Consider the following 72,089-nt stretch of genomic DNA (forward strand, 5'->3'; position numbering starts at 1 on the left):
AGTAAGGATGTGCGGAGAGCCATTGGCATAAGTCCAAGGTGGGTTAGAGTCCCAAACAACCTTGGCAGAGTGGTTCTCTGAGAAAGTCGATCTGTTCAGACTCGTGACTCCTAAATCGTACCAACGGTGACTTGTTTGTGACCCTGATGGGGGAAGCAAGGTTTGTGTTTAGGAATACCCCTCCAGCTAGATAGGAATTGATTCGAATCGCCGTCTCTCTCGGATAGTGAGAACTTGACTGAGCAGCGGCAACATAGATTCAATTAATTTAACGATATGGTTAAATGGAAGGCGATGATAAGGTTGCCACAATGAATACCTGATATGGTTATTAATGTTTGCAACAACAACAACAACAACAAAGCCTTTAAGTCCCAAACAAGTTGGGGTAGGCTAGAGTTGAAACCCAACAGAAGCAATCAAGGTTCAGGCACGTGAATAGCTGTCTTCCAAGCACTCCTATCTAAGGCTAAGTCTTTGGGTATATTCCATCCTTTCAAGTCTCCTTTTATTGCCTCTACCCAAGTCAACTTTGGTCTTCCTCTACCTCTCTTTACGTTACTATCCTGACTTAGGATTCCACTACGCACCAGTGCATCTAGAGGTCTCCGTTGCACATGTCCAAACCATCTCAACCAGTATTGGACAAGCTTTTCTTCAATTGGTGCTACCCCTAATCTCTCACGTATATCATCGTTCCGAACTCGATCCCTTCTTGTATGACTGCAAATCCAACACAACATACGCATTTCCACGACACTTAGCTGTTAAATATGTCATCTTTTCGTAGGCCAACATTCTGCACCATACAACATAGCAGGTCTAATCATTGTCCTATAAAACTTGCCTTTTAGCTTCTGTGGTACCCTTTTGTCACATAGGACACCAGACGCTTGCCGCCACTTCATCCACCCTGCTTTGATTCTATGGCTAACATCTTCATCAATATCCCCGTCCCTGTGTAGTATTGATCCTAAATATCGAAAGGTATCCTTCCTAGGCACTACTTGACCTTCTAAACTAACATCTTCCTCTTCCCGAGTAGTAGTGCCGAAGTCACATCTCATATACCTAGTTTTAGTTCTACTAAGTCTAAAACCTTTGGACTCCAAAGTCTCCTGCCATAACTCCAGTTTCTGATTCACTCCTGTCCAGCTTTCATCAACTAGCACTACATCATCCGCAAAAAGCATACACCAAGGGATGTCCCCTTGTATGTCCCTTGTGACCTCATCCATCACTAAAGCAAACAAATAAGGGCTCAAAGCTGACCCTTGATGTAGTCCTATCCTAATCGAGAAGTCATCCATGTCTCCATCGCTTGTTCAAACTCTAGTCACAACATTGATGTACATGTCCTTAATGAGCCCAACGTACTTCATTGGGACTTTATGTTTGTCCAAAGACCACCACATAACATTCCTTGGTATTTTATCATAAGCCTTCTCCAAGTCAATAAAAACCATATGTAGGTCCTTCTTCTTCTCCCTATACCGCTCCATAACTTGTCTTATTAAGAAAATGGCTTCCATGGTTGACCTTCCGGGCATGAAACCAAATTGGTTCATAGAGACCCGCGTTATTGCTCTTAAGCGATGCTCGATAACTCTCTCCCATAGCTTCATAGTATGGCTCATCAACTTAATTCCCCGATAATTTGTACAACTTTGAATATCCCCTTTATTCTTGTAGATCGGTACCAATATACTTCTCCTCCACTCATCAGGCATCTTGTTCGATCGAAAAATATGGTTGAACAGCTTGGTTAACCATACTACAGCTATGTCCCCGAGGCATCTCCACACCTCGATTGGGATACCATCCGGTCCCATCGCCTTACCTCCTTTCATCCTTTTCAACGCCTCTCTGACCTCAGATTCTTGGATTCTCCACACAAAGCGCCTATTGGTGTCATCAAAAGAGTCATCCAACTAAAAGGTTGTGTCCATATTCTCACCATTGAACAATTTGTCAAAATACTCTTGCCATCGATGTCGGATCTCATCCTCCTTTACCAAGAGATGCTCCCTTTCATCCTTAATGCACTTAACTTGGTTGAAGTCCCGTGTCTTTCTCTCATGAACCCTAGCCATCCTATAAATGTTCTTCTCTCCTTCCTTCGTACTCCAATGTTGGTAAAGATCCTCGTACGCTCTACCCTTTGCCACACTTACAGCTCGCTTTGCAGTCTTCTTTGTCACCTTGTACTTCTCTATGTTGTCCACACTCCTGTCATGGTACAAGCGTCTATAGCATTCTTTCTTCTCCTTAATAGCCCTTTGGACTTCCTCGTTCCACCACCAAGTATCTTTAGCCTCGTGTCCCCTTCCTTTGGTTACTCCACACACCTCTGAGGCTACCTTCCGAATGTTGGTTGCCATCTTGTCCCACATATTGTTTATGTCGTCTTCTTCCTTCCAAGAGCCCTCTTTGATAACTCTTTCCCTAAATACCTCTGACGTCTCCCCTTTCAGTTTCCACTACTTTATTCTTTCAATCTTAGCTTGTTTATCCCTACGGGCACGCACCTGAAAATGAAAATCTACCACCAAAAGCTTATGTTGAGAAACAACACACTCCCCTGGTATCACCTTGCAATCCAAGCATGCTCATTTGTCCTTTCTTCTTGCGAGGACAAAGTCAATCTGGCTATAGTGTTGTCCGCTACTGAAGGTCACTAGATAAGATTCTCTCTTTCTAAAGAAAGTGTTGGCTATCATCAGGTCAAAAGCTACCGCAAAGTCTAGAACTTCCTCCACCTCCTGATTCCTACTACCATACCCAAAACCTCCATGAACTGCCTCGAAATCTGCGCTTGTAGTACCTACATGCCCATTAAGATCTCCTCCTATAAAAAGCTTCTTACTACTAGGTATAGCTCTAACCAGACCATCTAAGTCTTCCTAGAACTGTCTCTTAGCACTCTCGTCGAGGCCTACTTGGGGGGCATACGCACTAATTACGTTCAAGACCATATCACCAACGACAAGCTTGACTAAGATAATCCTATCTCCTTGCCTTCTCACTCCCACCACACCATTCTTGAGGCTCTTATCAATCAAAACTCCTACTCCATTTCTATTCACAACTGTCCCTGTGTACCAAAGCTTGAAACATGTATTGTCCACCTCCTTCGCCTTCTGACCCTTCCATTTAGTCTCTTGAACGCATAATATATTTACACGCCTTCTAGTCATGGTATCAACTAATTCTCTTAACTTACCTATAAGTGACCCTACATTCCAACTACCTAAACAGATCCTAGTTGGTTCGAATAGCTTCCTTACCCTTCGCACCCGTCGACTCTGATGCAAAGACCCTTGCTCATTTTTCACTACACCCGGGCGCCGATGTAGCGCGCCACTAAGGAAGCAACGACCCGATCCTTGGTTACTTGACACCATGCCTAGATCATGACACAGCGCGTCATGGGGGTGACGACCCGGCCCTTGCCCATTTAACACCATACCCGGGTTCTGATATGGTGCGTCGCTAAGAGGGTTACGCCCCAATGATTTTCTTTCGGGTTTCATCTCCATTTAAGTGGCTAGGTTTTTACATTGGCTCGCCATGCCTAACACAACCCTCCTCCTTTACCAGGGCTTGGGACCTGCTATGCTAGGACACCAAAGGCGCCCCACCATAGGCGGAGTTTGGTTATTAATGTTTGCACCCTAATAAAATGATTGCTTAGTACAGGTGCTAATATAGTTAACAGGGTAATGGCTAAAAGTCACTGCTAGTTCAGGCTAAGAGTTGATCATTATTACTTATGCTTTTCTGCAAAAAGAAAGTGTCAGCCAGATCCACTACATTAAGCTATGCATAATCCTTGGTGTCATTTGTTTGGTTTTCAATGGGTAAGTCTAGCTGAGTACATTCTCATACTCAGGGTTTATTCCCTCTTGTTGCAGATGACCTTCTATATCAGGGATTCGGCAGGTGATGAAGACTAGATCATGGGCATGATCTCTGTTCTCTTATCTGAATGCTTTTGCGGGCTGTGATCAGCAAACCAGTATGTGTATTTGAACTCGGGTGTGTAAGTTAAACTATTTGCTTCCGCATGTTTTACAAGACTTGTTTTGTAATAACGATGACTCTGTGATGATGTAATTTATTTGTGAACGTCTATGAAATGTTGTAGTGTATGATATGTTATGTTGAATAACTGTGATCTTGGTTGTATACAAGTTGGTTTGAAATCCTTCGAGATTTCAGTTGACTACCGGGTTTATATGGGCTCAAGTTCAAGAATTTGATCATTTCGGCGATTGTTTTTGTACTTGTGCTCTTATAAATTGGTCAGTTCTGTGATAGGGACTACCGTTCTTCAAACTCCTTAAGGCCTCCGAGTGCTTTCTCTTGGTCAGAGGTGGCAGATACAGCTTTTGAGCAGCTTAAGTTATTTCTAACAAAGCCTATGATCATGACAGCGCCTCGACCAGACGAAACACTATTGATCTACATCGCCACCACTTCTCGCGTTGTTAGCACAGCTATCATCATCAAACACGAGGAGGCTGGGCACGCCTATAAGGTGCAATGTTTGGTCTACTTCATCAGCGAGATCCTTAATGAGCCCAAAACTCATTATCCTCAATTTCAGAAACTGCTATATGCTATTCTGAATCACATCATGAAAGCTCTGCCATTACTTTGAGTATTATAAGATAGCTGTGGTCACCGAGTTCCCTCTAGGGGACATCCTCCACAACAAAGAGGCCAACGGCCGCATCATCAAGTGGCTGTTGAGCTTGGCACTTACTCCATTGAATTCAGAAGCAGGCCTACCATCAAGTCACAGGTGCTTGCTAACTTCGTCAGCTGACTGGACCGAGATCCAAGAGCCCATCCCTGCTACTTGCCCCAAGCACTAGGTGATGTACTTCAATGGTGCCTTTAACACCTAACGATGCTAGTGCTGGCATTTTATTCATTACGTCGACCAAAGACAAGCTCTGATATGTTCTCCGAATACATTTTCCTAGCCACCAACAACGTCGCCGAATATGAAGCATGTCTCCACGGACTCCAGTATAGCTGTTGAGCTCAGCGTCAAACACCTCATGGTATACAAAGACTCAGCACTAGTCATCAACCAGCTCAACAAAGACTGGTCCTGCTCTAGTGAGAAGATGGACACATTGCACCAAAATCAGGAAACTCAAAGGGAAGTTCTATGGTATCGAGTACCACCACATGGTACGAGATCAAAATCAGCTCATCGACCACCTATCTAAAATAGGCTCTTCTCACGCTGTGATTCCATCGAGGGTCTTCGTTCAAGACCTCTTTATGTCATCTATTAAGGAAGAGAAGGAAGTTCAAGAAATTCCCCCCGCGCGAGCAGTTGGTACTTATAGTACCTTCGATGGCCAGCCGACTAGAGGGAGTAGTTCATCAAGTACCTCACCAGCACCGACGTACCCACCGACAAGACTAAAATTGAACGCCTAATCCATCAAAGCAAGCATTACATGCTAGTAGATGGGAACTTGGTGAGGAAAAGTGTCAAGGAAGTGATACTGCAGAAATGCGTCACCCAAGAAGAGGGAGCGAAACTACTTCTCAAAATTTACTCTGGTTCCTGTGGCGACCATTGCGGCCTTGAGAAACCTAGTTGGCAAAACCTTCTGAGCTAGTTTTTACTGTCCCACGACCATCACCGATGTAGAAGACCTTGTCTGACAGTTGTGAAGGATGCCAGTTTTTTGCCAAGTAGATACACATGCCAGCACAAGAACTGTAGACCATCCTAGCTTCCTAGCCTTTCAGCATGCTAGAGACTAGACATGATCGAGCCTTTTAAGCCAGCGCTAGGTGGTTTCCTGGTATGTGTACATTGCCATTAACAAGTTCTCCAAGTGGATCGAATACAAACCGCTTGTTTTGGCTACTACAAAGAAGGCAGTCGAGCTCTTCGAAGAAATCATCCATAGATTCGATCTCCCGAATAGCATTATCATCGACCTTGGAACTACATTCACTTGTCATCATTTTTGGGACTTCTATGAAGACCAATGCATCTCCGTCAAATACTGCCTCCATTGTCCATCCTAGAGCCAACAGTTAGGTTTAACGGGCAAACGACATGATCCTTGATGCCCTCAAAAAGAGGTTATATCAGAAAGAGGAAAAGCATCCAGGCAGATGGCTCAAAGAGCTACCAGCCGTGGTCTAGGGACTGTGCACTCAAGCTAGTCACAGCACCGGTGTGTCTCCATATTTCTTGGTCTATAGCTCATAAGCCATACTACCAGCGGACATTGCCTTCCTAGCACCTAGGGTGGAATATTATAATGAAGAGCAAGCCATAGCTGTTCGGACAGAGGATGTTGATAGGGCCAAAGAAGAACGCCTGATCACTTGCATCCACATAGCCAAATACCTAGAAGGCTTGCAGAGATACTACAATAGCAACATCAAAGGTCGTTCATTTGCTATCAGCGACCTCGTTCTCCATAGAAAACAAAAAACTAAAGGGATGCACAAACTCTCCTCCCCCTAGGAAGGGTCTTATGTGGTCAAAGAGGCTACCCGACCAAGGTCTTACTGGCTATGTGACTTAGATGGAATCGATATTCCCAATTCATGGCACATTGAGCACCTAATACGTTTCTATCCTTGAAACGCTCCAGATATGTACTCTTTAGTCCATAATGAATGAAGTTTTTGTCGCCATAATTTGTCTCCATTATTTCTCCATTATAGTTTAATCTCCATTTGCGGTCACCAGCTCTAAGCTACTCCTTAACAAACTCCAATACGTGATCTCCATAAATGCTCTGCCACATTTCTCCATATCTCCAAGATACTTCACCAACCGCCAAGCAACACATGTTCTACTCTATGCTCTTTGGAGAAGACTCAGTCTTTGATCTCTCCCGACATGGGCTACAGGCTCTGCGCTCTACATTATGGGTGGTCGGCTATGGTTCCTTGGTCACGCCTATTCCTTCTACACGTGCATGGGCTCCGTGCCCAATATTATGGAATACAGGCTAGCCAAGGCCAAGAGCCCAGTAAAGAACTAACTGCTCTGATGCTACTTATACCACATATAATTGCGTTAGGGTTAACACTACAACAATTTTTCACCAAAATACTGGCAAACTGCATAAACATGCTCATGTCACTTTACAACATTTATACACATACATAAATGTTTATTTGTGCCCTCACATGTTTTAACTATCCTCTCCAGCTGTTATAGATTACCCTCCAAGCAGGTCATTATGTCTGGCCCTCTCTGTCCACCTCACCGAACAGGTCGACGTCTCTCACCAGCCTCTTCGCCACGTCCTCCACCTCACCTTCCTGCTCCTGCTGCTTCGTCGCACCAGTGCCTTTGCCAAATCTGACTCCTATCGCTTGTAGATCGATGGTAGGGTAATGAAACTGAACTACTGCAAGATCATGGGTCATGGCGGAGATAGTGGCATCGCGATTGAAGCTTTTGATGTTCTCCCACGCTGCCTTGCACCTATCGATGATGGTGTCCGGATGAGGCAGCCTATCATCAGGCTGAGGAACTGCCTCCATGTTGATGCAATCAAGCATCGACCTGACTTCAGCCACCACGGCGTTGAGCTTTTGCCTTTGGGTCTGCGCCTCCTGCTCCAAACAAAGAAGTCACTTCAACAATAACTCCGACCACAAAGTACTCACCTTTCAGCTCTTTGGCCAGCTTCTCTGCCCACCCAGACGCTTTCTTCTCCTCTCCTGGAGTTGGCCAACTACTTGGTGCAACTGACCGAGCTCTGCATCTTGCCCTACAAGTAAAACGGTCATCAGCAACAATAAGACTGTTCAACAATGCAAAGCAAATTCACCGATCCGCCATACCATTTCTCTTCTTGGAGGTGTTTCTCAGTTGTTCAGATTTGTGCTTCATCTGCTTGGAAAGACTTGTCAGCTGCTCAAAGCTATGTTCTAGCTGCTCAGAGCTGCCCTGCAACTGCTCGGACATGGTCGCTAGCTGCTCGGAAAGGATGCCTTCTGGTATTCTAGATCCCGCACGTTGGATTCGGCAAGGTCATGCTCACGTTGGGCCCTCTAGATGTTTTTTCCATAAGCTTCACTGCCTCCTTCAATTTTTCATTCTCCTTGGTGAGGGGTTCCATTCTCTTGATCAGCTATCACCGTTGTTCGGTAGTTCATGCTATGCCCTGCAAAAGAAACAAGATTATGAAGAACCCCAATCTCCGACGACACAAACAGACATTGTCGCCGCAATACTAATCTTGATCTGCTTCATCGCCATGGAAAGGGTGGACTTACTTCCCTAGTGGTGTCCTCTTCCACCACCACAACTTCATCGCCCTGCTTGTAGAGGATCCAGACAGCTTGAGGGCAAGCTTCCTCATGCTCAATCACTTCCACTTCATCCTCCTCCATAGCTAGGGGCACCACCAGGGGGCTTGGTGGCCACACAGCATGTCTGACCACGCCCTCCGATGCCTCAGGGAGCGTCATTTGCTCCTCTGGCACCACTGGCTTCTCCACTCTAGACTCTGGCATGGCGCCGGCAACTCTAGCATCCGCATTCGAAGACCCAGCAGCTCCCACCATTGCCCCGGGCACCACCGTCGGCTTGTCCACTGTCGATGCCAACTGTTCTCCGTCGCCAAGTTCATCAACAGTGGCGGTTGACTCCTTCGCAGGATGCCGAGCACCCAAGCACTCTAGGATAGGGTCTGCTGGCATTGCTTCCATGCCAGGACCAACCCCCGATTGCTCACTGGTCTGGATGGATGGATTTAGATCCTCCGTATGCCTCGCTCTGCATCAGATTAGCTCATCAGTCGCCACAAAGATAAGGATCTGATAGCAAAATAAGTCCAAGGTAAGGATACTTACACATCAGCCTCCTAGTACACTTTTTTGAACCAGCGATGCCTACCTAAGCCCCTAGGCGTTGCCCTGGGGTCGACCCACGCGCCCTCCACCGTTGGCCTCTATTCCGCCTACTGACTCCCTTCATCTACTACTCGGGGACTCCCTTTGCCTGCTGCTCGGGGACTACCTCCCCTTCTTTTGATTGCACCTCCACACGTGTGCTGCGCGGAGGCACTTTAGTGCTTGGTGGAGGAGCCACTGGAGCCCCATCATCACCTGACCACTCAGACATCACCACACTTTGCATCTGAGTGGTCTGGTCACCGCCAAGCGAGATGCCGCTCGGCTTATGGGGAATAGCACCCGCCATCTTCCTCTTCTTTTGGGACAGCTCATCTGCCGCTGCCTCTTCCCCTAGACTTTCTCTGACACCAGAAGGTACTCTCCGTTTGACCAGCGTTCATGCCTCTAGACTCTGATGAGGCACTGACGGCACCTTCCTCAGGCTGAGTTGTTGGCTAGGCGTCCACTGCCTTTGGCCAATCACTCCTTGGCACCCTGAGAAGTACGCCGCTCGTTCCTGTGAATGGATCTTTCCATAAGTGAATTAGTTCACTACTTGGCAACACTACAAGATAAAAAGGATAAGGAACAAGCAACTAAGATGTTTACCTAAGGAGGCGGGTTCATATAGTTGAAGGGACTGGTCTGCCTTGACATGCTGAACGAGGCATTTAGAGCAAATAGCTCTACGGCCCGCTCTAGCACGTCATCCCACGATAGCCTCTCTGTCCTCTCTCGGGTGTCGTCGGTGTCCCCCTTGAAGTTAAAGCCCGTGTAGGCTCTCTCCTTGCAGGGCTAGACGCGGTGCACTATGAAGCTCGCTGCCACCAGTCTACCGTTGGTCTTCATGCCCTTTATTAGGCTGAGGAGCTCCCTCACCTACTCCATATCGTCACTGCTTGGCTTCTCGGACTAGCTCTTCTAGTTCTCTAGGACATGGTCGACATCACAATGGATGGTAGGATGGCTTTGCTTCATGTAGAACCACCTAGCGTTCCACCCCTTTAGTGATGTGTTCAGCGGTATAGTGAGGTACTCATCTACCATCCCATCATGGAGTTGCAGATACACACCACCGAGCACCCTAGAACCACCGCCACCCTTCTTCTTTAGCCAGAATAGATGATGGAAGAGGTTGAAGTGGGGAAGAACTCTGAGATACGCCTCATAGAAATGGATAAAGATAGAGATGTGTAAGATGGTGTTTGGGTGGAGGTTACAAGACTAAATCTCTAGAACTCCAGCAGATCCCTCAAGAAAGGATGGATGGGAAATCTTATTCTGTGCCAGAAGTAATCCTCAAAAACTATAGCTTCGTCGATATGAGGCATTGGGTAGGGCTCACCACTGGCTGGCCGCCATCCAGCAGTGACACAGTCTGGTAGAACGCCTGCCTCCACCATCCTGTTGATCTCTGCCTCCCCCATGAGTGATGGCACCCACTCATTGTCATGGTTGGCTTCGGCGGCCGCCTTCTTTAGGTTTCCAACTCCCCTCTTCGGCGCCATCTCTTAGATCTAGTTTGGGATTAGCGGCGGAAGCGCGTGTGAATCTATAAGTGCGAGGGCTGAGGACAAAGATGAAGTAGCAAAGTGGCAAAGGTGGGAGCACAGGGTATGGTGGCACAGTTATAAAGCACTCCCCCCACCTTTCGCATTCGAGGGTTTTTGGGATACCGCTCCACGATTTGTGCCTCTCTGAATTCTTTGAAATGGTGTGGTTGGCCGTTACTTGGGCTTTTGTGCAATTGCAACCCATATCGCCCATTTTTCATCGTGATTTGTTATTGCTCATCGAATATTTGCCGACTTCTCTATAATCCATTAAGGCTTAGTAACTCCTACTGGACAGCCGTTACTTTGGTTTTTTCTCCATGATTTGTTTTCTCCAAGATTTCCACTTGTGGCTCAAGGACTACATCATCAATACGATTTGGTTCCTCACCGCACCGGGGACTTTTTCTATTGACTGTTGTTTCTGACCCTAGCACCACGTGACAACGTCACCTACTATTAGGCTCGGGGACTAAGTGGGCATACTTCACCTTGTGGTGAATGTGCTTTTCTCATCTTAGGGCTACACCTGGGGACTGGCTGCCTGCTCGGCTGGTCTTCTATTTTTCTTCTACTTTGGACCTTGACACCACGTGACTACATTACCTACTGTCAAGCTCGGGGACTAAGTGGGCACACTTCACCTTATGGTGATTGTGTTTGCTTTAATCTAGAAGACTCCGCGCCTCCTAAAGTTGGAGAAGACTATCTCCCTTTCTCGTGGACGGACTTTAAGTGGGCATACTTGGTCCACTACGAGGAAATTTTTGATTTTGGACTTGAGCTCCTTACATCCTTATGGCAAGCCTAACTTGGGATATATTGCTCGACGACGGTTCACACTGCTCGGCGATAGTTCACACTACTCGACGATGGTTCACAGCTGCTCAACGATGGTTCATACTGCTCGGCGATGGTTCATAACTGCTCGGCAACTCATCACGGTGGTCGAACCATGAGTTTGTCTGCTCGACTTTGTTCGCACCTGCTTGGACAAGCTCAAGATGGTGTTGCACAATGGATACAAGGCGCTAGGGGACTAGCTATGGGGGGTATGACCCTGGATACCCATGGCAGACCACATGGATTGCGCCCCTAGGGGTGGCCTAGCCCACAAGACGAAGCCATGCGGAACACGGTGCTGCTCGGCACATCCTGCAAGACACCAGGAAAATATCCTGAAGATACTACGAGATCTGTTAGGATACATATGATCCCATGATTCCTATAATCAGTTATTACTTTCTAGTTATCTCCCAGATCTAATCGACTTGTAACCTTGCCTCCCAGACTATATAAGGCGAGCAAAGACCCCCTCCAAACGCATGCAATATCATATGATAGTCAATACAATCCAACAGACCATAGGAGTAGGGTATTATATCATGCTGACGGCCTAAACCTGTCTAACTCATGTGTCTCTGTTGCCTTCTTGTTCTCGATTACATGCTTCTCTGCCAGTCAATCTATCTTCATGGGATACCCCTCGGAGAACTGCCGATGATATTCTATCGACAGTCGTCAACTCGTCAATGCACAACGCGATCACCATTCAAGATAATGACGGTAACACTTTTAAAGTTAATGGTGAAAGATTTAAAGCTTTCTTACAATCTTCTCATGATATAAATCAAGAAATTGATGAAATAAACCTAGTCTTTTTTGATGAATTCATTGCAAATCTATGAAAATGCAAATATCTCTAACATGTTCTTTCATTGAACAATGTTACTCACATACACTTCTCATTCACAATCATACACTATGTGAAAATAATACTTTGCTTATGTCTTATTTAAGAAAATAACATATAAAATTGTCAATTTTGTTTAAAACTTGAGGATAAAAATAGAACACTATAGGGATAGATATTCATACATGTAAGAATGTCTAGAAGGAAGCATAGTTAGGGCAGCGCTCCTCAGGGGCTAGGCGACCCCTAGGAGCGGGCCCCCTCCTGGCTCCTCTCACGCGCTGTCTGCTAGGATAGCTTCTTTTGACCAAGTACATTATGATCATGTAGGGTTTAGCACCGAAATATCTTTCCCTCACGCTATACCTAAGCCTATATAAGGGACCCTACAACCTCCTCCTATTCTACACCAAAGGGCATTCCTTCCCTTTAGCATTGATCCAAAGCATCCTAGTGAGCCATGGACAATAGAGAGCTCACTCTATGCACCGGCTCCAACTCCACCTTCAACCTAGGGGAGATTCCACAGCCCATCAACCCAACACCTAAAAACACCTATGTGAGAGAGGAAGCATGCGTTGTTACAATGGCTCCACTTGCCGTCATGCCTCCACTCCGTAGTGGGGCAAGTGGCAGCACGAGCGTGCGGTCCATGGCTAGGATCACCTCGTTGAAAATAAGATTGTAAACCTACATGAGGACGTTTGAATCCTCAAAGGACAGCTAGATGATAGCAACATTAGAGCGACAAGCCTTGAGCACTAGTTAAATGTATGCATCTTTAGCTTCAGGCGTAGTCTGGCCAAGGTGGCAAGAGCGGCACATGTAGAACACGTCCTTGAATAGGCGCATGCTCTATTTTTAAGTGCATGCTATGTTTTCTTAGGCGCATATTCCAAATCTTAATTCTTTCATTCCAAATTATTTTGTTTTGTTTCCAATCATGTAATGCGCCTACCAGTTTAATGATGAAATAAAGAAATATCTGTCTAGACTTGTCTCTTGGATCCTTTTTGTTGTCGAATGTGAAATAAAGATAGGTACAAGTGTGGGGGAGGCGCCACAATCACCTCCAACTTTGCACAAATAAACAACACATGCAAAAATCATGGTCTGTGCAACTCTCTCTCGCCTCATTAATAAGAATTCTAAAACTGAATTCAAACAAATTAAAATAAAAAATGATGCTCCATCTCCATAATCTTCCTATGATTAAAAGTTTGTATACCTTTTATTCCCTGCTAATATTCTAAAAAAACTTGTGAACACTCATCATAGGGAAACCACTTTATCTAAGTAATTAATGAATGAGATATAGTAGAATGATATGACACTTACATATTCCTGCAGAGTACTTGGGATTTATTTTACAAAACAAAATTTTAAATAGTATGTTCCTTGAATGACATACAAATACCTACCAAGGCCATATATGTTAATACATGACAAAAACCTCCCACATATGCCTCTTACTTTGTGTTGAGTTCGGTTGATTTTTGTGACCCGTGTTGAGAGATGTTTCATGCTATCAAGATCAAAACTCACGTACATGTCACAAATAAACAGTTGTTCCTACACTGGGAATACGCTAAAGCATGCTTCCATTACCCACAAATAAATACACCATGCTCTAAAAAAATGATCTCCCTAGCATATTTTTAGAAAAAAGACATGGAAGCTATGCATTGAAAAATATATAGGGACACATGAAGGCCCCAAAAGCATTCAAACACTTGAAAGACATGGAGGCTCATATATATGATAGCCATATCTCTAAATAAAAAAACTAGAAAAAGGAGATCATATAGAAATATATATATATATATGATAGCCATATCTCTAAATAAAAAAACTAGAAAAGGAGATCATATCAAATAGAGGAGTATGATTCCACCAAAAATTCCACAAACTTGCACTGTTTTGATCAAAGAGTATAATGCTTCTCTCTGGTGAGGTCCAAGATTCGACTTTACAACATATGCAAGGTAAGTGTGTCCCACAATATTCATCACCACCTAAAGCTCCATATAAGCCTTATAGAAGTAGGATGATCAAAAGGAAGGCAAGAACTTTCAAATATGTCTTGGTAAGGAACCACTTACAAATTTGAGTGACCTGAGCAAATCATTCAAGGAACAAAAGTTATCTTTATGTTTTCAAAATCATGCAAAAACCCAAGTTTCTAAGCATGAATAACGTAAGGAGATTTGAATCCAAGCTATTCCGTTTTTCAATTACCCAAGACCTTGGAAGTTCACAAGCTATGGTGAAGCTTGGAATAACTTGTATATAGATTTCAAATCAAGGAGATGAACCCACTTAGTCCTTAAAACTTTACTCGATGACATTTCAAATCAAGTGTGGGGGAGCTTGTTGGCGATGCTTAACTTATAATCCTACCGCCAACATTTAAACAAAAATAAGCAAATGTAAACACCAAAACTTAGAATTAGGGGTTTTTACTCACACTTTCCATGAGTTTTGGAACAAGCATGTTTTGCAGGTCACAAACATAAAATGCATAGAGAAATTCATCGAAAGGCACGTTCTAACGCTGAATTGCGCAAAGGAACGACAAAGGCGCCTACCAACTCAACTCAAATGGAGCAAAGCACCACCGGGAAGCGATCTAGGTCCAGCCCAAAGCACGCCACGTGAAGGTGGTGGCCATAGGCGATGGTCAAGGGGCGGCCGACCCCCTCTGGGTGCCTCCTTGCCTCTCCTTGCTCTGGCGGTGGCATGCCACCATGCTAAGGTGGTGCAACCCTGACCTCGCGCCAAGAATAGCTTTAAGCACCGCCATCCTCCTTGTATAAATAGAGGGGTAGGGCTCCCCTCTACAACAAACAACAAAGAGAGCAAAGAAGAGAGGGAGTGTCTCATTTTTACTTAGCTTCAGCTAAAATAAGAGTGGAGTGAGTGAGGAAAGAGTTGGAGAAGTGCCAGAGTTGTCGACAACCTGTCCTAGTGTACTCGTTACACTGAGCGAAAGCGTGTCGGAGCTAGCACTCCTTCGCTTGTACATCTACGAGCGTCTTACTACTTGGAGTAAGAAGTTCACATTTAACTTCTGCATTGATATACTAAGAAAGCTATCTTTGCCCATTATAAACTTGTGGGTTCATCATCCATCCTTTTGGCGGTTGCTCTAGTAGAAGGGCCCTAATAGAGACGGATAACCCTTACATGCATGCTAGAGTAATAGTCAATAGTGTAGACGTGGTGTCTAGGCTAGAAGCTATCTTTGTTTACCTTGTTCCCCACAATTGAGGGCTAGGCAGCAGGTGGTGACAACCCTGTCTGTCCCTCATATTCCCCCATGTTTGGGTTTGACGTACGCTACAAGCCGGTATCGCTTTGCTTGGTAGACCAGGTGCGCTCCTATGCCCAAAGCAAGTCTATAGTGCCAAAGTTATCTTTGCTTAAGATATCTATCCTTAGAAAAACCTCACTACCCAAGCTACCTCTCTCTTGTTTTCTTTAGGTGAACTAGCTAAAGAGACTTACACATCCGTTTCTTTGGTAAAATACGATACCCTGAATATCTCCGGGTGAAGTGCTACAATAGTGTATCCGTGCGCTTGCAGATTCCTTTGCTTACGCTAAGAAACACCAACAATGACATTACATGAAGTATAAATGAAAGAGATGGGGCGCAACATGAGAGGGACTCATGTGGTTCAACTCTTGTGAATGCGAAGTGCAACATATAAACATAATGCTTGATGAGTACAATGCATAAAGTAAATGGTATGAGATGATATGTATTGATGTTACCTGATTAGAGTCTAACCATATATGTTATGTGTAGGTTGCATAGGGTACATGTGTTGTCGAACTAGGTTGACGGATACTCCGCCATTGGCAACGTACAGTCCAGTAGTGATGGTACTTAGTGGATTTCATGTTGTTGGATCTCACAGATCATCCGACATTGGTCGCGGACACTGTCAAATCCAGACAGGGTCTAGCTATCCTTGGGTTTCAATCTTATCAATTAGTGGACCCTCCATGGAGAATCACGGACACTCCAGTGAACTATAAAGACTTAGCATCTCTTGGTGGTCAAGTTGATATATGATTGACAGACACTTTGTGCTAGGTGACGGATGCTCCGTCAATAAATAGGTGCTCTCGGGTTCTCTAGAAATAATCTCACTGATGCTCCGCCAAGGATGGCAGACTCTCCGTCAGTTATTCAGTGTTTGGTTTTAAGTGTGTGAGGTATAAAGGACATGTCATAGGCATAATTGAGATGAGATGATGCACACAAATATGTCTCCCAGATAGCACATGCTTAAAGAAGGCTAACAAAATAAGTTTCATGATTTTTGGACATCTAGAGACTAAGTTATGCATTTTATAAATTAAAATGCATTATTTTAAGTCAAAATTAAAATATATTTTTGGTGTCAAATTTATGTTTAGATGATAGGTAATATTCTAAGTAACATAACAAAACTTGTTTCACAATTTTTGAGGTTTAAATGAATTTTCTATGGATTTTACAAGGTTGCATTATGCTGCTATGAATCAGCAGATAGTCCGCGCAGTTGGGTGGATAGTCCGCTAGGGACGAACGTAGGCGTGTGGAGCGTTCCGCTGGGACGAACACTAGCACTGACGGACATTCCGTGAAAATGACGGATAGTTCGGTAAACGAAGAATAACATGGGTGCAAAATGTCGAAGATGATTCCTTGGGCATCTGGACTCCAAATCAAGTGCGGTTTATTTCTATGGCTTTCTAGGTTTGTGAGGAAGCGTCTCAAAGTGCTAGATGTGTCATGCATGGCCTGTGGTGAGCTCGAGCTTATCCATGGTGATGGGTGCCATGGATAGACCTAGAGCTGAATGGGATTGATGGTAGGGATGGGGAGGATGAAGATGGGTCTTTGGGGGAGTCTCACCATGCCATGCCTTGGGGACGCTCCATGTGCAGCAGCTCACCTTGGAACGACCCGGGGAAGAAGATTGAGCTTCGGGCACCTCTATGGCTTGAGGTTGAAGATAACCTTGGGGAAGCCGTCTTGTTCTATTCCAGCGAGGATGGGGGCGTGGGGGAGGTGCCGTAGCGTGTCAGCAGCCTCCTCTTCTTTCTCTTCCTGTTCCTCTTCCTCCTCTCCTTCTCTTCTTTCTCTCCTTTATTCTCCTCCCTTTCTCTTCTTCTCCTGCTCTGTATGCTGAACTTGAGTGTGTGAGAATAAGCGAGGGAGAGAGGTGAGGTAGCTACTGGAGAGGATGTATATATGTGTATGAGTGAGTATGATATGTGGGCTCAGAGTGGATGAGGGAGAGATAGCACATCATCTGCATGTTATAGCTGTCGACATGTTTTGAGAGACAGTCCGTCAGAAGTGGTGGACAGTCTGCTAATGCTCGACCGTGCTTGACAGACTGACTGACTGTGCAAGGTTTCTAACGGACGCTCCGCTGTTCTCTAGCGGACACTCCGCTAATGCACGAGTTGGTAAAAATTATTCTAAGTCTGTGAGATGTCTTGACAGATGGTCCAGTGGTAATGATGGATGATCCGCCAAAATAGGCGGTGCTCGATTTTGGTTAGCCTAAGCACAAGTTTAGAAGTAACATGCAAGATTTTTTGATTATTGAAAATTTTAGATGCATTTTATTCTCAAGGTGCTTGCAAAAAATTATAACGACTTTTGGGTCGTTACAGACCAAACTGAACCATTAGGGTTCTCAGCATATTTGTCACCAAACTAGATTGACATAAAATGAAAATCGAACCTTATTTAACTTAAACTCATAGCAATAGAGAGGACAGGGAGACGCGGAGGGAGGGAGGCGCGACAGAGAAAGGTATGGAGAAGCGGAGTTGGCCGGGGCTCGCGGGGGCTGCAGCGGCGGAGGCAACAGCGTAGGGCGGTGTCGTGGCGGGCGTGCGACGGGAGCGGGTTTTCTTTGGGCCTCTCCGTAGCTGCCTGGGGGTTGGTGGGACGAGGATGTCCTAGAAGCTTCGTGGCTATGGTCATCTGGTGGCCGTCGATGCAAAAGCGCAAGGCGAGAAAAAGAAGGTGCCGTGGTGCAACGTGGGAACAAAAAATGTTGTATATAAACCAGGGTAACGGTAGATTACAAACTTTTGTAATGGACACGTGGAAAAACTTCTTTGCCAGCGACTACAGTGTGCGGATCTGAACATGGTGTTTGATCCAGAGACTAAAGCTTAGAAAGTGTCACATTGGTGTCATATCGGGTGTTTGATACTAATCATTAAACTAATTACAGAAGCTGTTACTAATTCATGAGACGAATCTATTAAGACTAATTAATCTATCATTAGCATATGCTTATTGTAGCACGACATTATCAAGTTATGGACTAATTAAACTTAATAGATTTGTCTCATAAATTAGTTTTAAACTGTACAATTAATTTTATAATTAGTCTATATTTAATACTGTAAATTAGTCTAAAACATCTGATGTGATAGCCGAACACCCAAGTAAAGGTGTTTGGTTGCCCCTTCTAAATTTTAGTCGCTGTCCTATCGAATATTTGGACATATGCATGGAGTATTAAATATAGACTAATTACGAAACTAATTACATAGTTTGCGACTAATTTACGAGATGAATCTTTTAAGCCTAATTAGTTCATGATTTGACAATATTTTGCTACAGTAAACATGTGCTGATGACAGATTAATTAAGCTTAAAAAATTCATCTCATAAAATACAACGGATTATATAATTTATTTTTTTATTAATATCCGAACACTTTATGCAATAATCTCCGGACACGCCTACTAGATACCTTGGAAAAAAAAAACGTGACCTTCACGCCTGGTTCTCCACACGCCCTCTTCTCCTCGGATCCTCCACCGTAGTCTCCCGGCGACGCCGCCGCCATGTCTTCCCAGTCTTCTGGAGGAGGTCCGGCGATCCATCATCCCCGCCCCAATTACTACCCGTACACCTTTCAGCATGACCCTCCTCTCCACTCCAGTTCCCGCCGTCGCCGCCGCGACGATGACGACCCCTATGAACCCTATCTGCCTCTGCCCCACGCGCACTCCTACGGAGCCACCGCCGTCGTCACCGGCACCGTTCCCTGCCATGTCCCCCGGAATCCACTCGTGCTCTCACACCTCCAAGAGTGCCTCTTTCCGCCTCTCCCTCAACCTCACCCGGCCGCGGGTCCACCACCGACGAAGCGGGCCCGCCGGGCGCCAGATACTCGGTGGGATCCGCCGCCGCCAACGCTGCAGCCGGCACTTGTCCCGGTGGCGCCAGAGAGGCCTCGGGATGTAGGAGCTTCCGCCGGGGCGTTGCTTTCGCGGGACGAGATCGAGAGGCGGTCTCCATCAAGGAGGGACGGGATCGATTCCGCGCTTGAGGCCAGGCTGCGTGCGTCCTACTGCGCATACCTGCGCTGCCTCGGCATCCGGCTCGGGCTGTAAGTTCTCTCTATCTTTTAATTGGTTTTGGTGATTTTCGGGCTGTAAGTTCTCTGTACCGTTTAATCGGTTTTGGTGATTTGTTTATTGAACTGTTTTCTTGCCAATCTTGTTGCTTATGTTTGGTGCAGGCCGCAGACAACAATTGCGACGGCTGTGGTGTTCTGCCATCGGTTCTTCTTCCACAGATCTCACGCCTACCATGATAGATTTGTTAGTTGTCTAGTCTTCTACAAGAATTTGCTAGCTGTGCAACTTAATAATTCTGTTAGGTGGCCATCAGATCAATTTATTTCAACTCAGATGAATAAGTTGAAACTGTATCTAGATACCATCAAAAGCACATTCATTCATTTATTTAAATTTGCAACTTAGTGGCTTGAAGGTGTAGATTGGAAGACCCCAAAATTTGTTCTTTTTAATATATATACAAGCTGCAACACTGTTTATTCTGAAATGTCTAGCACACCCCACCACATGATGACATAATCTGAGTATACTCAACTTCATATAGCCTTGATGGATATATTTTCTTGGTCATGGTGCTAACCCAGCACTGTTTCATGTTCATGTGGATCTTGTAACTTGGCACATGAAGGCTTTTGTAGTGTATGCCTTTCTGGCTAATGTCCCATAAATTATTTACTGTTCTCTTAAAGATACTGTTGTCGAATGAGCATTTGATTTGATTTGACTTGCTCTTCATTATAACCATAATATAAAGTATCTTTGCAATGTTGATTTCTGCTGTTATACGCTTATCTGCGTAATATGTTGAGTCTGATTTTGTTGTTTTCATGATGACCAAAGTTTCTTTAAACTTCGCAGTTGGTTGCGACCGCAGCCTTGTTCCTGGCAGCAAAGTCAGAAGAAACAGCATGCCTTTTGAATACTGTTCTTAGGGCTTCATGTGAGATTTCTCAAAATCAAGAATTTAATCTGCTTCCTTACATACTACGTGGTGTAAGTATACTTTATTGATGTACTTCAGTGTTGTGTTTAGTGTGTTCTTTTGTTCTAAACTATACAGTCATGAGCTATATAAGGAACTGCCATTTGCTAATAGTTTGCATCTTTCTCTTTCTTCAGCAGGACTGGTTTGAACAGTACAGAGAGAGTGTAATACAGACAGAGCAAATGATACTTACAACACTTGATTTTGAACTTGAAGTAGCCCACCCATATGCTGCCCTATCCTCTGCTTTGGGCAAACTGGGACTCTCCCATACTGTTCTATTTAATGTGGCTTGGAATCTGATCAATGAAGGGTAAGTATTTCTATTTCTTAATAATGCATTGGTTGATCATTACTTACTAACGTATTTCCTTTTCATATAGTTATTATAGAAAACAGCCAAGTTATCTTGTAAAACTTTCACTCTAGTTGACACCATGAGAATTTTGATACACATGAGCTTTGTCATATTGCAATCTCCGCTGTTTGGATAGCTTCTCTAAATACTGTACCTGGGCACTATACTTGGGTCTTTATATAACAATCTTTCAAATTTTTAGATGGCACTGCACCATATGTGGTTCTTAGTGTTTTGTGGCCATCAATGCTGTTCCAGTCTGGCACAAAGACAAAAGAAAGGAACGTTCAGACAAAAAATTTGTGGACCTGTAGTTAGTTGGACTGGAAAGAAGTTATAATACATGGTTCATAGTATCACATTTTACCCACTAACCACATCTGAAGGACTGCATATTGGTTGTTCTTTCTGCACTCTGCACTTCCAGACTAGATTGTGGCCCGTGCAATGCTGGGTGACATTGGATGAAGTAAATGCTTATAGATTTTAAGGGTGGTTTGACTATAATGTGAGATCAAATTATTTTCAAGAATATAATATCCGCGTTGTTCACTCCACTTGTCACAGAATAAGTGCCTATGAATATCTTCAACTCTGTCAACCAACACAGAGTAACTAGTTACTTGTGGTTTGCTCAATTGCTGTCGGTGCCAGCTTGCAGTGTTTTCTTGTTGGTGTTGGCGTGTACGAAAATATGTATGGAACTTCTTGCAAAACTCACTGAAGTTTTGTAACAGGTTTTCCGGATTTGGTCTTTGTGTATTCTTCATCTACACTTTTTAATTCATACAATAGTTTTGTCTATCCTGATGTACCTGTACCTTTCATGATTAATAAAAAGTATGTTTTCCACTGTATGAAGATTTATCCAACTGCAGTGAGAATATTAAATTATTAATTCCTGAGTTCTCTTTCTTACTATGCTCTACTCCCTCCGTCCCTAAATAACTGTTGTTTTTTGTTTCCATGCTGTAAGTTTAGGAAAATGCGTGCAACATTTGTATCTCCAAATAAATTTATTATTAAAATAGATTCAACGATCTATCTAATATTAATTTTGTAGTGTAAATATTAATATTTTTTATATATTTTTAGTCAAAGTTGTTTCTCGGTAAGCGAAAACGACAGTTATTTAGGGATGGAGGGAGTATGTTCCATTGTGATGTGAATCTCAAACTTTACAGAACAACGAATTCACCTACAAAAGACAACACTGCTTCTCATTGAAATCTTTCATGGGGATGTTGCTCTTTTGATGGTGCGGGTATTGTAGTAAATGAAGTTGCAAATAAAATTGATTATTATTAGGGGAGATGCATATTAAGAAATTGCTGGAATTCATATCAAATCATAGAAGGTGTTCAGGAGCAAACTGAAAAAGCTAGAAAGGTATACATTTGGGAGAAGTGACAATGTATTTGGATGCAAATTTGCTAAGCTTGCATGTCATATGCACTTCTAATTTTGTGCAACATTCATCTTCAGGGGTAACTAACTTCTTCATCTGATATGTAATTGCATTTTTTGACGTGATTACAAAGTTTGCGAACATGGCAAAATATTGATGGGGCTGTACTCTTTTGATAGTAATAAGATTTTTAAATAATGTCAATTGACAGATGCACTGCTAGATATTAGAAAAACACTGCTGGGCTTTTCATGTGTCAGCTTCAAGTTTTTTTTTCTCGAAAACGCAGGAGAGCTGCGCTTGATTATATTAAGAAGAAAGAAAGGGGCTAGAGCCCTACAACACACGCCACACACAACCCCACACAATTTAGAGATTACATTCGCGCCCGAAAATAGAAATGGAAGCGACCAAAAAGACTAGCACTAAGCTAACCACCGAGAGGTGCTGTCAAAGAGGACAGACCCTTAGCTCCTGCTAGACTCCACAGCCGGCGCTCTTCTCCAGCAAGGGTAAGTGCACCACCAAGGCTGGGGACAATACCATAAAAAACGCAATGGTTCTGATGGTTCCAAAGAGTCCATGCCCCGAGCACAATGAGAGAGTTGAGACCTTTTTGCATCAATCCGCTCGTTGCTCCAATAACTTGTTCCCACCAGCTGTCAAAAGAAGTGTCTGAAGGTTGTGGTGACAAGGAATGGAGACCAACCCGCCTTAAAAAGTAATACCAGAATTGCCTAGCAAAGACACAGGAGACTAGAAGGTGGTTGATAGTCTCATCTTCCTGGTCATAGAGAGGGCACTGTTCAGGATGAGGCGCCCACGTCGCGCGAGGCGATCCGCCGTCCAGCTCCGATTGTGGGCCACCAACCAAAGGAAAAAGCGGCATTTGAGCGGTGGCCAGGTTCTCCAAATCCTCTCATACAGTCCAAACTGAGTAGATCCCATGAAGAAACTCTCATAAGCAGACTTGGCTGAGTATTGCCCACTATTTGATAGCCGCCAAATGTGGACATCTTCGACATCAGGCTCTAGTTCAAAGTTGTACAACATTTCCCAGAGATGAAGTCCACAATAACACCAACCGTGAGGGCTCCCTTGATATCCAAAACCCAGCTGTGATCAGTAAGGGCTTCCTGGACAGTACGCGTTTCAGCCTTCTCTTTGGGATGGCTTCTAGTAGTCGAGGTGCAAGATCAGCGATACTGTTGGAGTACGTCAGGGGCCTATTGGGCCTGGGTTGGCTATATAGCCCATTAGTGTTAGGGTTAATTAGAGATAAGGGTCGTTTACTTAAGGGTCAAGTAAGCCTGGCTTGGGAGTCAAGTAAACCTCTCTATATAAGGAGAGGAGATGTATCAATCTAATTAAGCAAGAATTAAGAAGGAAAACCCTTCCCTCTTGCCCGGCCGTGGGCAAACGCCCCGCGGCCGGCTCTCTCTCTCACCCCCGCAGCCCTAGCCATGAACAGTACTCGCGGCACTGTAGCGCTGCAGCCGCTGTCGCTACCCTCGACTCTCTTCACTCAATCCTAGCAACCACATAACATCTGGTATCAGAGATCTCTGGTTCGATCATGTGGTTCGATCATGTCCACCCCCTGCCATCAATGCCAGCGCCGTCGGCCGCGTCGGGGTTGTCGTCCGCATCCTCGGGAGCGCCCTTGATGTTGGAATCTTTGGCCGCCGACGTGGCTGCGATTGCCCGCGGCATGGCGGCCATGCAGGCGACCCTGGCCGCCCTCATCCCACCACCTCTCTGTCAAGGGCCTCAAACCCCTGACTGGCCAGACCTTGGCTGCGTAGCTCGTAGCCGCCGTCCGTCACGCCGGCGAGGTTATGCCCCTCGGCCGTCGGCTTAAGAGAGAAAGAGAGATTAGGGATAACTTCTTTGTTGATCTCAATTGTCCCAGCGTACATGCATATATGGCCCGTGGCCTAACAGATGGAGAAGGCTCTCCTTGATTGTAGGACTAATCCAACAAGGAAGCAACTAATCAGCTAGCTAACTTTCCTCCTAGCCACTCGCCTGCCCTTCCTGTGCCCGGGCTGCTCGCTCGGCCGTTGCTCGCTCGGCCGCCCGGCGCACGTCGCGGGCTCTCCTGCGCCTGGCGTATGTGCGACCGCACATGACATCTCTCCTGCCGTCGAAGACCAGCTCGTCCTCGAGCTGAAAAGTGGGAAAGCGAGCACGGAAGTCGTCGAAGTCCTCCCAGCTCGCAGATGCCGCCGGCTCGTCTTTCCACTAGACCAGCACCTGTCGCACTCCGCGTGCCAGCCGGGCAGCGGTGATCTTGTCAGGCGCCAGCACCACGGCGCCGTTGTGGGTTGGTGGCAGTGCCGGGGGCGTGGCTGGGGGCGTGCCGACAAACTTCTTGAGCACCCCAACGTGGAACACATCATGGAGGCGGGCCCCCTGGGGAAGCTGCAGCCGGACAGCCACGTCGTTGATGACCTCCTCGACGCAGTACGGCCCGACGAAACGTGGCTTGAGCTTGCCGGCGGTGGTACGTGGCAGGGATGCCGCTGGGCGCTGCCGGAGACGAAGGAGTACCCAGTCACCTACTTGGTACGCCACCGGGCGATGATGCTGGTCGTAGACACGCTTCTGGACCGCCTGTGCTTGTTCGAGGCGATAGCGGACGTCGTCGAGGAAGGCTGCGCGGTCCTCCATCTCCTGGGCAACAGCAGCCACGCGCGTCTCGCCGAGCTCATACGAGCGGATGGTCGGCGGGTCACGGCCATAGACCACGCGGAACGGTGTCTCCCGGAGTGACGATTGGAAGGCGGTGTTGTAGGTGTACTCGGCCCACGGGAGCCAACGGAGCCACTGCCGAGGACGGTCGCCGGTGAAGCAGCGGAGGTACATGACGATCACCCGGTTGGCGGCCTTCGTCTGGCCATCCGTTTGCGGATGAAATGCCGACGACATGAAGAGCTTGGTGCCGGTGAGGCGCATGAGTTCGGTCCAGAACGCGGACGTGAACACCGGGTCGCGGTCCGAGACGATGGACTGCGGAACGCCATGAAGGCGGACGATGTCGGCGAAGAAAGCTTGGGCGACGGTCTCGGCAGTGTAGGGGTGCGCCAGCGGGATGAAGTGGCAGTACTTGCTGAAGCGGTCGACGACGGAGAGGATGACCGTCTTGCCCTGCACCCGTGGCAGCGCCTCAATGAAGTCGATGCCGATGTCGGCCCAAACGCTGGAAGGGATTGGCAGCGGCTGGAGCAGACCGGCTGGCCTCAAGTGGTCTGACTTGTACTTCTGGCATGTGGCGCACGCCTTCACAAATTCCTGCACCAAACGACGCATGTTGGGGAAATGAAAGTCACGCCGTAGACGGTGCAGCGTGCGGTGGACGCCTTCATGGCCGTCGTCGTGGACCGCGGCCAGGATCTCCTGAAGGAGTGGCGATGCGGCTGGGATGTAGAGGCGGCCCTCCAGGGCGACCATGCCGTCGGTGATGGTCCACGGTGCGGTGCGGGTTTCCGCACGGAGCTCGTCGTGGATGGCGACCAGCGCTGGATCAGTGGCCTGGGCGTGGCGGAGGCGCTCGATGAAGTCGAACCGGGGCGCCGAGATGGCCAGCAGCTCGCCCTCGTTGTCGCGGCGGGAGAGAGCGTCGGCGACGGTGTTCGTGGCGCCCGAGCGGTACTCCACCGTGAAGTCGAAGCCCAGGAGCTTGCCGACCCAGTGGTGCTGCGGTATCGTGGCGAGGCGTTGGTCGAGGAGGTATTTCAGACTGTAGTGGTCCGTCTTGACGAGAAAGCGGCGCCCCCACAAGTAGGGCCTCCAGTGCCGGACCGCCTGAACGAGGCCAATGAGCTCGCGCTCGTAGGCGGCCAGGACGCGGTGACGTGGTGCCACTGGCCGGCTGAAGTAGGCCACCGGGTGTCCCTCCTGGACGAGAACGGCCCCAAAGCCGAACGTCGACGCGTCGCACTCCACGACGAACAGCTTGGCGAAGTCGGGCATGGCGAGGACGGGGGCCGACGTGACCGCCGCCATGAGTGCCGAGAACGCCGCGGCAGCTGCGTCGTCCCACGAGAAGCCATCCTTCTTGAGAAGCGCAGTCAGGGGCGCAACCACCGTGCCATAATTATGCACGAACTTGCGGTAGTACCCCGCGAGCCCGAGGAAGCCACGAACAGCACGGGCGGAGCAAGGAGCCGGCCAGTCACGAATGGCCTGCACCTTGGCCGGATCCATGGCGACGCCCGCAGCGGAGATGATGTGGCCAAGGTAGGCGACGGCGGGGGCACCAAAGGAGCATTTGGTGTGCTTGACGAAGAGCTGGTGGCGGCGGAGCTTGTCGAGGACAGCACGAAGATGGCGCAGATGATCCGCCCATGTCTTGCTGTAAATCAAAATATCGTCAAAAAATACCAAGGCGAAGCGGCGGAGGAACGACCGGAGTACGTCGTTCATCAAGGCTTGGAATGTGGCCGGCGCGTTGCAGAGTCCGAACGCCATGACCAAGAACTCGTACAGGCCGTCATGCGTGCGGAACGCCGTTTTGTGGACGTCCTCGGACCGCATGCGGACCTGGTGGTACCCCGACTGCAGATCCAGCTTGGAGAAGAATTTGGCGCCATTGAGCTCGTCCAGCAACTCATCCACCACCGGTATCGGGAAGGCGTCCTTGACCGTCATCGCGTTCAGGGCCCGGTAGTCGACGCAGAAGCGCCATGAACCGTCGGGCTTCTTGACGAGGAGGACCGGCGACGAGAACGGCGAGTCGCTGCGGCGGACGATCCCATGTTCAATCATGGCGGCACATTGCCACTCCAATTCGTCCTTGTGGGCAGCCGGGTACCGGTAGGGGCGTACGGCTACCGGCTGCGCATCGGGCTTCAGCAAGATGCGGTGGTCGTGGGCGCGCTTGGGGGGTAGGCCGGTCGGTGTGGCGAAGACCCCCGCAAACGCGTCTAGGAGGGCCTCCAGAAGGGGCTCGCCAGCTGCCAGGGCACTCAAGGCGGGGCCCGCCGCGGTGGGCACGCCAGCCCAAGAGACGGTGCGGCCCTCGCGTTGGAATGACATGCGCCGGTTGGCCAGGTCCCAGACAATGGGCCCCAGCGCTCCGAGCCACTTGGTGCCGAGGACGATGTCGTACCCAGCCAGGGGCATGACGAAGAGGTCCACCGGGAACGGGTCACCGGCGATGAGCAGTGGCGCGTCGCGGATGACGCCGGCGCAGGTGATCCTCTCGCCATTGGCGACCATGGCCGTGAGGCGGGGCCGCTGACGGAGAGGCAGTCCGGACCGCCGCGCTGCCTCCTCGGAGATGAAATTGTGGGTGCTGCCGGAGTCGAGGAGGGCGACGAGCGAGGCAGCCCCCAGCGCCACCGCGAGCTGCATGGTGTTCGCCATGGACACGCCGGCCACGGCCTATAGCGAGAAGCAGGGAGCCTCCTTGTCCCCCGCTTCAGCGGCGTCGTCGGTGTCGTCGATCTCCACACCGTATACGAAGAAGATCCGCTTGCAAAACCTGTTATGGCCACGAGAGTACTTTTCATCACAGTTAAAACATAGGCCAACGCGACGACGTTCCGCCTGCTCCGCCGTGGAGAGGCGCCGCTGGTTGCCCTCGCGGCGTCCCTGGTCGGCACCCGCCGGTGGCGCGGGCAGCGCCAGCTGCTGGGGCGGCGCAGGAAGAACCGGGCGAGGCGGCGGCGACGGCAGCAGACCACGCGCGGCGGGCCGAGCCGGGGCCTGGGCCTGCCTGTCGATCTCCATGAGCTCCACCTGGCGCGCCAAACTCATCGCGTTGGCGTGTGTCTCGGGGTTGTGGATGCGCACCGCATGACTCAGAGGCGGAAGGAGGCCGCCGGTGTAGAGCTGGACCCGTCGGATCTCGTCAAGCCGGCCGACGCGGGGAAGGAGTGCTTGGAACCGATTGGAGTACTCCTCCACCATCCCGGTACGCCGGCACTCCGAGAGCTCGAACAGGGGGGCCGATCGGAGAGGAGGGCCAAACCGCAAATGGAGGAGTTCCTTGAATCGACCCCAGCGCGGCGTGCCTTCATCCTCCTGGAGCTGGACGTACCACAGCTGGGCCACGTCTTCGAGATTGAACGAGGCCATCCATACCTTCTCTTCCGGCATGGTTCTCTGTTGGTGAAAGTAGGACTCACATCGGTTGATGAAGATCAGCGGATCGGATTTGCCGTCGAAGCGCGGGAAGTCCATCTTCTGGAACCGCGGTGGCCGGTCGTTGTGATGGATGCCGTCGGTGGGCCCGGCACCCGCCGAGGAAGAGCTCGACTTGTCCTTCAGGGATGCCAGGTCGGCCTTCATGGTCGCCATATCCGCGGACAGATCCTGGAGCATCTTGGTGAGGTCGGCGATGGCTTGTTCCCCCATGATCGGCTGGGCAGCGGTGGATGCGGTGGAGGAAGACGGGGATGGCGGTGGTGAGGATGGTGGTGCGGCGGCGGTGGATAGGCTGGTGGAGCGGGAGCGAGGCGGCGAAGTTCGCCGGACTCGTGATACCAGGTTGTCAAGGGCCTCAAACCCCTAACTGGCCGGACCTCGGCTACGTAGCTCGTAGCCGCCGTCCGTCACGCCGGCGAGGTTATGCCCCTCGGCCGTCGGCTTAAGAGAGAAAGAGATTAGGGATAACTTCTTCGTTGATCTCAATTGTCCCAGCGTACATGCATATATGGCCCGTGGCCTAACAGATGGAGAATGCTCTCCTTGATTGTAGGACTAATCCAACAAGGAAGCAACTAATCAGCTAGCTAACTTTCCTCCTAGCCACTCGCCTGCCCTTCCTGCGCCCTGGCTGCTCGCTCGGCCGCTTGGCGCACGTCGCGAGCTCTCCTGCGCCTGGCGTATGTGCGACCGCACATGACACTCTCCCTCCACAACAGCCGGCACCACCACCACCTCCACAGTCGTGGCAGCCGCAGGCGATCTTTCCCTACGGCATGCCCCAGACCAGCGGGACGGGGGTGCCCCTCCACTTGCTGCGGTCCCAGGGCGTCCCCATCCAGCAGATCAGGTTCCCGTCGTCGCCGTCACTGCTTCCGGCTTTGGATCGCTGGTTCGTCGAAACCCATCTACACGGCGCCAGTACCCAGCCGCACCTACCACCGCTCCCGACCACCGGGGTTGTCATGGCGCGGCGCCCTGGCTCCGGGCGTCCTCGACGGCGGGGTGGACGGCCCCTTGTTCCACGGCGGCAGCCTGATGCCGACGCTCTCCGCCGCGTCGCCCTCGCTGGACAGCACGGGCGCGGCGCCCTCGGCCGCTGCACAGGACCCGCCGCCCAAGTTTTACAAGTTGGAGTTCGCCACATACGGTTGAGGAGGCACATCCCTCCACCTCGTTCTCCATAGAAAGTCCTCCGCTCTTCTCCGTGCGGTGCAAACCAGCAGCCGTCTGGCGGGGAGAAGGCGCCACTGGCCGTGAGGGCGCCTCCGCTGGTCGCTGTTGCGACCACTTCCAGGTGGCCATACACATGCACCCCTTGCGTCTACATGGTGTCCATGGGATCCAGGAGGATGTATACATGCAGGTTTGGCGAGTGGATGGTGTCCACCTTATGTTCAGGAGTCAAAAATAAAGAGTCCCAGTCTATTTTAGGTTGAGAATAATAAAATAAGCCAAGATGTAAAAGGCTTGTTTTTTAGGTGTTAGGAGTCGAGTCAGCGTTATAAGTTCGTTAGGTTGCAGCTCGAGGACGAGTTGCATGTCCAGGTGGGGTGTAGTGTTGGAGTACGTCAGGGGCCTATTGGGCCTGGGATGGCTGTATAGCCCATTAGTGTTAGGGTTAATTAGAGATAAGGGCCCTTTACTTAAGGGTCAAGTAAGCCTGGCTTGGGAGTCAAGTAAACCTCTCTATATAAGGAGAGGAGATGTATCAATCTAATCAAGCAAGAATTAAGAAGGAAAACCCTTCCCTCTTGCCCGGCCGTGGGCAAACGCCCCGCGGCCGGCTCTCTCTCTCACCCCTGCAGCCCTAGCCATGAACAGTACCCGCGGTACTGTAGCGTGGCAGCCGCCGTCACTACCCTCGACTCTCTCCTCTCAATCCTAGCAACCACATAACAGATACACTGTCCATGGATCCAACGATCAGTCCAAAACAACGTGCGATTCCCATTGCCTACTTTCGATACAACAGCCACCGAGAAGAAGGCATTAACTTGGTCCGGGATCTGAATAGGAAGGGCTGCCCAAGGGCGGTGAGGTTCAGTTTTTTTCAGCCAAACCCACCTCATCCTTAGTGCCCAGCCGAGATGTTTGAGATCAGAAATTCCAAGTCCACCATGCTGAGGGGGGCGGGTGACCTTTCCCCAAGCCACAAGACAATGTCCTCCACGGGCATCTTTGCGGCCCCTCCAAAGAAAACTTCTCCGAAGCTTGTCCACGGCTTTAATAGCCCATGGTGGGAAATCAATCGCCATCGCCAGATAAATAAGCATGGCAGTGAGAACAAACTGCACCTGAATTCTTCGTCCTGCCCGTGTCATGAGATTTGCTTTCCATCCTGGTAGCTGATCAGCAATTCTATCTATAATAGGTTGGACTTGTTCTTTAGTTAACTTCTTGAGGGAGAGAGGCAGCCCCAAATACTTGCAAGGAAAATTCATGACAGCACAAGGGAGAAGTTCCTGTACCAATGCCAATTCTGTATCCCCACACCTGATTGGTAACACATTGCTTTTCTGCAAATTGGTTTTGAGGCCTGAAGCTTCACCAAAAAGTTGGAGGATGCTCATTATGACATTTATATCCATTGCTTCCAGGCGGAGAAAAAGAACCACGTCGTCCGCATAGAGGGAAATGCGATGTTGGAGAGCTCGAGATGAAAGTGGCTGCAACATACCATCAGCGGCTGCCTTGGCTACCATATGCCCCAACACATCCATAACTAGAATAAAAAGCATGGGCGATAACGGGTCACCTTGTCTTAATCCTCGCCGGTGAGTAATACGCTCCCCAGGTATCCCATTCAACAGCACTTGAGTAGAACAGGAGGAGAGTAACCCACTGATTATGTCCCTCCAAATTTGGCCATAGCCTAAGTGCTGCAAGACCTCTAGCAAAAAGGGCCAAGAAACTGAATCAAAAGCCTTCGAGATATCTAATTTTAAAAGGATTCTGGTTTGCTTTTGTTGATTGAGAAATCTTGCTGTTTGCTGAACTAGCATGAAGTTGTCCTGAATGAAGCATCCCTTTATAAATGCACTTTGATTAGGAGACACCATCTGCTGCAGCCGGCATGCAAGTCGATTCGCCAACAATTTAGTGTTCAACTTAGCAAAACTATGAACCAGGCTGATAGGCCAAAAATCTCTTGGCTGCTCTGCTTCCTCTTTCTTAGGTAGAAGGGTGATGTAGGCTGCATTAAGCACTTCAAAACCTGCAAATCTCCTACTCCACACAGCAGAAACTGCAGCCATGATATCACTCTTTATGATCGGCCAGCAGACCTTGTAAAACCGACCAGTAAACCCATCTGGACCGGGCGCTTTATCTGGAGGCAGCTGCTTGATTGTGTTCCACACCTCTTCCTCTGTAAAAGGGAGCTCAAGGGCGGCCAGATCGTGGGGGAGGATTCCCAGCTCATCAAGGTTGATGGTGCGCTCTCTGTCCAGGGTGGTTCCAAGTAAATTCTCATAGAAATCATCAACCAATCTTGCTTTGTCTTCATGTTTGGTGTAGATTTGGTCTCCTGAAACAAGCTTGCCAATGAAATTCTTCCTCTTGCGGTGACGGGCATGGAGTTGGAAAAGTTTTGTTTTGGCGTCCCCATCACGTACCCAGTCAATTCTTGAGCGAAGACGAGTAATAGTCCGCTTGAGGGATGCAAGAGCAAGGCTGTGCTTCTTAAGACTGATTTTCAGCCAGTTTTCCCTTGGTGAGAGGGTGTGACTGTCTTGTGCGATCACCAATTGATGGAGGATTTCATGGGCAAGGGGTAGCTGAGAGTTAACATGACCAACAGTTTTATCACTACAACTCTGTAAAGCTTTAGTAGCAGCTTTGAACTTGAAGTCCAAGGTGAGAAAAGGACAAGGACCAGCCTGCACTGAAGCCCAAGCATCTGCTATGGTGTCCTGATACCCCTCAAACTTAGGCCAAAAAGATTCGAAATGGAAGCGTCTACGGCCCAATTTATTATCCTGAAGTCCAAGCAAAAGAGGGCAATGGTCTGAGTCTTCCGAAGCCATGCTTTGCAGTAAACAATTTGGGAAAAGGTCCTCCCAGTCCACTGAACAAAACACCCTGTCCAACTTAACCAAAGTAGGATTCGTTTGCTGATTTGACCATGTATATTTCCAACCATGCAGGGGAATTTCCTTGATAGCTAGGGTCATTAATTAGACGACGTCTGAAACGACCCATCATTGCCCGATTGTAGTTATCGTTATTTTTGTCTTCCTCTTTGTAAATCAGGTTGAAATCTCCTGCTAGAACCCATGGTCCAGGACAACCCCCTCGGATATCTCTTAGCTCCTGAAGAAACTGAATCTTTCATCCATGCCCTGAGGACCATACACACAGGTTAACCACCAGGAAACTCCATTAGTCGGGCAGAACTGAATGGTCATGCTGTTGGCATTCACGTGGCAAGCTCCTGCATTACCAAGATGATGACACCAAGCAACGAGAATTCCACCACTAGCACCTACAGAAGGGAGCTCAGCAAACTCTGAGAAATCTGTCCCCAGAGCAGATAGGAGCACTCGCCTGGAGGATGTAGAGATTTTCGTTTCCTGGATGTACACAATATCTGACCGGGAGGCTTCCACAAGAGTACGAAGAGAATCTTGCCTTGCTGTAGAATTGAGGCCTGTTACATTCCAAATTAAAATTTTGGCTGGATCCATTGGAGCAGCTCATGCTACCACTACATCCTCACAAAACTCAGGGATGGACCAATTGAACAAGGCGGCCAAACCAAGCAGATATCAGAAAGCGGGTTCTTAAACAGCTTACTGTATTCATCTTCAGCCTGCTGATTGACACCATTCTGCTCAATAATGATTTCCAGCGAGTGCGTGACCTTCTTCGATCGTCGTGCCCAGTCCGCCGGCTGGAGCTCAGGCACAGCACCCGCAAGGTGTCGACTGCGCCGTGGGGTCTCACCCGGTGGCAGTGTTTTTTTGCGACGTTTGCTGATGGCGGGGACAGGCAGCAGACCTGCTGTCCGACGGGAGAGCTTGCTGATGAAGGCGTCGTGGTTCGAAGGCGTCACAGCTGGGGACGGAGCCGGAGCTGCCACATCCCCCGCCGGGACGCACGGAGATTTGGGGATGGCCTCAGGTTCCAGCTCTGTTGTCAGCACTGTTGTGGTGGCCTCTGGGTGAGTAGCCCCGCGTCGGCGAGAGCGGCAACGAGAGTAGACTTGTAACGGCTTCGCAGAGCGTTTGCCCAACCCTGGCGACCTTGGGGGATTTCCTTCGGTGGCCAAAATTGAGGTGGGAAGCAGCGGCAAGCATGGTGAGGCCGTCAAGACTAGGGGATGCCCCTCCGTTGCCTCACCATGGCTTCCTTCAGTGGCTATGCTTGAGGTGGGATGTGGCAGCGAGCATAGTGAGGCCGGCAAGACTAGGGGATTCCCCTCCGTTGCCTCACCATGGCTTCCCTCAGCGGCCATGCTTGAGGTGGGATGCGGCGGCAAGCATGGTGAGGCCGACAAGACTAGGGGATTCCCCTCCGTTGCCTCACCATGGCCCACGGCGAAAGTGTCAGCGATTGGGCCATGTGTCTCTACAGGTCCAGAAACATCCCTGTCCATCGGCCCAGAAAGAGCAGCATTTGATGGGCTGGGCTGGGCTGGACAAGATCAGACTTCAAATCAGTCCAGGAATCCTTCATCTGCCCAAGGGAGGCCAACCCATCGTCAACCTCAAACCTCACGAGGGTGGGCGAGATAACCGAAGGGCCAGCCTCGTTAGGCACAACAGCAGCAGCAATGACTGGGCTCCCCTCATTAAGATCCATTGAGCCGTTAGCAGGAACAGCCGCTGTCGAATCGAGCACGGGTGTCTCCTCGGAAATCAACCTGAGGGGGCCAAGTTCAATGTGATGGCTGTCTGGGGGCGCGCGTGCAGCCTCCTGGGCATTGGCGCACGGTTCTAGCGTAATCGTCGTAGAGGATACCGTCACGTGTATTGCACACGAAGCAGGCGGGCCCACACGTTCATGAACCGACCGGCGCTGCGAACCCATCGAGCCGTCAGCCGCTCTGTTGGCCGCCGTCCCGGAGTTAGGCCGCATCGAGGGAGAGCGAAGCCGGTGCCGCCGCCTAGCAGATGCATCCTCATCACTGCCGTCCCCAGGAGGAGGGGTAGGAGGAGGCCTAGGAGTAGTCCCATGGGGTCCGAGAATCGTCGTAGAGCGGACGTTGATCGGGTACGCCAACAACCGCGTCACTGGAGGGTCTTCCACGACGGCGACGGGTGGCTCAGCGGCCCAAAGATCCTTAGCTGTTAATTGCAGAGGGATCCAAGCACCAGGCCGAACATCGGAAGGGATATAGATCCACCAAATTCACAGTATCAGGATGAACTTGTTGAATCCAAGCGTGAGGGCTCAAGAACTATTCCACTGTAGACGTTTCCCAGACATGAGCGGGGATACCAAAGAGCTCCAGGTCGACCAAACATGGAAGCACCCTTCATGCTGCGCCGGCTTGACGTGTCCACCGTTGGCAAAGTAGACTGAGCCCCTGTGAGCGAAGCGGTTGCCGCAGCCCTCGTAGACTCTCAACCAAGGCAGTGTTAGGGAAGACCATCAAGTATCTTGAAGAGGAGGCACGACGGAGGACCAGAGAGGCAATCAGAGCTGCCACTTCATCGACCCGATCACTGTGACGATCACTGCATGAGCCAAGTCTTCCTCTGGCTTGGCAATGCAGTCACTCCAATCAATGATGCATGGGAGGGGTCTCGCAACTTCCAGGGCAACATCTGGAGTGGTAGTAGAGACAACCTCCAGTGAACGTTCAGCCGCCGGAGGGGAGCCATCAAGGCCCTGATTTGGTCGTTGATGACAGCGCGGCTTTCTTCGCTGGCACCTCATGCCCTGGCTAGATTTAGGACGCCGCCCATCATGATCACCGTGTTGGCGATAAGACGACCACGCCGGTCCCAGATACGGAGCACTCCATGATCAATCTCCACCCTGGAGCCTCCTTCGTCGAGCTGTCCCAAACTCATAATCGAGTTCCGGAGCGCTGGGATGTAGAAGACGCCATGGAGGACGCGCTGCTCCCCGTTCTTGGCCTGGAAGACGATGGAGCCGGTCCCCTTGATCTCCACTCGAGACGAGTCGCCGAAACGCACCGTGCCGCGCGCCGTGGTGTCGAGCTCGGCGAAGAGCTCCTGGCGGCCGGTCATGTGAAGCGTGGTCCCGCTGTCGAGGTACCAGCCGTCGAGCGCCTCCTCGTTGGCCCTGGTGTTGAGGAAGACACGCGCGCGCGGCTCGTTGATGTCGAGGGAAGTCGTGGCCTTGGAGCAGACGGCTTCGGCCTTCTCATCCAGCTCGAGGAAGCCATGGGCGAGGAACAGAGCACCATCATCGTCCTCGGCTTCTGCGACGTGCGCAGCACCGCCACGCCCACCACCGCGCCGTCCACCTCGATCACCTCCAACACGGTTGCCTCCTCCGCGGTCACCACCACTGCGATTGCCTCCTCCGCCTTGGTTGCCACTGTCGCCGCCGCGGTCACCACCACCACGGCGCAGCTGGCGGCAGTCGCGCGCCCAGTGGCCGCGATCACCACAGTTGAGGCAGGTGTCGTCGTCTGCCCCGCGATCGTCGCCACCGCCTCTGTCTCCTCCGCCGCGATTGCCCTTCCCGCGCTGCTTCTTGCCGCCGCGTGGACGACGTCGCGGTTCCTTGCCTGCTGCGGAAGCGGCAGCCTCCTTCTCCTTGGCATGCCACTGCTCCCTTGTCAGCAGCAGGCTGCTGATGGCGGCCGGTTCCACGGCCAGCGCCTCCATGTCGTCCACCGTCTTCAAACGCCCAGACACCTCGATGGTGAGGTCCTGGAAGTTGAGAAGCGTCTCGATGGCGATCCGGAGCTGGGCGTACTTCGGCGGCACGGCGCGCAGGAGCCTCTCCACCGCGCGCTCTTCATCGATGTCGTTGTCACCGTGGAGAAGAAGCTGCTGCTTCAGGGCCATCAAGCGAAGAGTGAAGTCCTCGATCTGCTCACCCGGACGGAAGGCGAGCTTCTCCCAGTCGCTGTGGAGTCGCTGGAGCGTGGCACGGCGCACCCGATCGACGTCGATCCGTGCGGCGGCGATGGAGTCCCAGGCCTCCTTGGCTGATCCCTTCTTGGACAGCGGCATCTGCATCTCCTGTGGCACGGCGGCGATGATCGCCTCCACCGTGCGCCTGTCCTCATGGTACGGCAGGTCCTGGTACTCGATCGCGTCCCAGAGTTGCCGCGCTTGGAGCTTCAGCTTCATGATCGAGGCCCACTCATGGTAGTTTGACTTGGTGAGCATCGGCCAGGTGGAGCTTGAGCCAGAATCCTTGTATACGGTTTGGATCACCGGCGAGCAGCCCCTGGCCCGTCCGCGGTGGCAATCCTGATTCCGATTGGGCGACCGCGTCTGCCTGCGCTCGCGCTCCGGGCTCCTCCGTGGACGCGGGCGGCGATCGCGCGGCGGATCCTCCGCCAACTCTCGACGCAGAGCCGCGGCCGTGGCGGCCGCGTTCCGAGCTGCTGTTGTTGCGGCCTCCGCGGCCTGCTGCACTTGCGTGGCTGCGGCCTCTGCCGCGGCCAGACGCTGCGCACGCTGCTCGGCGGCGGCGGCGGCTGCTGCTGCTCGTTCTGCGGTGGTGGCCATGCCTCTCCCTTTCTCTCTCAACCCCGTGCTCTGATGCCAATTGTTGGCGATAAGACGACCACGCCGGTCCCAGATACGGAGCACTCCATGATCAATCTCCACCCTGGAGCCTCCTTCGTCGAGCTGCCCCAAACTCATAATCGAGTTCCGGAGCGCTGGGATGTAGAAGACGCCATGGAGGACGCGCTGCTCCCCGTTCTTGGCCTGGAAGACGATGGAGCCGGTCCCCTTGATCTCCACTCGAGACAAGTCGCCGAAACGCACCGTGCTGCGCGCCGTGGTGTCGAGCTCGGCGAAGAGCTCACGGCGGCCGGTCATGTGATGCGTGGCCCTGCTGTCGAGGTACCAGCCGTCGAGCGCCTCCTTGTTGGCGCTGGTGTTGAGGAAGACGCGCGCGCGGCTCGTTGATGTCGAGGGAAGCCGTGGCCTTGGAGCAGACGGCTTCGGCCTTCTCATCCAGCTCGAGGAAGCCATGGGCGAGGAATATAGCACCATCATCGTCCTCTGCTTCTGCGATGTGCGCAGCACCGCCATGCCCACCACCGCGCTGTCCACCTCGATCACCTCCAACGCGGTTGCCTCCTCCGCGGTCACCACCACCGCGATTGCCTCCTCCGCCTTGGTTGCCACCGCCTCACCACTTCCGTCGATTCAGGACGCTGTCCCTCATGAACACCGCTCACCACACCCGTCGGAAGAGGCCGTTGCGGGGGAGCAGCTTCTGCAGGGGTAAGCCGCCGCCAAACCGGAAGCAGTGGCTGTGGACGTTGCGCCGCGCCATCACCGCTCACCAAAACCGCCGGAGGAGACCGTCGCAGGGGAGTAGCTTCAGCGGGATGCATAGGCCTCGGGCTATTCCGCCTCCAGACTGATAGACGACGCTGAGGGCACTGCACCACATCGCCGCCCGCCAAACCCGCCGGGGGAGGTCGTTGCTGGCCAGCAGGACGACGAGGCCCCGAGCGAACCCCGCCACCACCACCAGCCACGCTCAGGCACTTGTAGGTTGGATGGCCTAAAGCGTGGCAGAGGAAGCAGCGGGTCTTCTGACGGCACAGGGCAGCTGTGTGCGAGGCGGAGAAGCAATTGAAGCATTTGCCAGTAAGGTCGACGGGAACCGGACGTCGTGGATTAGCCGCCTTGCGCCGCCGTTGCCTGGTGCACCGCCGTTCAAACCTCTGCCAGCCATCCGAATCCGTGCGACAGGCAACGTGCGGTCCACCGGAACCGCGTCACCCAGGAGCCTGACGGAGGAGGATGATCTTGGCAACGTTGTAGGCCACCGCCGCCGCCGTTGTGTTCCTAGCCATCTCAGCGGGCACAGCACCAGCAGCCGAGGTAGCCGAACCAGCCGAGGAAGCCGAACCAGCCGCCCCCGACGCTTCGGGAGATCCGACCTTAGGACGACGTCGCGGAAGGAAGGCGAGCTTCTTTCGCTCCAGCGCTCCTGCTTTGAGCGGCCACGAGCGGCGTGAAGAGGCAAGGAGGAGGCGGAGGGGGAAACCGCCGCCTTTGAGGGGGAGGAGGATGTGGCCGCCGGGATCGGGATGATCTCCGGTGCGGGGCTGGTGGAAGGCGAAACGTCGGGAGGGGAAGCGACGGGAGCCATACTTTTAGAAGGGTGTTTTTTAAATATTCTACAGCCATTGACGTTGTATTTCACTGCTACTTTACTAAATGTCCACTGTAATTTAATTTACTACATTTTGGGGCAATGAGCGTTTGCATGCGGACCATTATTTTTCATTTATGAAAATCAATATAAAACAAATAATAGATAATTACATTTGATAATAATTAGTCTATCAATGCCATTCTCAAATATCAAGTGACAAATTTGAATACTTTCATGTATAATGATAATGAAGTAGTGGTAGGAATTTTAAAGTTTGACTATATATGCATTTTGGGTTTATTTGGTTGCCTGCATATTTGCATAACCCATTATCCAGGCCCCCGCAGTGCAATTCGTCCCTGTTTGGATACCTTCACAGGTCCATATGCAGGCTAGCACTGTCCTCAAAGCAAGGTCAACCCGCATGCCACTATTCAGCCAAATCCTGCATATCCAGCTATGCACCCTTCCTCTTGCACCCGCACTGCAGCCCAAGACACAGTCCAGCCACTTATGCAGGAAACCAATCACACATAGCATTGTACAGCTTCCTATCTCGGCAAACCAAACAACATCAAATTGCATTGCATTGTCCAGGTTAAGAGTATGATGCGTAACCTCTAATGCAATGTAATACTAATGCGAGTTACCAATCAGACCCTATGAGATCCATTTTGGACGGACATGGTATAAAATATTCATGATTCACATATTGTGTTGTTGGGTATCTGTCATTTTAGTTATTGGATTTTTGTAGCATACCACATTATTATTCTTTTTGGTGTTTCTATCTACAGCTTTGTCACTTCGCAGAAATTCTCTTAGGGCTAGGTGGACATTGTTGTCCTTAAATTTTCTGGTTAATTTGATTCGTTGTATTGAAGCGCTGGCCTGGTGCTAGTGGTAGAGTCTTACCGTCTGTGACCGGAAGGTCCCGGGTTCGTGTCGTGGTCTTCTCGCATTGCACATGCGAGGGTAAGGTTTGCCACTGACATCCTTCCCCAGACCCCGCACAGAGCGGGAGCTCTCTGCACTGGGTACGCCCTTTTTTTTTATTCGTTGTATCACAACCATTTCCTTTCATGGTGTCTGAGATGCAAACCCTGAAACTAATTTTACTTTATGGTATGGTGTCTCTGAGTAAGTGATCAATTACAAGAAATTCGATGGCATGATTCCCATAATTAACAGGAATATTTCATTGGCTGGAGCACTTAAATATATTTATGGGCATTTAGCACCAGAATTTCTAGTTCCATTGATTCTTTGATTCATGTTGGCCAACTTAGGTTTAGTTCTAATAGGTTGCCTAGAAATTTAGGTCCTTCTGATGTGGCGTGAATTGCTTGTGTTATGCCACTTGTTTGTAAAATACCATGCTCAACTGTGACAATATTAGCAAAGGATTGGTTTGGTGTTCTTGAAAGAACATCTTTAGACCCAAGAATCAATATATGGTAACCATAATTTGCAACAACTGTAAGGAAGAAAGTTAAGACACATGATATGCACGTGAACATCTATCTTACGCAATATTTTGAAAAGGGCTAGTCTGGCGGATGGGCTCTGCATTGCTCCAGGTGTCTGTAGGCGTCAGCTAGGTGTTGCTACACATTTGTACTTTTTTGTGGATGGTTAGAGTAATGCCATGCAAAATAAAGGAAATTGAGAAAATCTGAAAAAAGTGATATTGCCATGCATTCATGAGTAATTTGTTTGTAGTTCATCTTTCTCCATCTCTGACTCCCATTTTCATACATATCAAGCTCAAAATATCTCTACCTGGGAAATAGCCAGGACAAAATGCCTAGGTGCTAGCAACACCTAGCGCCTATTGCCACCTTTTTAAACAGAGATATTACATATGGCCCACAGGTGAGGCTACAATGCTGGTGTAGTGTATCAGTCTGAAACTTCACCACTGTGCAAGCCAACTTGCAGTGAGAGAGCATAGGCCTGACTCTCTACTGCTTTTGTTATGAGTTAGTACAGGTAGTGTTAGTTGATGAAGTGCTAGTTGATGAAAGCCGGACAGGAGTGAATCAGAAAATGGAGTTATGGCGGGAGATTTTGGAGTCCAAAGGTTTTAGACTCAGTAGAACTAAAACTGAGTATATGAGATGTGACTTCGGCACTACTACTCGGGAGGAGAAAGATATTAGTTTGGAAGGTCAAATAGTGCCTAGGAGGGATACCTTTCGATATTTAGGATCATGCTACAGAGAGACGGGGATATTGATGAAGATGTTAGCCATAGAATCAAAGCAGGGTGGATGAAGTGACGCCAAGCATCTGGTGTCCTATGTGACAAAAGGGTACCACAAAAGTTAAAAGGCAAGTTTTATAGGATGGCGATTAGACCTACTATGTTTATGGTGCAGAATGTTGGCCTACGAAAAGACGATATGTTCAACAGATAAGTGTCGCGAAAATGCGTATGTTGCGTTGGATTTGCGGTCATACAACGAGGGATGGAGTTCGGAACGATGATATACGTGATAGATTAGTGGTAGCACCAATTGAAAAAAAGCTTGTCCAACACCGGTTAAGATGGTTTGGACATGTCCAACGGAGACCTCCAGAGGCACCGGTGCGTAGTGGAATCCTAAGCCAGGATAGTAATGTGAAGAGAGACAGAGGAAGACCAAAATTGACTTGGGTAGAGGCAATAAAATGAGACTTGAAAGAATGAAATATACCCAAAGACTTAGCCTTAGATAGGAGTGCTTGGAAAACAGCTATTCACATGCCTAAACCTTGATTGCTTCTGCTGGATCTCAACTCTAGCCTACCCCAACTTGTTTGGGACTAAAGGCTTTGTTGTTGTTGTTGTTGTTAGTACAAATAGTGTTGGCCCTCATGGGTTAGTAATTTCTTGTCTACAGTTCATGTAACAGAACTATTTGAGATTTTTAAATCTCAGCTTGCATATTTATAAAGAATTTTTCACATTTACAATTGATCAGCTCCTCTTTATTATATCCTTTGCATTGAATACATTTTCTGTTTCATGCAGATGTCCCTGTGATTTTGTGTATTCTTTGTGAGGCCATAAAATTTGCATGTAGTGGTTCCATCATAAATGGGCCACATTTTTCCATGTACCAAAGACTACCTTCTTGAAATGGCAATGACATTTTGATATGATGTGCTCATGGGTGCTTAACAAGGATAATCTTTTGTAAAGATGATCATATCCTACTTGATTAATGACATTTTGATATGATGTGCTCATGGGTGCTTAACAAGGATAATCTTTTGTAAAGATGATCATATCCTACTTGATTAATGACATTTTGATATGATGTGCTCATGGGTGCTTAACAAGGATAATCTTTTGTAAAGATGATCATATCCTACTTGATTATAGACAATACCAACTCTGGAACCAATTAGCAAACAAAAACACAGCTTAGGCTCTGGTGGTCTTTTGGCCAAGTTTCCTTTAGCCTTCCAGGGGGTGAGTGGGTGTCGGGTTGGGCTTCTCTAGTTCGGCCCATTGTACTCTTTTCTCTATCTTAATAAAATGACATGCAACTCTCTCCTGTTTGAAAACAAAATATGCCAGAGTTGGCTTTGTTGTTTCTTTTGTGCCATGCAAATAAAACTGTCATTTTCAAATGACTTTTGCAATTCCAGGAGCGGCATATGCCGCTGGAGTTGTTATATGGTCAAAGAATTGATGATTTATGTGTGGCAAGGTGCATGCCTAATTGCTAGATTTTAGCAATAAGGCAATTTCTGCAGAAGGTTCTTCAATAATGTGATACCTGGCATCTTTTAGTGGTAAGGGGAATTGGATATTGTTTATTTTATCCTTTTTGTAAATTGTTAATATTTGTTGGATCCTTGACCCTTAAGGCCTTAACATCTCTTGCTGACATGCTTGTCATGTCGCACAAAACAAATGACTTCACTTTTCATGTGAACGGTCCTCTAATTGATGTTTTATCCTGCTCTAGTTTGAGTGTTTATTTATTTAGGTATAATCCATCTAGTGTTCTTAGCTATTTCATTAATGCAGGCTACAAAGTTCACTTTGGCTTCAGTTCAAACCCCATCATATTGCCGCTGGGGCTGCATTCCTTGCTGCAAGGTTCCTCCACTATGACATCACATTCCATCCAAATTTCTGGCATGAATTCAAGACAAGTCCATACTTTGTTCAAGGTAACCGAGTGTTCTTTACTAGCAAGGTGAGTTTTGTTTTTATCCAACGATAGGTTTGACAGCACTATCTGTTGCACTTGCAGATGTTGTCCAGCAGTTGAAGGAGCTACTTAGGATACAAGATTCAATATATTTGCATAATACCCAGAGATCCTCTTAGTTTATATGTTGTGAGTAGTAACCACTGCCAAAAGTACGTACACATTGGGATGTGGTCACTTTCATCAATTACTGAACATCTTTCATTTGGTTTTTACAACCACAGAATGCTTCTATGTACAAAAGGGGAAGATCTTATTCAAAAGTTGCCCTTGAAGTTTTTGGGAAGTAAAAGCAAACAATCTTTATTAGTAGAAAAAATGTGTGATGCCTGAAAATGTTTATTGAATTCCTTTTAGTCTGCATGTTTCTGTGTACATTCCAGCCAGCTTATATATGCATGTTTTGTGCTTGTACTTTCTTTCGGTCTTCTGCAATGTTTTTTCCCATAGTAATGCTGGCGGTTCACCTTATAAAACAAAACAAGGTCAGTTCTGCAACTTCTGTTCTATTGCTCATTTTAATAGAGTGGTACTGACTGCCTGTGATGATTGGCTGTATGAGACAATACATGTCTGCATTTATATTATGGTATTGGTCCTGTTCGCGTTCCCTTAAATCCGACTTGATCCGCTTTCTTTTTTTCATTTGGAACAGTGTTTTCCTCTCACAAATTCCTTCAGAATTTCTCCAAACCATCCAAATTTCTCTAGAACCATACCATTCGAACGGGGCCATTATGTATCAAGTCATAACAAATAAGATCCAAGTATGGATGGAAGTATAGTGATTAGTAAAAGCATATTTGTATGCAGAGGGATGCTGCAGCTTTTTAATAAGCAGAATCGAAGCTTGAATTGAATAAGCAGCAGAGTATAAGTATACTATGCTTATCACCTGGTTTACCAAAAGGTGAATTTGGCACAATCACAAGGTGTGCCAAACAGTACTAAGTCCTTTAAGGATGGTTGCTGAGTTTTTTTTTAATCTTTTACTTGTACTTATCTAGAATATCATATATATTGATAATATAAGATTAGTGTTATTATATTTATCATGAAGTTATTTTCATATACCTTTGAAGTAATATAGGTCATATATATGTTGCTAGTAATATCCTTTGTTTCACTATGTTCATGCACACCATATGCACAAACTAGCTGAAAAAAATCAAAGTGAAGTGATTCTATACCCTTCAATAAATAACGTGATGCAACATTTTATTTTCCTTTGAAAGCATTTAATAACACTCTGCTGCTAGCAGAAATAACACAAGTTTTATATCGAATGGACTAATGCATGTGAGATGTATATATTGTGTTGTTCTAGGCCTCAGCCTTGGCAACACTGGGCTGTCGCTTCAAGTAACTGAAAGCACAAGAATGAACAAACGAAAGGAACATGGAAAAACAAAAAGGCACTTACAAGCAATTGAAGGAATTAAGGTTTTTCATTCCTCTCCTTTACACAGCTCACTTGGAGCTCTATTTATGCACATCTGTATCTTTTACAAGGACTAAAATGCCCCCCTAAGCGGAATGGACCGAGGATGGCGCTAGTCCCCTAAGTTGTGAAATGCACCCTCGAAATATTATGATAACGATTTTCATTTTTGCGTAAATATGTTTTATTTATTCTCGCTGTTATATAGTTTTTATTATATATGTATATACATTTATTTATTTTTATTTTTGCTTTATTTAATTTTATTGTTTTATTTATTTTTTAAAATTGAATTGACGTGACGTCTAGAGTACTGGTTTGGTTTCCGCGCTTCTTGGTTTTGGTCAATGTTCAAGGCGCTACATGCATTCTAAGGGCTGACCCTTAGCCTAGCGCCTAGAGCAGCCTACGCTTTCTAGACGTTTTGTATATATACTAATATACATATATTTATATTTTAAAAGAAAAAATAAACAATTAAATAGTGGCCTTAGATAGATAGAAAGGTTGGCTTAGAGAGATAGAAAGGCACAAGAGGCAGCAGTCCAGCCCACTATTTCATCCTTATCCCACTCTAGGTCTCCAACCATATCCATCTACTTGTCTTCCGCATGACGCTGCATCTCGGCCCGCATCCTCTCGACACCGCAAGCCGCATTCCTTTCTCCCGCATCAGCCGCCGCTGCCACCGATTCCTCTTGCTCTCCTCTCCGGCATCTCTCTCTCTCTGCTCTAGTGCGCGCCCGTCGCTGCTCGCGCCCATCGCCGCTCGTAGCTCCTCCCCCACCGGCGACTTCCCGCTGCGGCAATTTATCGCACGTTCGCGCCGCCTAGCGCCGCCTTGGACCTGGATGTCCGCCTATCCCCATAGGCCAGGTGAGAACCCATCGACTAGCGACTAGTTTTGCCATGGTGCGCCTAAGGCATCGCCTTTTTGAACTTTGGTTTTCTTGCCACGACTCTTGGTCTTCCCCTGGGCTGCTATATAAGCCCCCGCCATCTGTTGCTCTGAGTTGCGCCTCTTGTGTTTCAGCTTTCAAGCGTTTGTCTGGAGCTTCCTGTGCTTTCGGCTTGCGTTTCGCATCTTTCGGCAGTTTTCTTGCTTTGCTTTCGGCCGTTGATTCGGTAATTTTTCTTGTTGTCTTAGCTACTTCATTTTTCATCTTCTTCAATGTTTAGCGTTTGTGATTTTGCCATCTCTTTAGATGGCACGCTCGGTAGAGACGTCTTTGTTGTCCGATTCTTCAATTGGGAGCGACAACGACTCAAGGTATTCAAATCCAAGGACCTCCGGTGGTTGTGCCGTTGATAGGACGAATGGTGATTCGTTAGGGACTTCAGCTGTCCAACAGTAGACCTTCCGCCTCGTCCTGCCGAAACATGGATAGTCCTGCTAGGGATTCATCCGGTGCCCATCCGGCAGATCCGAATGACTCTAGTACATCAGAACAGGTGTGGATTACGGATTCCGTTAACAACTCACCCGATCTGGCTCTGGTTGGAAATAGTTTCATTCTTGGACGGTCTTGGGTCACGCACAAGCAACTTCAGGACTTGTTAACAAAGGGTACATCGCTCTGGATAGCTTAGGGCATTCTCAATTTTGGCCTCCTGGCGTTGAGATTGTGCCGCAGCCTAAGTCATATGAGGTGGTAGTATTTGGCGACTTCTTTGTTGCTGGCCTGCAATTTCCTCTTGAGAAGTTTGTTTCCAACATGCTGGAGTGGTTCGAAGTACAGCTGCATCAGCTAACGCTGAATGCTATCGCTTGGCTTAGCATTTTCGTCATGGCTATGAAGATGATGGGTTGCGAACTCCTGGCGGATACGTTTGCTCGGTTTTACAAAATTCAGCAACGCTGAAACAAGGTCCAGGATCCCGAAATGGGCAAAGAAGTTTACTCTGATTTCGGTACTTATATATTCGTCCTTTCTTAGCGGTGGCGTTGGTGATACTAACGTTATTGGGAGGGTGAGTTGGATCTAAAGCCAGGTGAAAGTTCTACTTCGGTTTTGCTGAATTGATGAAATTCTAAGTGCTAACTTAGTTTATCAAGTGATCATGAGATAGATAGCATACTTCAAGTGATGAAGCAAATAAAGATCATAGCATGATGATGATGATACCATGATGATGATAAGTGCTTGGACTTGAAAAGAAGAAAGAGAAAAACAAAAAGCTCAAGGCAAAGGTATAAACCATAGGAGCTATTTTGTTTTGGTGATCAAACCACTTAGAGAGTGTGATCACATTTAGGTTTAATAGTCGTACTATTAAGAGGGGTGAAACTCGTATCGGAATGCGATTATCAAAGTGCCACTAGATGCTCTAACTCATTGCATATGCACTTAGGATCTAGTGGAGTGCTAACACCCTTGAAAATGTCTGTGAAAATATGCTAACACATGTGCACAAGGTGATACACTTGGTGGTTGGCACATTTGATCAAGGGTGGTGAAATTTAGGTGCAAGGGTAAGTAACTCCACCGGCGGAGTGTCCGCTCGTAGAGTACGGACAGTCCGACGGTGCGACCGACGCCCTAGACAGAAAAGACGAGGTCACTGGAAGTGACCGGACGCTGGCCTCGGTTGGACCGGCGCGTCCAGTCAGGTGTAGCAGCGAAGACGCTAGCGTCGGTCAAACAACCGGACGCTAGGTCGCTCTGTGATCGGATGCTAAAGAGCTACGTCCGGTCGAGTTGTCGGTCAGCACAGTAAGAAATCACAGTGTGATAGGACACTGGCAGGGTCCGGTCAAGCATGACCGAACGCGTCCGGTCGATAAAAATCGGTTTTGGAACCTTACTGTAAACGACCGGACGCTGGGTGTTTAGCGTCCGGTCAACTCAGGCGCAGTGTCTGGTCAAAACTGATGACCGTTGAAGTCAGGACACGTGGCTGGCTGCGAGCGACCGGACGTTGGGGGCTCAGCGTCCGGTCAACTGACCGGAGCGTCCGGTTAGCCCGCGTTATGCCTAGTAAAGGGATATAACGACTCTATTTCGTGGGGGCTTCTATTTAAGCCCTATGGCCGGCTATAACTCTAACTTTTGGTCGTTTTCATTGACATAGCAACCTTGTGAGCTTAGCCAAAGTCCTCCCACTCATCTTCATCATTGATTCATCATCATAGTGAGATCGGGAGTGAATCCAAGTGCATTGCTTGAGTGATTGTATCTAGAGGCACTTGGTGTTCGTGTTTCGCTGAGAATTTCGCTTGTTACTCTTGGTGGTTATTGCCACCTAGACGGCTTAGAGTAGCGAGGATCGCTAAGCGGAGGGTGGTGATTATCTCCGGCTCCGATCATGGTGATTGTGAGGGGTTATTGACCTTTCTCCGACAGAGAGCCAAAAGGTACTCTAGCGGATTGTTCGTGGTTTATGTGATCCTCATCTTTGTGTTGGTTGTGCGGCACCCTATTAAGGGTTTGGCATGTGAAGCCAATTAGCGCGTGAACCTCCAAGTGAGTGAATCGCCACAACGAGGAGTAGCTTACCGGCAAGCAAGTGAACCTCGGTAAAAATCATTGTGTTCATCCTCTGATTCTAAGGTGATTGGTCTTCATTGTTATTCATCCTTGTGATTGATTGGTTCACTCCTCGACACGGCGGTATAACCCTCTTGATCACTCTCTTTACTTTACCGCAAACTAGTTGACAAGCTCTTTAGTGTAGCTAGTTGTGAGAGCTTGGTTGGTTGATTGGTGTGGCTCTTTAGTTAGCCTTTGAGAGTACACTAACATAGGGTAGTGTCATAGCTCTTGTGTAAATCAACACTACCTAAACTAGAATTGTGGTAGGTGGCTTGCTTTTTGAGTAGGCTAGCGCAACACTTATTTCGCCTCATAATTGTCTAACTATTTTATTAAGTGTTGTTGTAGAAATTTTATTAGGCTATTCACCCCCCTCTATCCATTAGGACCTTTCAAGTGGTATTGGAGCCGAGGTCACCGTTATTTGAGGCTTAACAACCTTCGGTGTTAAAATGGTTTAAATCAACAACGCCAAGAAGCCACCCCAATTTGATGGCTTAAATTATTCTTATTGGAAGTCAAAGATGACCACACATATCAAGTCAATCAATAGAAAAGTGTGGAAGGTGGTAGAAACCAAAATTGAGATTGAGGATCCAAAAAATCCCACCGCGGTCGAAGAAGTGCTTCTCCAAAATAATGACATTGCTCTAAGTGCCATTCATGATGCAATTGATGTGAGAACATTTGAGCAAATCAAGAATATTGAGATGACTCATGAAGCTTGGAAGAAATTGAAAGAATCATTTGAGGGCACTCAAGCCGTGAAGGGTGCAAAGGCATATATTCTCAAAGAGAAGTTTGCAAGCTTCAAGATGAAGGAAGATAAGAGTATGTTGGACATGTTCCATCTGATGGAAGTGATTGTCAATGATCTCAAAGCACATGGTGAGAAGATAGAGGACACGGACTTCTCCAATAAGTTCTTGAGATGTTTGCCCACAAGATTTGGCATGTTGGTCACCTTACTAGTGAGGACCGATTTGAACACAATGACACCAAACAAAATCTTGGGAGATATCATGACCGATGATGCTTATAGAGACGATGATGAGAAGGAAGAAAAGAAGGAGAAGAAAGATGACAAGAAGGATGACAAGAAGAGCATGGCATTCAAAGCTACATCATCAAAGGGCAAAGCTAAGCAAGAGACATCAAGTGAAGAAGATGAATCTTAGGATGATGATGATGATGAGAAGATGGCTCTCTTTGTTAAAAGATTTGGCAAGTTCATGGTGAAGAAGGGCTACCGTGCAAGAAGAAAGAAATCTTCATTCAAGAATAAAGAAGAGTTAAGAAGGTGCTTCAAGTGTGGAAGCAAAGATCATCTTGTTGCTCAATGCCCATACAATAGCGACAATGATGATGACAACGAGAAGAACAAGAAAAAGGATAAGAAGGAAAAGAAAGAGAAGAAGGACAAGATGGCATCCAAGAAGAAGAAGGGTGGTTCATATGTAGTCACTTGGGATAGTGATGCTTCCTCAAGTGATGATGATGATGATAGTGATGATAACAAGACCACGAAGAAGAAGGTTCTTGCAAGCATTGCTATCAATGAAAAGCCTTCTCTCTTCGAATCTTCATCATGCTTCATGGCTAAGGCCACTAAGGTACAATCTTGTGATGATGAAAGTGTAACACCTCGGGTGTTTAAATATTAAAATCTGACATGTCATCATATGCATTGCAAAGCATTTGGTATTTGGTGAAACTTTGAGATGCATATGCTAAAACAAGTTTATATATTTATGTGGTATGTGTTGCATTGTATTGTTTGACTCAAGTTCAATGTTTGTTTGGATTTTGAATTTTTCCAGAAAACCCCGCTTTTCAACATTTAAACCCTACCCTGAAAATCCATTTCAAAATCTAAGCATATTTTGGGGTTGGGCCCAAAAGCACAAGTGTAGAGCTTGGCAAGTTGTACAAAGTTTGTTTTTGGAGTTTTTCAAGTTGTTTAGAAAATTTTTGAGTAAATCAAAAAGGCGTAATTCGGTAAATTTCCCTATTCAAATTCAAAAGTTCATTTCAAAATCTAGACCGAATTAGGAGATGGTTATAAAAGCAAAGTTGTAGAACTTTTGATTTTGAACAACTTTTATTTTTGGAGATTTTTGAGTTGTTGCAAAAATTTGGGAGTAATTTGAGTTTCAAACTGGAGGGCAATTTTGTAAATTCGATGAACAGTACTCACCACTCAAGCTACACCGGCAGCGACCTTCGGTTTGCTTCTAGGTGCGGTCGTGGCCGTCTTTGGCGTCGCGCTGGCGCGGTGAAGGCCACAGCGCAGCTTCCTTGCGCTTCTGAGCTGCTCTATTTAGCCCAGGCCGTCGCCGTTGGCCCCGTTCTCTTGCACTGTTTTCCCGACGCCACCGCCATAGCTCCGGCGAGCCCGCACCGTCTCCCTAGCGCCGTGGTCGTCTTAGTAAAGGCCATTCCAGTTCCGTCTTTCTCTTGCGCATCCACCCAGCCAACTGTGGTCGGCTGATTTCGCCGGGAACTCGCTGACCACGCTCTTCTTCCTCGTGGCCGGCAGAGTCCCCGTCGAGCGAGCGCCGTCGTGGCCAGTACTCTACGGTGAGCTTCTGATCTCGGGAAGCATTGTTTCAGCTTCTCCGTGATGCCGTGGTGCTTAATATCTTGTTGATTGGTCGTTTTGTCCACCACAGCCACTGGAACACCGTCGTCGCCATTGCTCGCACCGCCGTGATCGCTGTGAACGCCGCCCCGCTTCACCGTTGCTTCTCCGGCCTTAATTCTTGCTTGAACGTGTTCGTGGTGAGCTACTGGACCTTCCCATGCCCTCTGTTTCCCCGTTTTCGGCTTCGTTTCGCCGGCGTAGCACTGCCGTGCCACCGCATCCGCCATGGCCGACGTTGAGCTAGCATAGGACCGTTATCGGATCAAGTAGGGACGTCAATAGATGCGCCTAGTCTTGGTGAACGTTTTGGTACCTTGGCCATCGCCATTGGACTCACCGTCGGCGAGTTATCTCCGGTCAGAGCCGTCGCTGCCGTAGTCAACGTCGGAGGTTGAAGATGACAGGTGGGGTCACCATGTCAGTGACTCAACGTTCAAAATGAATTTTCTGTTTTTCAGATTTAAATGAATAGTGCTGTAATTTGTTATTTTTGTGTAGAATTATTTAGAGCTCCAAAAATTATGAAAATTTTTGTGTGACTTCTCTGTGATGTATAGTATTTAAGAAAAATATGAAATAATGTTTTTCAGTAATTTTTAAATGTGGTAAAAATTGCTCAATTAATTCATAAATGGATTTCCATGATTTTTCTAGGCTTATTTATTTATCCAAAAATTATGAAATTTGTTTTGCCACTTAGTTAACATGTAATGAACATGTAATAAAATTTTGAGCTCAATTAGAATAAGTTGATTTATTTCATAATTTTGAATTAAATAATTAATTCATAAAAACAAATAGTAACCTTTAATGATTTAGTTTTTTGTTTGGACTTTTGGATTGAGTGATGACCTTGGGTCCTTAGTTGATGATGATCCTTGGCAATTGATGTATGTGTTTCGAAAAAGGATTTAGTTGGTTGACTTGCAACTGTACCGCGAAGGAAAGTTGTATTCAAATTGTTAATTTTGCATCCATCATCGAGCATCATGTTTCATATTCCACATCATGTAAAACATGACATTGTTATTACGTGTAGTGAACGAAGGTGAAAACGTGGTAGTTAATCAAGCTGTTGAGGAGGTTAATCCGTCTGTTGAGGTCGGATCGAATCCTTGTGTAACGTCGTAGGAACCAGACTTTTCCGTCAACGAAGGCAAGCCCCGGATGCATACAACCATACCTTGTGTTTTACAAATTAATTTCGCTTTTGTTTTCCGTTACTGCATTAAGTGATTAAGGGTTAAGTAAAAGCCTAATTGGTGCATTACCACCCTTGTTATTCCATATTTACCATTTTATCAGTTTTAAACTCGTATATGCCTAGTTTTGCTTAGCTATGCGTAGAACAATGAAAGTCGGGTGACTACCTGCCACCTGCAAGTTTTAAATGGAACATTGGTTAATTATGTTAGCATGTGATATGGGAATGTGGAGTAATAAATCTAGACCGGGCGGACTCGGTGTGTGTGAGCCACAAGACATGGAGGTCTTGTGAGCGGGTTCTTTCCGCCTGTATCGATTAAGGCATGTCTGTTGTTGAATTGCATGAGGTGAGAATTTGTAGTACTAACCACATACTTCGGTAAGCCTGAACTTGGCAATTCTATTACGAGAATGGCTACTCGCGCACTGGAGTGGAGAGATGGCGGGAATAGCGTGTACCCACGTGGCCATGGGCTGGAATGGTGGAGTACTGTGTTCTCGGGTGGCGCGGACCCGTTCTTGTTTTAGAGGATCCGAGGGTAGGTTGGTATACGGAGGTCAGGGACCTGCATATGTCATGTGGTCTGGAATTCCCAGCTGGGCTTAATCGGTTCGAATCGTCGTTGCTCCTCGGTTATGGAGACTCAACTCACTGTTCATCATCGTAGAATTAATAACCGGAACTTGAATAAGGCTTGTGAAGGTGCTAAATATGAAGTTTCATGATCTCAGTGCGGATCATGTCAGCTTTGTATATAAATCTTGAGAAGTTTTCTATATAAAGAATGTTGTTAAAAGAGCTTTTACGCAAAAGAACTTTGATCATTGTTAAAGCTATACCTTGAATCCCTGAGCCTGTATTACTGAGTTTATCAGTTAATATTTCGGATAAGTCTTGTTGAGTATTTTTGTACTCAGGGTTCATTGACCCCTTGTTGCAGGTGAGCCTCATGAGCAGATCTGTTGTGGATCGTGCTGCATGACTATCGTTCGTTCTGACGATGAGAAGTAAATGTGTGATCCTTGGGCAGGATGTTTATTTTGTGTGTTATGTATATATTAATTATGCCACTCCACTACTACTATGGTTTGTAATAATTAAAGAACTTAGTTTGTAAGGTTTAAAATAACTGGTTTGTAAACTATGTTATCGTAAGACTTCCGCTGTTTTTACTCTGGTTTTGATATTTGAATAAATGTTGTAATACTGCAATGACTCTGTAACGTGATCCTGCTCGGAAATCGTGGATGATTCGGGGTTCCCCGAGGACACCCGACAGTCTTTTTAAGTTCATGGAAACATATGCATAGATGTCAAAGGTCGCTGGACAGTGACAGGTGTGTGTGGGCCCTATAACTTAGGAGGTTCTGCCACAGAATGGTATCAGAGCGATCGTTACAAGGTTTTGTTGTATTGTTTTACAAAAACTTCAAAATGATTTGGATGACTAAATTTAACTTGGTAATTTAGTCCAAATTGCTTCTGACTTATCTTATTTCTTTCTCACCATTCCCTATTTGATTAAAAAGTTTTTTTGTGTGGTGGAGTAGTAATTATACTATGCCCTATATAAAAATAAATGTTGTTTATGTGCATTATAAACTTTGATGTTTTTGTTCGTAAGAACGATTCATGCATCAGGAATAATTCACTCGTTACTTCCTTCACCTCTTAGTCTGGAGTTAAGTAGTGAGTCTGGTTTGAGGAATGTAATCCATTTTAGCTACTTTTTAGATTTTGATCTAATGGTCTTACTTAGATTAAATTGGCTTCCTACAGTATGGCTCGTGCCAAGATGACGCCCCGTAAGTCCACCGGACCCAAAGGAGTTCCTCGTCACCAACTTGCCCCTAGAAATGATGGTGCTAGCAGTAGCAGTACTAGGCCTGATCCCCAAGCAGAGATACTGAGGGTTTCTATGGAGTTAGCACAATCTACTAAAGATAGGGCTTTGGATGTTATACAAATAGGAGAATTACAGGGTCAATTGAGGCAGCTCACCACCGCGCATAGGAACTGCGAAAGTATGTTAGTTCGTACGGTGGAGGGAAGAAATGAAGCTTGGCATAGGGAAAATGTAGCTAGAGCTAGAACTCATGAGCTAGAATTCTATGTAGAAGATTTAGAAGAACATAATACATATCTACATGAGGAAGTTCATAGGCTTAGCAATCTACTAAATCCAAATCATGAGCCTTAAGCTGATGCCATGGACCCCGGTGTCATCCTTGCCGATGATGATGAATCGGGAGAGGAAGAAGAAGAAGATCCTGAAGAATTAGTAATGATCGATGAAAGTGACGATGAAGGCGGTAATAATTCCGGAATGGATACCGAGCCTGAAGTTTGAAGAAATTGAGGAAAAGAGTAGAGTTGTATAATAGTAGCTCTAGTTAAGTTAAGTAGTTTTGTTCTCGTACTCATGGGTTTGTTTGTACATTAGTAAACTCTTTGTAATGTGTCTAGAGTAAGCTTTGGTACAATTCAATAAAGACATGTGAATAAAGTTTGGTTTGTTATGAGCAGATGCGTCGTACGCGGGGTTCGTATATTCCTAGAACTTCACAAGATGAGGATGGTATTCCAGATCCGCCACCTGTTCCAACCAATTTAGCTGATGCTATAACTGCACTTGTCAATGTGACGGATGAAAATTCTCGTTTGCTTCATGAGATGGCCCAGAGTAATCAGAATCAGATGTACAGAAACCGTGGACGCCACCATAACCGACAAGAGGCTACATATGTTGATTTCACAGACACAAGACCCCCAGTGTTCACCAAAGCAGATGAACCATTGGAGGCTGATGACTGGCTTCGAACCATGGAGCAGAAATTTGACCTTATCCCATGCACGGAGTATCAGAAACCTACGTTTGCCGCGCAACAACTTAGAGGAGCAGCAAGTGCTTGGTGGGCAAACTTAGTGGCTATGCAACCTGCTGGTATTCCAATAACTTGGGCTAAGTTCCGTACTGCCTTCAAAGCCCATTATATCCCTGAAGGAGTGATGGCTATGAAGCTAGATGAATTCCTTGCTTTGAAACAAGGAGATCAAACCGTGATGCATTATGTGGGAAGATTTAATCATCTGTCCCAATATGCATCCGAACATGTCAATACTGATGCCAAGAAGAAGAGGTGGTTTATGAGAGGCCTGAATACCAAGTTGCAGACTATGATGACCACTTGCACTAATGTTACTTATCATGAGGCAGTAAATATTGCAATTGCTTCAGAATCAAAGTATCGGCAGCATAAGGAGCTCAAAAAGAAAAAGAGTGTGCCGTCTGGATCTTTTGGTGGAAATCAGAAGAGGCAGAGGGTGATTTATCATCCAGTACATCATAATCGTCCTCCTTATCATCCGCCATAGTTCCAAGCTAGGCAACAGTCAAATGTCCGTCCTGCTATAACCTATCCGAGTTCACAGTCAACCAATGCTCCTGGTGGCAATGCTTCAACATCCCAGGGTCACAACTATCCATACTACAATTGTGGAAGGACTGGTCATTTCTCTAGGGAATGTCCATATCCTAGGCAGGCTAATCAAAATTATCAGAAGGCCCCTGCTAATCAACAACAGGGTCAGGCACCAAACAAGAACCCCAATCAGAATGCTCAGAAGGGCAAAGATGAGAGGAAGACAGGACGGGTGTTCTATATTCAAGCTGGAGAAATTCCAGAAGGGGAGCCAGTGATGATGGGTATGTTTCCTGTTGCCAATCACCCTACAGTTATACTTTTTGATTCTGGCGCATCGCATTCATTCATCAATAAAACATTTGTCGTGAAGCATGAAATTTCAATTGGGGCAACAAAGGAAAGTTTCTTTATACAGTCATCCGGGGGATGTCTATGTACTAAGGAAATGACATACCAGGTACCCGTAAACCTAGGTGGGCATATTTTTCCCACTACCATGATTATCCTTAAGGATCAGGATATAGATGTAATTTTGGGAATGAATTGGATGTATCAGCATAAGGCTGTTATAGATGCTTTGAATAGGACCTTACGAGTGAATTTGCCTGATAGTAATTCTCAACTCCTTATCCAACTTCCAACCCTAAGAAGATCAGTGGGCAAGATTTGTGCAACTGCTGTCAAAGAGATTAGAGATATTCCGGTAGTGTGTGAATTTCCGGATGTGTTTCCTGATGATTTACCCGGTCTACCACCTGATAGGGATGTACAGTTTAATATAGAGTTACAACCTAGAACAGCTCCGATTTCTCGGAGAGCTTATAGGATGCCACCTAAGGAATTGGCCGAGTTGAAGACTCAGTTACAAGAATTGATTGAGAAAGGGTTTATCCAACCTAGTTCCTCACCTTGGGGATGTCCGGCAATTTTTGTGAAAAAGAAAGATGAGACCCTGAGGTTATGTGTTGACTATCGTCCGTTGAATGAAGTGACCATCAAGAATAAATATCCATTACCTCGGATAGATCTGCTTTTTGATCAATTGGCCGGAGCCAAAGTTTTCTCCAAGATAGATTTGAGATCAGGATATCACCAAATCAAGATAAAGCCTGAAGATATTCCCAAAACGGCGTTTACCACAAGATATGGATTATATGAATACTTGGTAATGTCTTTTGGTTTGACAAATGCTCTAGCTCATTTCATGTATCTAATGAACTCAGTATTCATGCCTGAGCTAGACAGGTTTGTAGTGGTGTTTATTGATGACATTTTAGTATATTCCAAGAATAAGAAAGAACATGCAGAACATCTCAGAATTGTTCTGACCCGTTTGAGAGAACATCAACTATATGCCAAGTTCAGCAAGTGTGATTTTTGGCTTAAGGAAGTGCAATTTCTTGGACATGTCTTGTCAGCCGAAGGAGTTGCTGTTGATCCAAGCAAAGTGAAGGATGTGCTTGATTAGAAACTGCCAACCACAGTTCATCAAGTTCGGAGTTTTCTGGGTTTGGCGGGATATTACCGCCGGTTTATTCCAGATTTCTCAAAAATATCAAAGTCCATAACTGAATTGTTGAAGAACCAAGTTATGTTTGTTTGGCCATCAGATTGTGAGGAGGCTTTCCAGACTTTGAAGAGACTGTTAACCACTGCACCAGTATTAGCCCAACCTGACATCGAGAAGCCGTTTGATGTTTATTGTGATGCTTCAAGTATTGGTATTGGATGTGTATTGATGAAAGAAGGTCGAGTCATTGCTTATGCATCCTGGCAACTTAAGCAACATGAAGAACACTATCCGACCCATGACTTGGAGTTAGCAGCTGTGGTTCATGCTCTGAAGATTTGGCGGCATTACCTGCTTGGTAATACATGTCATATGTATACAGACCACAAAAGCCTAAAGTATATCTTTACTCAGTCAGAGTTGAACATGCGACAGAGAAGATGGTTAGAATTGATTAAGGATTATGACTTGGAAGTACATTATCACCCCGGTAAAGCAAATGTAGTTGCAGATGCCCTCAGTCGCAAAGGTTATTGCAATTGTCTGACAGTGAGGACAATGGATTTGAATTTATGTCAAGAAATGGAGAAGTTGAATGTAGAAGTAATTCAACAAGGAAGTTTGACCAACATAATTGTTGAAGCCACTATTCGAGATCAAGTTATTGCTGCTCAAAAGGAAAATAAGGGTATAGCCCATATTAAGGAAAGAGTCAAGAATGGAAAAGCGGAATGCTTTAGCATTGACAATGAAGATGTGTTGTGGTTCAAGGATCGCCTGGTGGTACCAAAAGTTCCTAAGTTGCGGCAGTCAATTCTAGATGAGGCACATGCTACTAGGTTATCTATCCATCCAGGAAGCAACAAGATGTACTATGATTTGAAGCAAAGATTCTGGTGGACTAAAATGAAAATAGAAATTGCTAGATATATAGCGAAGTGTGATACTTGTCAAAAGGTGAAAGCTATACATTTGAGGTCTGCTGGTGAATTACAACCATTGCCTATTCCATCTTGGAAGTGGGAGGACATAAGTATGGATTTTATTGTTGGTCTACCCAAGACATCAAAAGGATTTGACTCAGTATGGGTTATTGTAGATCGACTCACTAAGTCAGCACATTTTCTTCCAGTCAAGACAATATATCCTACGATCCAATATGCCAAGATGTACTTAGCAAGAATCATGAGTTTGCATGGAGTACCCAAGACTATTGTGTCAGATAGAGGTACACAATTTGTCTCCAACTTTTGGAAACAATTGCATTCTTCATTGGGTACTAAACTTCTGTATAGTACAGCTTATCATCCGCAGACTGATGGACAGACGGAAAGAGTCAATCAAGTACTTGAAGATATGTTAAGGTGTTGTGTCCTTAACTATTCCAATAAGTGGGATGAATGCTTACCTTTGGTCAAGTTCTCATACAACAATAGTTATCAAGAAAGCATTAGAATGGCTCCATTTGAAGCACTCTATGGTCGTAGATGCAGAACATCATTGAGTTGGTCTGAACCTGGAGAAAGAAGATTCTTTGGAGTTGACCTTGTGAAAGAAACAGAAGACAAGGTTAGGTAAATACAGAGAAATTTGAAGATAGCTCAATCCCGACAAAAGAGTTATGCGGATAGAAGATGGAGACCATTGGTATTTACCAAAGGAGATTTTGTATATCTGAAAGTATCACCAATGAAGGGAGTTACCCGTTTTGGTGTCAAAGGAAAGTTGGCACCTCGATATATTGGACCATATCAAATTTTGGAAAGGTATGGAAAAGTGGCATATCGCTTGCAATTACCTGAACATCTTGTAGCTATGCATGATGTGTTCCATGTTTCTCAATTGAAGAAGTGTCTCCGAGTGCCTGAACAGAATGTTGAAGTTGAAGGAGTGGAACTAGAACCGGATTTAACTTATTCCGAATATCCTATCCGAGTGTTAGATCAGAAAGATCGTGTTACTCGAAGACGGACAGTCAAGTTCTATAAAATACAATGGAATCAACATTCAGAAGAGGAAGCTACTTGGGAATCAGAAGACTACTTGTTAGAAAAGTTTCTAGAATTTCTAGCGTCAATATAGAATAGAATAATGTTAGTTGAGCTCGGTTGCTACAAGTTGTGTTTTGTAAAGTAACCTCGGCTGTTTTATGGACAGAGTTTGTATATGTTCTCGCGACACATTTCCTTTTCCATTACTTACCCTATGGCTTTGAATCTCGGGGCGAGATTTCTTTTAGGGGGAAGGATTGTAACACCTCGGGTGTTTAAATATTAAAATCTGACATGTCATCATATGCATTGCAAAGCATTTGGCATTTGGTGAAACTTTGAGACGCATACGCTAAAACAAGTTTATATATTTATGTGGTATGTGTTGCATTGTATTGTTTGACTCAAGTTCAATGTTTGTTTGGATTTTGAATTTTTCCAGAAAACCCCGCTTTTCAACATTTAAACCCTACCCTGAAAATCCATTTCAAAATCTAAGCATATTTTGGGGTTGGGCCCAAAAGCAAAAGTGTAGAGCTTGGCAAGTTATACAAAGTTTGTTTTTGGAGTTTTTCAAGTTGTTTAGAAAATTTTTGAATAAATCAAAAAGGCGTAATTCGGTAAATTTCCCTATTCAAATTCAAAAGTTCATTTCAAAATCTAGATCGAATTAGGAGATGGTTATAAAAGCAAAGTTGTAGAACTTTTGATTTTGAACAACTTTTATTTTTGGAGATTTTTGAGTTGTTGCAAAAATTTGGGAGTAATTTGAGTTTCAAACTGGAGGGCAATTTTGTAAATTCGATGAACAGTACTCACCGCTCAAGCTACACCGGCGGCGACCTTCGGTTTGCTTCTAGGTGCGGTTGTGGCCGTCTTTGGCATCGCGCTGGCATGGTGAAGGCCACAGCATAGCTTTCTTGCGCTTCTGAGCTGCTCTATTTAGCCCAGGCCGTCGCCATTGGCCCCGTTCTCTTGCTCTGTTTTCCCGACGCCACCGCCATAGCTCCGGCGAGCCCGCACCGTCTCCCTAGCGCCGTGGTCGTCTTGGTAAAGGCCGTTCCAGTTCCGTCTTTCTCTTGCGCATCCACCCAGCCAACTGTGGTCGACTGATTTCGCCGGGAACTCGCTGACCACGCTCTTCTTCCTCGCGGCTAGCAGAGTCCCCGTCGAGCGAGCGCCGTCGTGGCCAGTACTCTACGGTGAGCTTCTGATCTCGGGAAGCATTGTTTCAGCTTCTCCGTGATGTTGTGGTGCTTAATATCTTATTGATTGCTCGTTTTGTCCACCACAGCCACTGGAACACCGCCGTCGCCATTGCTCGCACCGCCGTGATCGCTGTGAACGCCGCCCCGCTTCACCGTTGCTTCTCCGGCCTTAATTCTTGCTTGAACGTGTTCGTGGTGAGCTACTGGACCTTCCCATGCCCTTTGTTTCCCCATTTTAGTCTTCATTTCGCCGGCGTAGCACTGCCGTGCCACCGCATCCGCCATGGCCGACGTTGAGCTAGCATAGGACCATTATCGGATCAAGTAGGGACGTCAATAGATGCGCCTAGTCTTGGTGAACGTTTTGGTACCTTGGCCATCGCCATTGGACTCACCGTCGGTGAGTTATCTCCGGTCAGAGCCGTCGCTGCCGTAGTCAACGTCGGAGGTTGAAGATGACAGGTGGGGTCACCATGTCAGTGACTCAACGTTCAAAATGAATTTTCTGTTTTTCAGATTTAAATGAATAGTGCCGTAATTTGTTATTTTTGTGTAGAATTATTTAGAGCTCCAAAAATTATGAAAATTTTTGTGTGACTTCTCTGTGATGTATAGTATTTAAGAAAAATATGAAATAATGTTTTTCAGTAATTTTTAAATGTGGTAAAAATTGCTCAATTAATTCATAAATGGATTTCCATGATTTTTCTAGGCTTATTTATTTATCCAAAAATTATGAAATTTGTTTTGCCACTTAGTTAACATGAAATGAACATGTACTAAAATTTTGAGCTCAATTAGAATAAGTTGATTTATTTCATAATTTTGAATTAAATAATTAATTCATAAAAGCAAATAGTAACCTTTAATGATTTAGTTTTTTGTTTGGACTTTTGGATTGAGTGATGACCTTGGGTCCTTAGTTGATGATGATCCTTGGCAATTGATGTATGTGTTTCAAAAAAGGATTTAGTTGGTTGACTTGCAACTGTACCGCGAAGGAAAGTTGTATTCAAATTGTTAATTTTGCATCCATCATCGAGCATCATGTTTCATATTCCACATCATGTTAAACATGGCATTGTTATTACGTGTAGTGAACGAAGGTGAAAACGTGGTAGTTAATCAAGCTGTTGAGGAGGTTAATCCGTCTGTTGAGGTCGGATCGAATCCTTATGTAACATCGCAGGAATCAGACTTTTCCGTCAACGAAGGCAAGCCCCGGATGCATACAACCCTACCTTGTGTTTTACAAATTAATTTCGCTTTTGCTTTCTGTTACTGCATTAAGTGATTAAGGGTTAAGTAAAAGCCTAATTGGTGCATTACCACCCTTGTTATTCCATATTTACCATTTTATCAGTTTTAAACTCGTATATGCCTAGTTTTGCTTAGCTATGCGTAGAACGATGAAAGTCGGGTGACTACCTACCACCTGCAAGTTTTAAATGGAACATTGGTTAATTATGTTAGCATGTGATATGGGAATGTGGAGTAATAAATCTAGACTGGGCGGACTCGGTGTGTGTGAGCCACAAGACATGGAGGTCTTGTGAGCGGGTTCTTTCCGCCTGTGTCGATTAAGGCACGTCCATTGTTGAATTGCATGAGGTGAGAATTTGTAGTACTAACCACATACTTCGGTAAGCCTGAACTTGGCAATTCTATTACGAGAATGGCTACTCGCGCACTAGGAGTGGAGAGATGGCGGGAATAGCGTGTACCCACGTGGCCATGGGCTGGAATGGTGGAGTACTGTGTTCTCGGGTGGCGCGGACCCGTTCTTGTTTTAGAGGATCCGAGGGTAGGTTGGTATATGGAGGTCAGGGACCTGCATATGTCGTGTGGTATGGAATTCCCAGCTGGGCTTAATCGGTTCGAATCGTCGTTGCTCCTCAGTTATGGAGACTCAACTCACTGTTCATCATCGTAGAATTAATAATCGGAACTTGAATAAGGCTTGTGAAGGTGCTGAATATGAAGTTTCATGATCTCAGTGCGGATCATGTCAGCTTTGTATATAATTCTTGAGAAGTTTTCTATATAAAGAATGTTGTTAAAAGAGCTTTTACGCAAAAGAACTTTGATCAATGTTAAAGCTATACCTTGAATCCCTGAGCCTGCATTATTGAGTTTATCAGTTAATATTTCGGATAAGTCTTGTTGAGTACTTTTGTACTCAGGGTTCGTTGATCCCTTGTTGCAGGTGAGCCTCATGAGCAGATCTGTTTTGGATCGTGCTGCATGACTATCGTTCGTTCTGACGATGAGAAGTAAATGTGTGATCCTTGGGCAGGATGTTTATTTTGTGTGTTATGTATATATTAATTATGCCACTCCACTACTACTATGGTTTGTAATAATTAAAGAACTTAGTTTGTAAGGTTTGAAATAACTGGTTTGTAAACTATGTTATCGTAAGACTTTCGCTATTTTTACTTTGGTTTTGATATTTGAATAAATGTTGTAATACTGCAATGACTCTGTAACGTGATCCTGCTCGGAAATCGTGGATGATTCGGGATTCCCCGAGGACACCCGACAGTCTTTTTAAGTTCATGGAAACATTTGCATAGATGTCAAAGGTCGCTGGACAGTGACAGGTGCATGTGGGCCCTATAACTTAGGACGTTCTGCCACAAAAAGTGATGAAGAATATGTTGATGATAATGAACATGAAAATGAAAATGATAGTGATAGTGATGATGATGAACCTAAGGACGAATTATTTGACATGCTAGAAGATGCTAAAGAACACTTTGACATTAAGAGAAGTGAATGCAAGAGCTTGAATAAGGAGGTAAAAGCCCTTAAGTAAGCCCTTTATAAGCTCAAAGCAACTCATGAGAAGTTAGAGGAAGCCCATGAGAAGCTTGGCAAAACTCACAAAAAGCTTGAAAAAGCTCATTCTTCTTCGCTTAAAGAGCAAAATAAAAAGAAGCATGTTGAAACTTGCAATGTAGATTTTACTTGTGATATAATTGATGAATCACTATCTATGCCTATCATTGTTGCTCCCACTAACCCTTCTTGTAGTACTTCCACTTCTACCTCATCTAGTAGTGATGGTCTCACTTGTGATACCTCACTAGTGGTTGAGAATGAGAACCTCAAGAAGGAGGTCACTAAGCTCACTCACACCTTAGCTAAGGCTTATGGTGGTGAGGACCGCTTGCTTATGTGCTTGGACAGTCAAAGAAGAAAGCCATTTGGGTACCAAAGAGCCTAGTGACTAACCTTCAAGGACCCAAGCAAGTTTGGGTACCTAAAAAGAATTGATCTTCTTTTGTAGGTCAATTACAAAGCCGGAGGAAGGCATTGAGTTCTTAATAGTGGGTGCACTCAACACATGACTGGTGATGCAAGAATGTTTAACTCAATCAACACCAATGGCAATGATGGTTATAATAGTATCACATTTGGTGACAATGGCAAAGGTAAGGTCAAAGGGCTTGATAAGATTACAATATCCAATGACATGAGCATATCCAATGTGTTGCTAGTAGAGAGCTTGAACTTCAATTTGCTATCCGTGGCTCAATTGTGTGATCTTGGATTCAAATGCATATTTAGGGTAGATGATGTAGAAATCTTAAGTGTAGATGGCTCTAACTTGATCTTCAAAAGCTTTAGATATGAGAATCTATACTTGGTTGATTTCAATGCTAGTGAAGCTATATTATCTATATGCTTGTTCACTAAGTCTAGAATGGGTTGGTTATGGCATAGAAGGCTTGGTCATGTTGGAATGAAACAATTGAATAGATTGGTTAAGCATGACTTGGTTAGAGGCTTGAAAGATATGTTTGAAAAGGATAAGCTTTGTAGCTCTTGTCAAGCTGGTAAACAAGTTGGAAACACCCATCCTAAGAAAAAGCATGATGAGCACTAGTAAAGCGTTTGAGTTATTGCACATGGATTTGTTTGGGCCAACACAATACACTAGTATCGGTGGTAACAAATATGGCTTTATGATAGTGGATGACTACACTAGATACATATGGGTATTCTTTCTAGTAACAAAAGTGATATATTTGCAATATTCAAATCATTTGTCAAAGGCGTTCACAATGAATTTGAAACAACCATCAAGAGAGTTAGAAGTGACAATGGTAGTGAGTTTAAGAATACTAGAATTAATGAGTTATGTGATGATTTTAGAATTAGACATCAATTCTTGGCCAAGTACACTCCACTAATCAAATGGCCTTGTTGAGAGGAAGAATAGAACACTTATTGATATGGCAAGGTCTATGCTTAGTGAGTACAATGTGAGTCAATCTTTTTGGGCTGAAAGCTATCAACACGGCTTGCTATTGTAGCAACCATCTCTATTGTCACCTGATTGAAAGAAAAGACACCATATGAGCTCTTGAATGGTAGAAAGCCCAACATTACATATTTTCGGGTCTTTGGTTGCAAATGCTATATCTTGAAGAAAGGCACAAGATTGGGCAAGTTTGACAAGAAATGTGATGAAGGATTCCTACTTGGCTATTCCACCACAAGCAAAGCATATAGAGTTTGGAATTTGGATAATGGTACTCTTGAGGAAGTTCATGATGTTGAATTTGATGAAACCAAGGGTTCACAAGTAGAGGATGAAAACTTGGAAGATGTTAGAGGCATTCAACTTTCAAATGCCATGAAGAACATGGATGTTGGTGAATTGAGGCCTAGGACAAGTGAATGATGATGAAGATGATCAAGTACAAGTGCTCTCCAACTCAAATGTGCAAGATGATACAAATCAAGCTAGTACAAGTGGATCTCATGCAAATGAACAAGATCAAGTGGCTAGTACATCATCTCAACCCAATGATCAAGTAAGTACAAGCAATCAAGTTTCAATCCTCCAACCAACCAATGTTGCAAGAGATCATTCATTGGACACTATCATTGGTGATATTTCAAGAGGTGTACAAACAAGATCAAGATTGGCATCATTTTATGAACATTTCTCATTTGTGTCATCTATTGAACCAAAGAAGATAGATGAAGCATTGAAGGATGTTGATTGGGTCAATGCTATGCATGAAGAGCTAAACAACTTCACAAGAAATCAAGTATGGGAGTTGGTAGAAAGATCAAAGGGACACAATGTGATTGGACCAAATGGGTCTTTAGAAACAAGCAAGATCAAGATGGGATCGTAGTAAGGAACAAAGCAAGATTGGTAGCACAAGGCTATACTCAAGTTGAAGGTCTTGACTTTAGAGAAACATATGCCCCGGTTGCTAGATTGGAAGCAATTAGAATCTTGCTAGCCTATGCTTGTTCCCACAACATAAAGCTCTATCAAATGGATGTTAAGAGTGCATTTCTCAATGGCTACATCAATGAAGAAGTTCTGTAGAGCAACCTCCTAGTTTTGAAGATGATAAGAAGCCCAACCATGTATACAAGTTGAAGAAGGCATTGTATGGCTTGAAGCAAGCACCTAGAGCATGGTATGAGAGATTGAGGGACTTCCTCCTCTCTAAAGGGTTCACAATGGGTAAGGTTGACACCACTCTTTTCATCAAGAAGATTGGAAAAGATATATTTGTATTGCAAATCTATGTTGATGATATCATATTTGTATCAACGAATCAAAAATTTTGTGATGAGTTTGGAAAGATGATGGCTAAAGAGTTTGAGATGTCCATGATTGGAGAGTTAAGTTACTTCCTTGGTCTTCAAATCAAGCAATTGAAAAATGGTACATTTGTGAGTCAAGGCAAGTATATCAAGGACATGATCAAGAAGTTTGGAATGATTGATAGTAAAGCCATTAGCACACCAATGGGGACCAATGGCAACTTGGATAGTGATGCAAGTGGAAACATGGTGGATCAAAAGTTGTATCGGTCCATGATTGGAAGCCTACTCTATGTGACCACATCAAAGCCGAATGTCATATTTAGTGTATGCATGTGTGCAAGATTTCAAGCCTCACCAAGAGAAAGTCATTTGAAGGCTACAAAGAGAATATTGAGGTACTTGAAGCATACACCGAATGTTGGTTTGTGGTATCCCAAAGGAGCAAAGTTTGAGCTAGTTGGTTACTCCGACTCGGATTATGCGGGATGCAAGGTTGAAAGGAAGAGCACCTCAGGCATATGTCAATTGTTAGGAAGATCACTTGTCTCATGGTCATCAAAGAAGCAAAATAGTGTTGCATTATCAACCACCAAAGCCGAATACATATCCGTCGGTAGTTGTTGTGCACAAATACTTTGGATGAAGGCCACTTTGTGTGACTTTGGAATCAAGTTCAAGAAAGTGCCATTACTATGTGATAATGAGAGTGCAATCAAGTTGACCAACAATCTGGTTCAACATGCAAGAACAAAGCACATTGATGTCCGCCACCATTTCATAAGAGATCACCAACAAAAAGGGTACATTTGCATTGAGAGTGTAGGCACCGAAGATCAACTTGCCGATATATTCACCAAGCCATTGGATGAGAAAAGGTTTTGCAAGCTAAGGAATGAGTTGAACATATTGGATTTCTCAAATATGTGTTGATGCACCCCCCACTCATATGACATGCCTCTCCTTCAAGCAATCCAAGGTAAAAGATTGATTGGCATGACATACATCTTTGCTAAGGACATGATTAGTGCATCTAGTCATATTTTCATTTTTATTAGGACATTTCAAGTGGTTCTATTTTATTAGGCTCATTCATGAAAATCAAGTGATTTTGATGTTTATATGATATCACTATTGTTTCTATGCTTGATTTGATCTAGTGATAGCATATGACATGTTTATGGGCTTGTAAACCTAGTGTTTGATCTAGAAAATGAGCTTTAAGTATTTAACTTAACATGGTACAAGATAACCCTTATTTGGAGGTGTGAAGAAGCTTGTCCTTGGATCAAACCGAGTTAAATATCCTTGGCAAATGATCTAGATTGGACCAAATTTGGGAAAATGATCCTCACCCCATTGATTGACATTGATAATCTCGACCCTATAAGTAATACTATTTATATTTTGAACCTTTGTGGTCATTGATGACAAAGGGGGAGAGAAACAAAGATAGTAGCAAAGATAGTGAAAAAGGGGGAGAAATATCATAAAGGGAGAGAAAACATAAAGTTATCTCGATATATGACATAGGGGGAGAGATATGACAAAGGAAAGGGATCAACTAAAATTTTGAGCACACAAGTAGGGGGAGCAAGCTCATGAACTTGTATGGTTCATTTGAATGTGCATTTCATATGTTTGCTTGTATGGCATAAGTTCTAAATTTAAAATATCCATGCTTGTGTGATGTATGCTAGTTGTAGGTTTGAATGATGAAATGAAAACTAGCATGTATAGGGTATCTAGTAATTTCATTTCCAAATATTTCCAAGTGGTATTGAGCTAACCATGGTGCTAAGGATGGTATATTGGTGCACTCCAATTAGTATCACGCTTCAAAGGTCCATCTTTTATACCTTAGCATCATTTGGTAGACATTGTCTCCTATATTTCCTATCTAAGCATATGTGCAAGCTACAATCCAAACTCTTAGTACATATGTAGGGGGAGCAATTGCTACCATTTGGAGTTCATGAAACTTGTTCATATCCTTTTACACATGGTAAATATGCTTGGGCAAGCAACATGGATTCAATTAAATTTTATTTCATATCTTTGTATAAGGGTTGTCATCAATTACCAAAAAGGGGGAGATTGAAAGCTCTAGTTTGGTTTTGGTGAATTGATGAAACCCTAAGAGCTAACCTAGTTTATCAAGTGATCATGAGATAGTAGCACACTCCAAGTGATGAAGCAAATGAAGATCATAGCATGATGATGATGATACCATGATGATGATCAAGTGCTTAGACTTGGAAAGAAGAAAGAGAAAAACAAAAAGCTCAAGGCAAAGGTATAAACCATAGGAGCTATTTTATTTTGGTGATCAAGACACTTAGAGAGTGTGATCACATTTAGGTTTGATAGCTGTACTATTAAGAGGGGTGAAACTCGTATCGAAATGCGGTTATCAAAGTGCCACTAGATGCTCTAACTCATTGCATATGCACTTAGGATCTAGTGGAGTGCTAACACCCTTGAAAATGTTTGTGAAAATATGCTAACACATGTGCACAAGGTGATACACTTGGTGCTTGGCACTTAGGATCTAGTGGAGTGCTAACACTTGCTTCACCTCATAATTGTCTAACTATTTTGTTAAGTGTTGTTGTAGAAATTTTATTAGGCTATTCATCCCCCCTCTAGCCATTAGGACCTTTCACCAGGATTTTGCTTTTTTGTGGTGTTTTGATCACATAGGATTTAACCTTTTGATGTCATATCATCTTATTGACTTTCGGTTGTTTCTGCTTGCAGGTTGGATTGACTTCGCTACCAATGGCTGCTGAAGAAGATTTCGGCTGCTGTTGCTGCTGCTTTTGATGATGAACTATCCATCATCAACCCCTTGACCTTTGCTAGAGAGGGACCTGAGAAACAAGAACCATTACCGTTCGAGAAGATGGCTCGAAACGCCAGAAAACTTTAGCGTTGCGGAAGCCTTCGGAAAACTTTGGTTAGCGTTAAAGAAAGGAGATCCTCAACCTCAGCGAGCGATAGGGCCGTATAGCCTATCAAAGGTAAGAGCTGATTCTACCACGAGTCCATTCATTTAACTCAAGACATGGTGGAAGGTAAACTTTCAGGTTTCGACCACTTAGTTCTTGTGTTGAAATAGGGGGACTATGTTGAGGTGCGCCTATATTCGGGATCTAGCTCTTTAGGGGACTAAATCCTATGAAGGAAGAGTCTTACCGTGTTGCTCATTCTCTAGGGGTTCTGTCAGATGTGCAACTATAGCACCCTTGGTGTTAAGCATCACTAAAATTTGATCATGTCATCATCATGCATAGTAATCATCCATGTTAGCTAATCATGCCTTGCATTCACTAAAATCAATGTTAATTGGTAGTAATTCAATGCATATGTGTGGTGTAATGAGCTAAAACCAAAAATCATTTTAAGGTAACTTTGTGGCCTTCTAATTTTGAATTTCACCAAAATACTTTGGGATTATGCCCTAATAAACTTTGAGGTGTAAAGTATGTACTTTACACTAGTGTCAAGTGTAGTGTATGAATTACGTCCAATCCATTAAAATTTGGGCTTCAAATTTGAATTCAGAATTGGATTTAGCACTTAACCAATTTTGGCTGTCTTGGATTTTAGTATTGAGTTCAACTTTGTGGGATTTATTAAAATGAATTTAATAAATAAACTTGTGGCATACAATAGTACCATTTCAAAGTATAAAGTTTGAACTATGCCATGGTGCTATTAGTTGTGATGCTTGATTGATAATTAATCACTCATTAATTCACCAAAATGAGCTAGTTAACTGATTTTCAAAACCCTAACTGAAAGTGCCAAGTTCAGTTTCAATGTACCCCTGTTCTTGATCCTAGATCTCTCTAACCACTTAGAATTAGGACATGAGCCTTAAAGCAAAGTTAGAGATGGCATCAAGGTGAGCAACTTTTGTATTTTTTTGGAGATTTTCAAGTTTCTACTTGGAATTGGGAGAAAATGGGAGAGAAAGAAGACTGTTTCAATCGCTATAGTAGCCAGGAAGCAGCTGCCAAGCAGCAGCCTGCTCACCTCCAGCCACTGCTCTCACTCACCGCCTTGTGCGCGCGTGACGCACAGCTAGTTCCGTGGATGGTTCCCAAGTAGCTGTTGGACGCCCAGAAGCTATGCTCGTGTAACATCCTAGATGTTAAGAAGTAATTAAAATCTTGATCATGATTATCATCATGCATATTCATCAAGCATTGTGGCATAAATGCATCCCATGTTTCAATTATAGCATGTGTATGTGGCATATGTGGTGTTTCTTTTGTTATATGAAATGTTAATAATAATAGTGTTTAAGGTTCTTTGTGATTTTATAGTTTAATAATTTGTTTAAACACTTGAGAATATGTTAAAATAATCTTTGTTGTATAAAGTGTGTGCTTTCATGTGGGATAAAAGTTTGTTTGTGTTTTCAAGTCAAACATGTCAAATTGGAACTTCAAAGATTGAATTCAAAACTGTTTCCTGCACTTAACCATTTTAACTAAGTCCCTGAAAATAGAACTCAAAGTTCAAAGTTTGATGATTTATAAAATGAATTTTCATGAATAAAAGTGGTGCAACTTTTGTGTCATCAATTGGTACTATGCTTGAGCTGTGTTAATCAACATTTGTTTGTGATTTCTGATCAGTAATTAACCTTTAATTAATTGTTTGAACATGCTTAGTTGAAACTATTTTTGCAAATTATGAACTGAATCCAGTTTACAGTTTCATTTTACCTACTTTCAAAATTCAAAATCTTCAAAATGAGTGAGAATCAGAGCTTGAGATTGTGGGCAATGTTGGAGAGCACGTGTAGAGGAACAACTGTAGTTCTAGGTGACGATCGAGTTGTTGCACAAAATATAGAGAAAGAGAGCGAAGAATATGGGGTTTTAGTCATGAATAGTGTCACCATTGAAGCAGGTGCCACGTAGCTGCTTGCCGCCGTGTGAAGGGGACCGTGATGCCTAAGAGGGGGGGGGGGGTGAATTAGGCAACTTAAAAATTCTAACTCTAAACTATGGCCTCTTTTTCTAACCCTAGCAAAACATATGCAATAGATAAACTATCTAGATGTGCAACTATGGTTTTGCTAGTGTGTTGCTATCTCTACCGCAAACGTAGTAAAGTAATCAATGTAAATGCGGAAGCTAAAGAGCAAGGTAGAGATATGCAAACTCCCGTCGACGACTCTGGTATTTTTACCGAGGTATCGAGAAGCGCGCAAACTTCCCCCTAGTCCTCATTGGAGCCCCTCGCAAGGAATCCCTTGCAAGGGCCAAGCTCCTGGTCGAGTAACTCCGTAGATAGCCTCGGGCCTTCCCCATGCGCAAGTGGGTCTCCGACGTGCCTTCTGGCAAGCCTCTCCTGGATGCTCCCTGCCATCTTCACTATCAAGCTTCTGGCTGAAATGCCACGGGCCTTGTTCCCTCCGGTACACGGTGGCGGCCACACCACAAACGTGGTTGGTGTGATCTCTCAAGACTTCAAGCCACTCTAATATACAACAATGGTGCTCGCAAGCACCGAGTGGTAAGAGGTATGTAAACCTTACTAAACACTAGGCCTAAACCTAGAGCAAGCGCATAAGCGGTGGTCTAATCAACCTAAGCACTTCGCAAAGCACCTACAGCTAATCACCTGATGAATCACTAAGCACTATGCAAGTGGAGATCACTAAAATGGTGTATCAACACCCTTGGTATGTTTCCTCAGCTCCACCCACCTCAAATGGCCGGTTGGGGGTTGTATTTATAAGCCCCACTGAGAAAGTAGCCGTTGGGGTCGAATTCCCGCGAAACTGCTACTGACCAGGCACTGAATCGTCCTGACCGGACGTGTCCGGTCGCCCCGACCGTTGAGTCGGCAATATACTGATCGGACGCTGGCCAGCATTTGGTCGCCTGCCACCGGACGTGTCCGGTCATAGATTTACCGCTCTGGAACCTTACTGTACTCGATCGGACGCTGCTTCCCTATGTCCGGTTGGTTTCGCCGCCCGTGTCCGGTCGTCCCGACTGCAGAGCCATCGGTCCAGCATCCGGTTGTCCCGACTGCCGATCCACCGGTCTAGCGTCCGGTTGTCCTGACTACCGAGCCACCGGTCCAGCGTCCGATCATCCCGACTACCGAGGCACTAGCGTCCGGTCCAGCAGTCCAGTCGCCTCTGCGAGCTCGTTTCTTCGCGATCTTGCATACGGCTTGGTTCCAATCTTCATGCTTGGACTTTGCTAGATCTCTTGGGTCTTCTCTTGTGCTCCTAAGGTCTTGCTTGAGGTGTTGATCATTGGATCATCACGTCGCCTTTGTCCAAGTTACGTCTTGCACCCTATTGAACTACAAAACAAACACTTACAAATTCATTAGTCCAATTTGGTTATGTGGGTCATCAAACACCAAAATCCAAAGTAAATGGGCCAAGGGTCCGTTTTCCTTACGATCTCCCCCTTTTTGTTGATTGATGCCAACACGACCAAAGCAAGCAAATAATAAGAATTTGGAAGTTAAAAACTACCTACTTGCTAGGATGCAATGCAAAGGGCAAGGTTATATGATACTAATTGACACATAACAATTAAAACTTTACTTAAAATCTTGTCTTGCCCTTGCAAA

The 72,089-nt window shown here is 45.9% G+C and overlaps 1 protein-coding gene across 5 annotated transcripts; it reads left to right on the forward strand.

Annotated features, from left to right (window-relative positions):
- Positions 1-18,927: 18,927 nt before the first annotated feature.
- On the forward strand, positions 18,928-43,235 carry LOC136449991 (cyclin-T1-3-like). Of its 5 annotated transcripts, none has more exons than XR_010758232.1 (6): positions 18,928-19,571; positions 19,704-19,785; positions 20,401-20,535; positions 20,662-20,840; positions 42,364-42,510; positions 42,749-42,885. XR_010758232.1 is itself a non-coding variant. In XM_066450236.1 (6 exons), the coding sequence occupies exons 1-6, from the start codon at positions 19,024-19,026 to the stop codon at positions 43,052-43,054; spliced, it is 1,167 nt and encodes a 388-aa protein (XP_066306333.1). In that variant the 5' UTR covers positions 18,928-19,023; the 3' UTR covers positions 43,055-43,235. The 5 variants fall into 5 exon arrangements, 4 of the variants coding, with proteins under 4 accessions (XP_066306333.1, XP_066306334.1, XP_066306335.1 ...); XM_066450236.1 differs by lacking the exon at positions 42,364-42,510 and adding an exon at positions 42,978-43,235 and having other exon boundaries at positions 42,749-42,894; XM_066450237.1 differs by lacking the exon at positions 42,364-42,510 and adding an exon at positions 42,978-43,235 and having other exon boundaries at positions 20,665-20,840; positions 42,749-42,894.
- Positions 43,236-72,089: the final 28,854 nt, after the last annotated feature.

The sequence above is a fragment of the Miscanthus floridulus genome, chromosome 5 (genome assembly GCF_019320115.1).
Source record: "Miscanthus floridulus cultivar M001 chromosome 5, ASM1932011v1, whole genome shotgun sequence".
NCBI classification, from domain to species: Eukaryota; Viridiplantae; Streptophyta; class Magnoliopsida; order Poales; family Poaceae; genus Miscanthus; species Miscanthus floridulus.

What these genes read in the sequence shown, in the direction of transcription:
- LOC136449991 (XM_066450236.1), top strand. Translation starts at nt 19,024, where the DNA reads ATGTCTTCCCAGTCTTCTGGAGGAGGTCCGGCGATCCATCATCCCCGC. An exon ending in CTCGGCATCCGGCTCGGGCT is followed by an intron (nt 19,572 to 19,703) that starts GTAAGTTCTCTC and finishes TGTTTGGTGCAG; the next exon opens with GCCGCAGACAACAATTGCGA. An exon ending in AAGTCCATACTTTGTTCAAG is followed by an intron (nt 42,895 to 42,977) that starts GTAACCGAGTGT and finishes TTGCACTTGCAG; the next exon opens with ATGTTGTCCAGCAGTTGAAG.